Source organism: Coenobita brevimanus, chromosome 104 (assembly GCF_032717465.1).
Source record: "Coenobita brevimanus isolate Jiangsu-jjx chromosome 104, ASM3271746v2, whole genome shotgun sequence".
In the NCBI taxonomy this organism is placed as follows: Eukaryota; Metazoa; Arthropoda; class Malacostraca; order Decapoda; family Coenobitidae; genus Coenobita; species Coenobita brevimanus.
Window position 1 is genome coordinate 27,661,222 of NC_137057.1, and position 72,089 is coordinate 27,733,310.

Here is a 72,089-nt window from a genome sequence, read left to right on the forward strand (position 1 = left end):
GGACATAAGGGGTGCTGTGGTTGAACCAGTGCCACATACTAGTACGCTTGCACCCAGTCGGCTTAAGGCGGGCCGATTACACTTGGTTCACAGACTTCACACACATCCAAAGCCACTACAACACTACAACTACACTTAGGCCTGCAAGCACTTCTCATGCTACATACAGTCTCTACCAAACAGCCTAAGCCACTAGGTAGAGATACATTGGCTGTATCGGCCCTTCTTCGGTGGGGATAGGCCGGTCCTGCAGGGACACTCAGCGGCTGATGAGATGAAATAAATGAAAAAAGTTCTAGTACTAGGACATTCTGGCTGACTTCCTCTAAAGTGGTTGATCTAAATCAACAGGTTAAATGAACAGACAATAACAGACATCTCGTAGTTTGACGTAATTCCTGTATTTGACACAGGGATTTTTTTTTTTCGTGGTTTCTATGATCCAATATCACCATTCAGCTTACGATCACGGTGGAAATAGACTCACTTCTGAAGCAACTCCCCTGACCTGCTGTCGTAGCTTCCAACATGCCAAGTGTTTCATATTTACGACAGACAGACGGGATGGACGAACGGACAGGCAGATAGGCAGGCAGTCGGACTCAGTCGGTTGGCCATTCGGTTGATTAGTCGGTTGCTCATACGGCTGGTCGGTTCGTCCGTCTGTCGGCTGGAAGCACAGTCAATCTGGCGAGCACACACACGCACACACACACACATACATACACACACACACACACACACACACACACACAAACACACACACACACACACACACACACATACACACACACACACACACACACACACACGCACAAGCGCACATGCACGCACACACAAAAGCACACACACACACACACACACACACACACACACACACAACTCTGATGCACCATTCTGAAGCTGTGAATCGCAATGTCGGAGCTTCGAAACTCCCACTGCTGCTTCACATTTATGACCCCATTACTCAGTCCGCGGCGGTGGAGGGTCAGCCATAGGTATGCCTCGCTGGGGACTGACTGGCCAAGGACGGGAATAGATGGTGGGGGGGATAGAAGGGAGGCATGGAGGATAGGACTGAGGAGATGAAGAATAGGAGAAACAGAATGGATGGTGGGAAACAGAATAATTAAAACTAAGAGAGAGAGAGAGAGAGAATGCATGTGTGAATGAGTGAAAACATGAATTTGTATTTAGGTAAAAAGGTAGCCATCTTCGTTGTGATTCCAAGCACATCTAACATAAGCTCGGAGGACTGCAGACAAAAGTAATGAAGCTATATTATATACTTCAAGTCTTTAGCTACACCCACATAAGTCTTGTTCCGGTTGCATGTTTGAGTGTAGCTGTGTAGTGGTGTGTACGTGTCTAGTGAATAGCTTGGGCGTTTCCTGAGTGCAGGTGTGTAGTGTTGTGTACGTGTCTTGAGTGTAGTTATGTAGTGGTGTGTACGTGCACTTTGTGTAGTTGTGTGGCGATGTCACTGTACATGTTTTGTGTGTGTAGTTGGACATACTTCTTGACCCGAGTCCGTATTCTCGTCATTTAAGGAAGCTTCCTAGCACTTCTTCCTTAGCGATTTACTATTGGATGTGCTTGCTTTTTATTAATTTTTATGATAGTTATGCTGATTATTGTGGTATCTGAATGACTGAAATGACACAGAATAGGACAGTAATGAATAATAAGCAAAAACAAATCTCTTAGGAAGAGGTGTTAGGGAACCTACTTGCCCAACGAGAATAAGGACCTGTCTTGCCTGTGGTGGACGTACTGGCTTATGGTTTATTCGTGAGGGGTGCAGCTGTGACCCTTTGCACTGCCTCACGAGTCAACGCACTTCATGCATGTGGAAGCAGAGGGAGAAAGAGAGGACGGGTGCGGTAGGGAGACAGGCTGGCAGACAGGCAACGAAGCAGAGAGGGATGTAGACAGACAGACAAATAGGTGCAGAGAGGGAGAAATATGCACACAGAGACAAAATATCTAACATACACAGACAGATAATATAAATAGACAGACAGCTACGTAGAAAGATAGACATACAGAAAGGCAGGCAGGCAGGCAAGCATACAATAAGGAAGGCAGGCATACAGATAGGCAGCCAGTTGTGCGAACTGACGGAAGACCAAACATAAGCTCGAACACACACACACACACACACACACACACACACACACACACACACACACACACACACACACACACACACACACACTAGCGAGCGTATGCACATATGTACATAAATAGAGACATACAACATGAAGACGAGACACATTAAAAAAATTAATGATACTATGTGTGTTATGAAAAACAACGTCCCTGAAACATCTAATTATGAGTGCAATTAAGATGTCATCCTACCTAAAACTTCAGTGATGTGTACGTGTCGTGTGTGTAGCCTAATTGTGTAGTGGTGTGTACGTGTTGTGTGTATTTGTGTAGTGATGTGTACGTGTTGTGTGTAGTTGTGTAGTGGTGTGTACAGCTCCGTTCAGAAATTCGTACTACACCCAATGTGGAAGGCGCTAGTCTCGGCCCCTCCTTCCCAGACGACAGGTTACAGTTTCGAACCTCCCACGAGCAACCAGAGTTTAGCTAGTATCAAAGCAGTGTCATTCGCTCACCGACTGTTAAATGAAATGAGAATTTTATTTTCATACTCGCAGGTATCAGTCAGTCTTACTGCTGATTAAATGATGAAATTATGTTTATATTCGCGTGCCTTAAAAAATATAATACAGTACTAATAGTAGAAATGCACATAACAGAATATAAGAAGTTTGGCTATGAATCAGTGTGATTAGGCGAGCTAGTGAGTTATCACATGTCTTAATCCCTAGACACGGGCATTATTTCAGCTAACCATCTTAGCTCAGTATCTGTGACCTGTTCTACCGCTTCAAAGAAAATCCAAGCAGTTAAAAATTATTTGTATGCAGTCAAGATATTCAAACATTTAAGAAATATCAGAACAGTTACAACTCATATTCATACTCAAAACCAGATGAAGACTATTGGTGAAGTCTAAGGAATAATGAAAATCATATGTTTTATGATGAAGTAGCTTACATGATGTTTCCCCTACATAACTACATAACCGTCGATCTCTCTCTCTCTCTCTCTCTCTCTCTCTCTCTCTCTCTCCACACACACACCAATGTTCATCTGAATTCTCTGCTTGCATCTCTACCCCATTATGACTGAAACGAGGCACCAGCCTCGCCCCATCCTCCCACCCACTCTGCAATGCAACTGTTAACTTGTAATCTGTCTTTCTTGTATACGACTTTATTTTTTGGAATGTCTCAGCATGTCTTCTTCCAATGCAGAGCCATGAACCACTGTCAAGCAATCGCCTCTGCAGGGTTGTCCCGTGCAGTGATGGGGTGAAACTAGGATATCTGGCCTTGAGGTGCATTTAGTCTCGCAACGCCACTAGCTTTATAGGCAGCAGTTTAATTAGTACAACAGTTGCCTTTGTAACAATATTTTCATATAAAATTTATTTAAACACAAGTATGCATACTCGTAATGTTATTCCAAACTAGATTTTCGGCATTGATTTTTATTAGCGCCATATTTACTAATAGCGAATACTTTCATACACTGAGGTGGTTTGGCCATGTGGAGTGGATGGAGGGTGAATGACTGACGAAGAGAGTGTATGTGAGTGAGGTGGAAGGGGGCAGAGGGAGGGGGAGGCCGAGGATGAGATGAGGGGATGGGGTGGAGAGGTATATGAGAGAGGGGGGTGTGAGTTGGGAGCAGGGGAGTGAAATGGCGAGGGACAGGGTGACGTGGAGGCGATTTGTTTGTGGCCACCCCGAAATGGATTGAGGCGTCTGGCAATAGATAGATAGAATAGAATACGTGCATGTTAGAAAGGACGGGAGCCCCTCGAAGAACCATCCAGGCTGAAGATTCTGTTATTGTCCCGGCAGCAGAGCCAACTCCTCTTACGAACGCGGTGCCCATAAGGGACAGTCTTCAGTTAGATGTGTCTGCGCTGACTATCAGGCGAAGGCTGCATGACGCTGGTATACACCATAGAATTCCAGCAATGAAGAAACACCTGACACAACAACACAGAGAGGGGAGGTTAGCCTTTGTTCAACGCTACTTCCTGGAGAACCTAGACTTTTGGTCGCGAGTCATGTCCACGGATGAGAAGCGTTTCTCCTCCACCTCGCATGGTAGGGTTCACTGCTGGAGGAGAAACAACACCAGGTATATGATATTGCCATTTTTATTACTGATAAAATTCCGTACTCTTATTGCCCCCCTCCAGGCTCTGTCTTCGTTGCAGTCATCTGTTTTCTATCACTCTGTTACAGTGATTAACCGATATTCAGACTTTTACGTATGGAATAGGTCAATACTGAAGCTGTCTTCCGCAGTCTGCATACCCCTCCATCCTTGATTTCCAGTCTTTTAAAGGGAATATGACCAGGTATCTAAAATAATCAGGATCCCTTATTTTTGTTTTTATTCTGTTCATATTGTCCTGGAAAAAGATATGATTCCTTCTACTCTTTGCCTCTGTTTTCTTTGTATAAAAACAGTGCCAAGAAAAAAATGTGATCAGTACTAAATAATATAAGGTTAGGGGGCCATGTCATCACCTAGTATTGTCTCATGGCTGCAGTAATTAAAAAAAAAAAAAAGTAAATATATATTTAACGTGCAGATACGAGAGGGTCAACATTTGTGATGAGGCACGATCGGGTCACGTTACCTGTAACATCTGGGGATACCTGATCCTACATGGCCTGGGTGACTTGTCCAGCAATGAGGGGCGTTATACTGCTGACCAGGATGTCCATATCCTGGAGGAACGTTTCCTGCCATCTTGACGCGCAAAGGGTTTTCCGTTCCCAGATGGACCTATTATTTTCATACATGACCGGTGCCCCATCCACACAGCACGTGTAGTACAGCAGTGGTTTCAGAGATAAGACACACTTCAGCTCTTAGACTGGCTCGCCAAAGGGGCCGATCTAAATGTAATAGAAAACGTTTGGGCTGAAATGGTTAATACCCGGCAGCCATGACTGACGAGAGGACAAGAAATGAACTCCTCAACCACGTAAACGACCAGTGGGAACTTTGCCGGCGCAACATGACTTCATCCGTGGCCTTGTAAGCTCCATGCCTGACAGGTTGCAAAGCAGTGATTGAGAACGAGGGAAGATGGACCCGATATTGATATGAAAAGTTAGGCAACTGTTATAATTATATTAAGGATATGTATATATAGATAGACAGATATAAGAGAGATACAATAGAAAGATCGATATAATAGAGATACAACAGAAAGATATAATAGATAGATAGATAGATAGATATAAGATAGAAATAATATAGGTTAGAGATAGAGAGATAGATATTAGATAAATAGAGTACAGATAGATATAATAGATATAGATATAGATAGATAGGTATAATATAGATAGATAGATATAATAAAGATATACATATGATAGACTGCAGATAGTTAGATACGGTATACATAGACAGCTATAGATATAATATAGATAGATGTAGATATAATATAGATAGACAGATATAGATACAATATAGATCATATATATATATATATATATATATATATATATATATATATATATATATATATATATATATATATATATATATATATATATATATATATATATATATATATATCTTATCTCATCAGCCGTTTCAGTGTCCACTTCAGGACCGGCCTATCCCTACCGAAGTGGGGACGATACAACCAATGTATCTCTAACAAGTGGCTTAGGCTGTCTAATAGAGATTGTATGTAGGGTGAGAAGTGCTTGTAAGTGTAATTGTTGTGTTGGAGTGGCTTTGGATGTGTTTGTAGTCTGTGAACCAAGTGTAATCGGCCCGCTCAAGTCGACTGGGTGCAAGCATACTTTAGTATGTGACACTGGTCCAACCACAGCACCCCTTGTTCCGCCAATGCAGTACGTGGCCAGAAGAACGCTCCCAAAGTTTATTACCCTGGAGGGGCGCGAACCCTAGTTCTTCAGTGTACGAAAACGCACACTTTACCACTGAGGCTCATATATATATATATATATATATATATATATATATCCAGACTTCGGTCGGGATAGGCCGGTCCTGCAGTGGATACTCAAACGGATGATGATATATATATATATATATATATATATATATATATATATATATATATATATAGATAGATAGATAGATAGATAGATAGATAGATAGATAGAGAGATAGAGAGATAGAGAGATAGATATAGATATAGATATATATAGAGATATATATATATGTAAATATATATACTGTTTATATATATATATATATATATATATATATATATACGCATATATACATACATACATATATATATATATATATATATATATATATATATATATATATATATATATATATATATAGACTAAAAATACAGAAATAAAAATGAAATTGTCTATTTTTGTTTGAAAACATCTGTATAATTATCCTTATATATTTTCCACCGCCTACGCGAAGCAAGGTCACTCACACGTAATAAATATAATGTGTTCCTTGGCCTTCCCACACAAACAGGACGGATGAAGTAAGCTATTTCAGTGTCTTTACCTCCATATGCGACTTGTTAATGCGTTGGTGGTGGTGGTCGCGGCGGCGGCGGTGGTGGTGGATTGTGGGTGGTGGTGGGTGACGGCGGTGGTGATGGGTGGTGGTAGGTGGCGGAGACGGTCGTGATGGTGGCTATTATTGTTATTGTTGTTGTTCTTGTGTGTTTGTGTTTACGTTTGTGTGTGTGTGTGTGTGTGTGTGTGTGTGTGTGTGTGTGTGTGTGTGTGTGTGTGTGTGCGTTTGTGTATGCGTGTGTGTGTGCGCGTGTTTCAGTGGGAGAATAGTCAACTCATAAATTACTTATTGATTCATATCAGACTTCATTTCCCTCTATTTGTGTATTGTAACTTATTACTTGTATACATATTTTCATCACAACCGCATAATGTCCACGTATTTCCTTCATTAATATGTAATAATACTTGCCAATATCTGTATAAATATCCGTTTCATCTCAAATTTCGCATTCGTCGTGTGACTGAAACTGTTCCGGTATTTGCTGCTCTGTCTGTGGTGGCGAGAGGTTCGGGGTATTAACATGTCGTCCAGAAAGAGCGGACCGAGGCTTGAGCCTTCCACTTTGGGTGTAGTACGAACTTCTGAACGGAGCTGTACATGCCGTGTGTGTAGTTATATTGTGATGTGTATCTTGTCGTGTTAGTAGTTGTGTGTTGGTGTGTACGTGTTGTGTGTAGTTGTGTAGTGGTGTGTACATGTCATGTGTGTAGTTTTGTTGTGGTGTGTACCGTGTCGTGTTAGTAGTTGTGTAGTGGTGTGTAGAGTGTTTTAATCAAAGTAACAGAATTGAGAATAAAAAAACATTGTTAACGATAATTTTAATAACAGCGAGAGAAAATAAGGTGACGAATAGTTTTCTTTGCAGTTTTCGATCGGCATATTTTTTTCTACTGTGTGCTGATATTGAAGCTAACGTTCAAGAGGAAGAAAAGTAATAAGATTCAAAATTGTTCAGAAAAAGTTAATTCGGAATTCTAGTACGTTTACAAAGGCTTAGCTTTGCTGTTTTCTAATGACATTTAACTTTATAATACTGACTATCTATTTATCTGTTTATAGATGCCCCAATCCCGTAAGAGGTGGCCACAAACAAATCGCCTCCATGTCTCCCTGTCCCCCGCCATTTCACTGCCCTCCCCCCAGTTCACACCCTCCTCTCTCATATACCTCTCCACTCCATCCCTCCATCTCATCAGTGGCCTCCCCCTCCCTCTTCCCCCCTCCACTTCACTCACATACACTCTCCTCTTTAGTCTCTCGCTCTCCATCCTCTCCACATGTCCAAACCATCTCAGTGTATTTCTCCTAACGCCTTCAGTCACATTCACATCCACACCACAACGCTCCTTCACTTCCTCATTTGTCAGGCTCTCTCCATGTGACGCCACATGCTCCTCTCAAATAACTCATTTCCACTGCTCTCACTCTTGACTTGCATCCTTCCAACAAGGTCCAAACTTCACTTCCATACCTTATGGTTGGTATCACAATACTATCATGCAGCGACGTTTTTACTTCCATTTTTACTTTGTAATACCAAATCGATTAATAATAAATAATTCACATTAATTCTTGTAAACATTTAAGTGTATGTAAATAAGCTTAACCTCACATTATAATGTATATCTGTTTTACTAAATCGACATGCTCTTGTATCACTGAATTCGTTTAATACTGCGTAAGTAATCAATAAAAAGCATTATAATACCAGTCATAAACTTGAAAACAGACAACGCATCCCTCCCCCAGTGCCATTGCCATTAAAATGGATCCGGGTACGGATTTATGGATCTAGTATCTGGATCCGGATACGGATTTGTGGATATAGTATCTGGATCCGGATCCGGATTTCTGGGTCTAGTATCTGGATCCGGATACGGATTTCTGGATCTAGTATCTGGATCCGTATCCGGATCCACCTCAAAATTTAATCAGTTCTTCCTTGGTCCATGGCCCACCTTTCCATAAAATTTCATTGAAATTCATTGAAAACTTTTGGAAATATTGTGCGGAATATTCCGAATCGCGATCCGGATCAGCCCCCAAATTAAATAACTTCATCCTTTCCCCACCCTTCCACAAAATGTTATCAAAATCCGTTCATAACGTTTTGAGTAATTCTGTTAACAGTCAGACAAACAAACAAGCCAACGCGAGCTAAAACATAACTTCCTTGGCGGAGGTATTTCTAACCCCTTCCTTCCTACATACCCCTTCTTTTATTCCACCTCTCCTTGGACAGCTTGTACCTAGTTGAGGAAAGACTTTCGAGCTGCGGTGGGTCAGATACATCCTTCATTAACCCCTTCAATTTGCATCTTTGAGTCAGAAAAAAAAAAAAAAAAAAATCGTTTGGAGGGTGCAGGAATAAACTATGAAAAAATATCGTCCTCGGAAGAGGGGCTAATGATTACACTGACAATACATAGAAAACAACGGCATTTTTGTTAGTCAACGGACCAAACCCTGAATTTCTGGGCTGCCCGTACTATAATACAGCATGCCCCAGCAAGGGGCGCTGCATCGACCTTAATATTACAGGTACCTTATTGTGTGTCTGTGTCTGAACCCCGAGCACTAAGGCAGAGAGACGGAAAGGAACAGAGGAAGGGAAAGGGAGATAGGGGAATAGAGAAAGAGACAGAGACAAAGGCAAAGACATATAAACGTTGAGGTAGAAGCAGAAACAGGAGACTGAAACACAGAGGAAAAGAGAGACAGGCAGAGGAGGAGGGACAGGCAGAGACAGCAGCAAAGGTTGAAACAAAGATAAAGGCTGAGAGAGAGAGAGAGAGAGAGAGAGTGTGTGTGTGTGTGTGTGTGTGTGTGTGTGTGTGTGTGTGTGTGTGTGTTTGCTTGCATGCGTGTGTGCGTGCGCGCGTGCAGGTGGGAGGGAATGCATGCGTGTATGTATGCGTGTATGCAGGCGCGCGCACTCAAACTCCATCAATATCATTCTAGGAAGGCCATAACATATTCACCTTCGGTGTGCTCTCAGTCACGCTCTTGTCATATATAAACTATTCACGGCCCACCAGGAACACAGCCAAGGACCATTCACCTCTTCAGTGCCATGACGCCTTTGTTTAATTCTTACCACTTCCACACGAGTTTACAAAGCCTGATGCCACTGTTTCGATTAGGTTATTAATATGTATTCTTGCTTACCTTCTGTCGAATGTATTTGACGCTGGAAACTAAAATTGTATTGAGGGGAATTATTAAAGCTCATATCTACTTCACCCAAATAGGTACGGTAAGTGTCTCTTTAAGCAAAATATTATTGGTTATGTCACACTGAAACAGATAAAGATTGACAGATACATTTCTGCAATGATATAGAATGAGGTATATAGACAGCTATAGGGATAGACAGATACAAACAGATCGATTTCTATAGATAAACATCCTTCCCGCTAACAAACCATTAACAATCTCTTTATATGGCTTAAAGAAGGTTTATCGATAGACAGAGAGAGAGAGAGAGAGAGAGAGAGAGAGAGAGAGAGAGAGAGAGAGAGAGAGAGCGGTACATAAATACATATATACATACATGCATGCATACATACATACATAGATAAATACATACATACATAGATACATACATACATAGACAGACAAATACAGACTCTTAGGACAAACAGATAGACAAATACATAGATATATAAATAAATTCATAAAAAAACAGGACATCTATTTATGGCATTAAAATAAGATTTGCTGCCCCATCAAGTGTTATTAATGGCACTCATAAATCTTCATAAATAAAAGAATCTAACGTAATGCACTTTGTGTACAATGGAAAACTTTTTTTTTTTACTTCTATTCCTGAAACCTGCTGGGAATTGTGTGTGTGTGTGTGTGTGTGTGTGTGTGTGTGTGTGTGTGTGTGTGTGTGTGTGTGTGTGTTTTACCATCTTTATTTTTTTTTTCTTTGTTTAGGGCAGACTTTTTTAAGTGAAAGGGTTATATATAGAATTTTAACTCCTTCTTTCAGTCTTACTCATCATCACCATCATCATCATCATCATCATCATCTGTGTTTCTTCTACTTACAGGGGTTACTCTTGCAATTCTTAGAGAGTTAACAATTAGACAACATTCAACATGTGTGCTTTCAACCTGTGTGCTTACTCGAACAACTCTTTCACAATCGTCTAAACTAAGACAGTTTTACTCAAACAAATACAACTTGTACCAAGCACATTCTACCACGTAAATACTATCAAACGCCTCTCAAACAGCATCTTATTTACCCTTGTGTGTTTTCAATCTGTTCTTACTCTCACAAACACCTGCCAAACAACCTATCCTACAACACAAACACAATCAAACACCACTCAAACACCGTCTCATTTACCTGTGTGTGCTTTCAGCCTGTTTGCTTCGTGTAACTGTATTTTCTCTTTCTTCGTTTTACCCTTACACAAACACTAGCTAGACACCCAATTCCACCAGCAAACACAAACACCACTCCAAGTGTGTTTTCAGCTTGTTTGTTCCTTCTCACTGTTCCATCTACTATCGTATTACTGTTTTGGAATCGCCTTAAAGTTGAGGCTGAGGCTGAATTTCGCTAAAAGCCTCGCCTTGATGTTATTATTGTTGGTAATGGGCCGAGAACTGGAGAGCTGTTCCTTGTTCGAAGGTAAAGGAAATTAATGTATGTTTTTAGAGCAAGATTCGCTTACACACACACACACACACACACACACACACACACACACGAGGCATTATTTCCCCCACTGTGGTAAGCCCTCTCTCACTCTCTCAACATTGCTGAAGGGCGCCTCTATCTACTCGATACATCCTCTTTCTGTCTGTCTGTCTGTCTCGGCTAAGGTGACAAAACTGGCAGGTATTATGAGAAGACAAACAGATTTTCAGACATGCCCTCCCCACTTCCTTTTATAGTTCGTAGGTTTGTCACTTTTTTACCTGCGTCGTCGATGCAGGGTATGAGGGAGTAGTTGATGATCACTTTATCGTGTGTGTGTGTGTGTGTGTGTGTGTGTGTGTGTGTGTGTGAGAGAGAGAGAGAGAGAGAGAGAGAGAGATGTGTCTGACAAAAGTGAAGGAGAGAAAGAGCAACGAACAGGAAGATAGATGAAGTGGTGATAGGAGAGGGAAAACATTGTGAGTGAGTACAAAAAGGATATGGTCAGCTTAAGGGAATATAATAGTACCCTCTGTCGAGTTGATTAATGGTAAGAGAGAGAGAGAGAGAGAGAGAGAGAGAGAGAGAGAGAGAGAGAGAGAGAGAGAATTGAGACAAAGGAAAAACATAAGAACTGAGAAAATTACGAGAGAAAATGAGCAAACGTTTTCTTTGTAATAAGTCAGACCCGCATACTGTTAACAAAAATCATAATGATAACAATAATAATAATAATGAAAGAAAAGCATTCGGGAGTCGATTGCTAATCGCCCGCCAGAATATACTGTTCTTCAAGTCCAAGATTTAAGCCATATCTTGATACCCTGAAGGTTTCATGTTGATAGCTCAAGCCGTTCGTGAGATGTAATGGGAATACACACACACACACACACACACACACACACACACACACACACACACACACACACACACACACACACACACAAAGGACTGCAAAAACATCATCCCTCCGCCTTCTAAAGGCGGGCTATAATACCTTAATAGAAATAATAATAATACTGATAAAAAAATACAATAATAATAATAATAGTAACAATTGCAGTAGTAGTAGTAGTAGTAGTAATAGTAGTAGCAGCACTAGCAGTAACAGTAATAGTACTAGTACTTATACAAATACCAGTAACAGCAGTACCAGTAATAACAATAGTAATAACAACAATAACTTCAACAAACACAAATCTTAATAAACATGCAAAACACAATTAACAAAGTGATACAGTTTTAAAGTTTCCACTTCTTGAAGAGTTTTTTTGGGGGGATCAGGTACAACACTGCCATTTTACTGTGTTAATTCAGTGCACAATAATCATCACCGATATGCATGCCCACCCAGGCCAGGTCACTGCATTATAATTGTATGTCTGACTTTGCCTATTTCTATTCATGCTTTTGTCTGTTCATATGTCTATCCTTCCATCTATATCCGTGTCAGTCCATATATAAACTCATCTTTATGAAGCCACCTATCTATCGATTCTCAGGTATATCAATCTATTTATCTATCTATCAGTCTGTCTGTCTGTCTATCTATCTACTGCATATCTTTTGTCGTGTTAATCAACGTATGTTGATCATTACCGTTTTACAGTTTTTAACAGGTAACGTCATATGATTTTAACAGCAAGTCTTTCCTTATCCATCTATCCATCTATGTATCTGTCTATCTATCTATCTTTTTGTCTGTCTATCTAGCTGTAGGTCTGTGCTTCCGTCTATATATTCATTTCTGTATCTATTTTTTTTATCTATTGACCTGTGTATCCATCTGCCTAACGTTCTGCTATCTCTCTATCTATCCGTCTACCCATCATTCCAATAATCTACACATTATTCATTTGTTTCTGCTTATCATTATTCAGCTTCATCAAACAACAGATGAAATCTGTCAGTCTGCTTTGACGTTTGGTCTTACTAAACTCATCGAAAACTTTAACATCAAAACATATAATGAAAACAAAGGATAAAATGAAAGAAAAGCATTCAGGCTCCGAATGCTAAACGCCCACCAGAATATGCTGTTGGCCAAGTTACAAGCTACTTACAAACCAAATTGGAAAATTTGCAAAACTCTACGGAAATCAGTCACAGCGTTTCGTAAAGAGCCAATCCATTTTTTAAAAAGATAGTTGATGTTTGACAGCCATTCAGGTGACCTTGACCTTGACCTTGACCCTGAGTGTTCATTTTCGAATTAGTCGAAGATTTTAGCCATACATTGATACCCTGAAGGTTTCATGTTAATAGCTCAAGCCTTTCTTGAGATATAATGGGCACACACACACACACACACACACACACACACACAGACGCTGGCAAAAACATTATGTATCCGCCTTGGTAAAGGCAGGCGATAATGAGGGTTGTATATGGCAGCTGCAATCAATGGTGTGAGTTAGCAATTTCAAGGTACGAGTGAATAAGCTTTTATTCTGTTCTACTTGGATTTTTTATTTTTTTTTTATTACAGTTGGTGTTTCCCCCTACAAACTGAAGTGCAGGCAGGCATGAAAAGAGAGAGACAACCAGTCAATAGTGTGGATCTCTGTCAAGGAGGGGACTATACTCAACGTCTGGCAACTTCTCTCTTAAGCCCCGCCCCCTTAATTAAGGGAGGAAGGAAATATTAGAAATGAGAGAGCTTTAAAGACAAAAAATGGGAATGGAAGGATGATAGGGATGTAGATGGAGGGAAAGGAGAGATGAAGAGGTACAAGGCGAAGACAAATGGAGAGAATGGATGGGCTAGGAGAGTAATGGAGGGATGGACAGGGTGTGATGGGGAGACATATCGAGTGATGATAATGGAAAAAGGTAGCTAAGACTGAAACAGGTTCGATTACCTTGGGAGGTGATGTGACGCCTAAACTGACCCACTGCACAGGGCAAATGTGAGTGATGAGGGAGAGAAGGAAGGAGAGGAAGGAAATATAGAGGGATGGAGAGAATTTTGGGGAAATGAGAATAGTGTCGAGGGATATGGAGGGAATGAGTATGAGAAAGGGAGACAAATGAACAGAGTGGCGAAGGAGTGGGCTAGGGCGAGGATGAGGAAAGAAAAGGAAAATGGAAGGATGAGGAGAGTAAGAAAACAGAATATGAAGGGATGGGTAGGTGACGTAACGCATCATTTGATCCAGTCCCAGAGGATCAAAGAACAATTAGTGTGGGGAGGAGCGGGGTGATGGGGAGAAAAATGACGGATGGGGAGAGTGGGGAGAGAAGAGAAAGAGAAAGATATGCGGATGGGTAACTGGATGGGGAGACGTGGGGGAGAATTAGGGAGACATGAGAGAGATGGATAGTGGGAATGGAGTGCACTGGAAGAGAATGGTGTAGGAATGGAGACGGGAGGGAAAAGACTGAGAGAGAGAGAGAGAGAGAGAGAGAGAGAGAGAGAGACTGCTCCATCAACAATTATGCTACCTCCATGCCACCAAAACCTGATGTCACACACACACACACACACACACACACACACACACACACACACGGATATTGGACATTGTGGCGACGGTAAGGCTGGATGTAGGTCAACACAGACAAGCAAAATTATGCAGGAAGTTATTTGCCCTCACTTCACTTCACTAAGGACTTAACTCTGGATGAGGAAGGTCGCAGATTTTCTTTTTAAGTTTATTCTCTGACAGGCAGCACAACAGGTGTTGAGCTAATTACGAAGATATGGTTGAAGGAATTCGGTTTCTTATATATGGATTTAGGTAGGTCGCTGGTATTACTTTCTTCATTTTCATTTTTCTGACAACCTAACCAGCAGTTATTAACTTAATTACCAACGTCATGGTTAAGAGAATCTGACTTTGCAGTGAACTGAATTTGGAGGTGCTTTACAGAGTGTAAATCGGGATTGAGACGGCAGGTATATTAATAATGACAATAATAATAATAATAATAATAATATTATTATTATTATAATTATTATTTTTTAATTATCATTACTATAATTATTATTATTATTATTATTATTATTATTATTATTATTGCTCTTGTTGTTGTTATTGTTAAAGTTGTTGTTGTTGTTGCTGCTGTTGTTGTTGTTGTCAAGGTGCTTAAAACTCTCTCACGTGATTTCAGAAATGGATTCTAATTGGGGGCATTGTATGCTGATGACTCGGTGTTGATCATGAAAGACTTATGTAATGGAGAGACGGAATGGTGCACTGCGGTTTCAGAGCAAATGGTTAAAATATATGTGATGATATTTTGGGCTGCCGGAGGCACTGCTGGAGCTTCGTAGCCACCATTTATATATATGTAACTCTTAATTCTTGTAATAGGTGAGTCTTGAGTTTTGGTTAAAGTTATTTTTGTAATTGAAGAGCAGGAGGAGTTAAAGATGAATACAGGGAGTTGATCTTGATTTATTATCTTCAGAGAAAGTCTAAGTTGAGCAGCGTATATATTATACAGAGACTTAATATACTAACTAAGTCTAGTTGGACCCCACTTTTTATTCGTTCTCTCCACTACCTGCCGGTTCTATGGCCAGTCTCCTTCTGAGCTCAGATTCCTACATTCTCATATAGCAGGGGCCATGTCACGTGTGTTATACTATCGTGGAAATGTTCTAGAAGCCTGTGTGTGTGTATGTGTGTATGGTCATGAGGCGCTGTTTGTGGGCTATTTTGCTGGTGAGAGGCATTCTGGACAGGTGCTAACGTCATTTCCTTTTGGCCCCTAGGTTTGACATTGACCTAAAGGCTAGACTATATATGTATGTTGCTAACTATTATGTATTAAGATATTTTAGAGTCCTGACATCGCTAGGTCACGCAGCTGGCGGTCCTCCGACAGCAATCATCATTGACATATGCTAATCCATTAATGCATAATATTCTTCTTCTTCACTCTTAATACATAATATTGATTATGATATTGTAGAGATATAATGTTTATGGTAATATTGCAATGATCCAGTAATATTACATTTTAAACAAGTTGTATACATAATTGAATAAATGCAATATGGTTAAATTGGTTATTGTATGGCATTTTGTAAGATGTGTATGTGTGGTAGGTCTCCATATTATAATTGCAAATCATACTAGATAGATAGATAAATAGATAGATAGAGAGACAGATAGAAGCAGGAAGTCAAATGATGAGAAGGTGTTGTGTTTGCGAGAAGTGAGCAGCGCTAAACGCTTACACGGAGGAAAGCTGACGACAGCGGCCAGTAAGGAGATGATGCAGTTAGCTGTCAGCAGTCCTCTCGTGAGAAAGTTCTGTTGCCATGAGGAACTTACGTGACACACACACCCTACTACACGAGATGTTAGGAAAGAGAGTACAGAAGGAGACAAGCGACCCTAGAGAGAGGTCGAGACGGAGATTAGCTTTAGAACAGAGAGAGAGAGAGAGATAGCGAGACAGGGAGGTAGCTACCCAGGACTTATACTATTATACCTGTTTAATATTTCCAAGACAAATAAAAATAGTCCCATACTATTCTTTACCTCATGTCTAAGTCTATATTAGGTAGTGGGTGGAAATGTTTGTGTGTATGATTGAGAATGGCGTAGTGACTGATGGTCGAAAAAGTGGACATAGATGATGTAAATACTGCACAGCAGTCTGGTGCTATGCATAATCCTGATGCTGAAGTATGAGATGGTGGTATATTTGGACAGACTATGTTAACTGATGTGTTATGAGTGAAAAAAAAAAAAAAATGTGAGTGTCCGATGCGTTGATGGTGTACAAGCTTATCTGGAGCAAAAATGAAGTTGCAGTGATGATGAATGTGGTGATTTCTTATGATAGCCATTTCACAAGGGACTGTTTCAGTAGGCTGAAACGTGAAAATGTACGCAGGACAAAGATGAACAGCATGTAAGGATGTGCAGCACTTTCGTTCAATAGTTGATTCACTTGCGAAAGTGACAGTGTTCCGTCTCTTGGAGACCATGATGAATTCGGTGTCTGTGTTGATGTTGATGATGACCAAAGTGTTATTATTCTTAGAAGGGAAGGGGTGTATTTGGTATACTGTGAACAGGTCGTCAGTTATGAATGGTACATGAACTACAACTGATGTTGCTTCTAAATATGGATAATGTTGCATGAATTCCCAACTTCGGAACAAAGGCTTCAATTTATGTTTATGTATGCCTTGACTAATTATCTGACGTAGCTCATGAACTGGAAGTAAGTCAATCGTGATCTTGCCATCACTGGCATTCGAAATTCCTTGCATAAGTGCCCTGTAACGAACTACAGTAGTGTTGTCTAACTTGAGTAGAATTATGTCAATGTGTTCCGTGATGATGGAAAAGTGTTATGTTACCTTCCATGTCATTTATTTTATCTACACTTTCGAGAGCTATGTTTTCCGCCTTTTTCAGATTTTTCACAATTGTCTTCATTGCTGAGTTATGTCCTGCGATGAATTTATCTTGGTATGTTAGTACCTGAGCTATTTTATTAAATTTGTTGTTTATTTCTTGAAGGTCTTCCTCTGTAGCCAATCCAAAGATGTTCCCAAGAACTGCACCACCCAGGTCGAACAAACCGCGCTTTTGCCTAGTACGTGTGATATTGTTCTTGTCGCTCAGTACCTCCGTTCCATGAGATGGGAGATCTTGGATCATGATGAGCATAGTTGACTTAGCCTGTTCTATCTTCCATTTCGCTAACTTCACTATTTCATCCACTTCCTTTGTGTTATGTGATTGTGAAACATAGCCTCCTATCATGAAGTCCAGGGTCCTCATGGGTATTGTGATGTTTTCTAGATAAGAAGGTAATTCATATAAGTAATCCAGACTGATTTCAGTACTCATGACATCTTTTACGATTGACGTCGTGGCCGTTGGAGCTATGAGGCATATTTGCTGTACTATGTGTTGGGGGTCTAAGTGAACGTATCCTCTTGCTATGTAGAGGAGAAGCCATAGCTAAGTCTCTTCATCGTTACCCACAGACAAAAAAATCTATTAATATTTTAATATGGTCATGCTGTGGTCGATGATAGTGATGATGTGCGTTACGGTTGACTAACGTAGAACAATAACTTGATTGTTATTTCAGTTATAGAAGGAGTTTAAATCGATATTTAAATCTCGTAAATGATGTACTGTAGATTTTTTTGGAACAATTGCACCTATGTTTGATTGTTTGGTATATGACCTTAATTTATTTTTGTAATTATTGTTTTTTTCTTGATTGGTTTCATGAGTTACGTTCGGTGGTATCCGAAGCTGAATAATTATTGGATAGTTCCCTTGAAAGTCGTTTTAAATGGTCAATATGAAATTGTTTCTCTTTGCCACTTGACAGTGACCTAATTAAAACTTTATATGCTTTTATGTTACTAACTCTGTATGGGCCCTCAAATTTTGGGGATAATTTATTGTCTCTCGTATGAATGTTACCATAAACAATGTCTCCTAAGCTGATAGGCGAATCTCTTGCCTTTTTATTAAATGCCTCTGTCATTTCTTCTTTGGACATCGTTAATTGTTTTTTTGACTCTTTTGTGTATGTCCTGGAATTCATGTAAACGGAGTTTAGAGTAATCATCGTAGTTGTATATAGGCAGGCTGTCACCTTCTAGGAGCTCATATGGTAGTTTTTTATCTGTCCCATATGTAATGAAATGTGGTGTGTCACCTATGGATTTATTTATAGATTCATTAATTGAGGCTTCTACTCTGGGAATCCAATCATCCCAGCTTGCATAATTTTCATGGAGAATGTGTCGTAGTACATCTAATACTTTTTTGTTTTGTCTCTACTAACCCATTAGATGCTGGGTGATAGGCTAAAACGATAACCTTTTTGATATTGTATTGTTTACATATTTCTTATAAGATATCAGAATTAAATTCTCCTCCATTATCAATTATTAGTACCTTTGGGGTAGTAAAGCGACATATTACATTATCTGTTATTGCCTTTGCTACTATCTCTGCTGTTTTATCTTTAATTGGAGCTGAAATTACATAACGGGAAAAATGATCCGTTGCTATGAATAGGTATTGGTTAATATTGTATGATAATGGCATCTTGAGTAAATCAACCGTGACAACGTCCCATGGTTGATGTGGTACAGGGTCCTCATCGGTGCAGGTGAAATTGGGTATCCTTTGTGTTTTGCACATTTTTCGCATCTGTCTATATGATTGTTTATATCTTTTCGTATGATGGCCTGTAATATAACAGCTGGGCTTGTCTGAATGTCCTATCCTTTCCAGTCCAGGATGTCCTGCATGTGGGCTATCGTGAATCGTTCGTAATACTTGGGATATCATGTACTACCAATTGGTTATTATTTCTTTGGCATTTTGGTTGTCCTGGGTTGATCTTGTATAAAGTATTATTGACTACTGTGAACTGTTCAAGTGGTACATGTAGTTTGGGTAATTGTATGTCATCTCCACTTTCTAACTTGTATATAACTTTAGACCATATTGGATCAAGTCTTTGTGCTTTTGCGATACCATCGTGGTTTGGGATCTAATGCCGCAACCTGAAATGTGTTCAGGTTCCTAGATAATGCGTCGTCTACTAGATTCATTTTACCTTGTATATAATGAATATGTACATTGTAGTTTTCGACTGTACATTTCCATCTTGCTCTCCTCCCAGAGAGGAGTTTTTCTTTAACCCACCCCATCCTGACCACTTTTCCACCACTGACTCCCCCCAATCCCGACCATTTTTGGAATTTTTTTTTTTTTTAAAGGCTCAAACCTCCGCATTTGGTGAGAAACATAGAAAATTCATAGAGAAATCGCTCACCTGAGGTTTAAAATACTGGATACAGGTAGCAATACCTCCTTACATTACTGTTTTCTATCAGGCTGGCTCCAAAGAAAACGATTTCTATGGGAGGGTAACTATTCCACACCACTCATACGCGGTATTTATTTATTTATTTGGTACGAATGTATATGTAGTACGAGAGTATATTGGTTTTCACACAGTAATATAGTCAATATAAACATTGTTTCACTCGCCAAACACATCAACATACCTGACTTTTTTTGGCGACATTACCTGATCATCATTTCTGACTGTTTCTACCTCTAATGCTACATAAACTTTGTCCTCCACATTGTCATGAATTGGGGAATCATTCTGGCCCTGAAATTCGTACCGTGGCACGACATGTCTTTACTGGCCAGGTCACTGGTAACAGGTGAATTGCCGAGACAATGGCGTGTGGGTGGGGGGAGGTCATGCTGGGTAAGACATTGTCCCTGCCTAGCATCTTGTAGAGGAAGGTGTCCCGTGTATACATACCAAAAATCACTAGCGAAAATTGAAAATTGTGCAAATTAGGGACCTTGCAATTGATTCGCGTTTATATACATCAGCGGGACAGACAGTGACAAAACGTGTGGACGTATATACACGCCAATGGGATGCGGTGGGTTAAACATACCCACTAGCGGTTTATGGTTGGTGAATAAGTGTATTTCGTAACCATATACCAAATCTCAAAACTTTTGTAGTGCAAAATCCACTGCAACTGCCTCTAAGTCTGTAATGCAATAATTTTTCTCTGCACTTTTTATTTGTCTGCTGGCAAATGCAATTGGATGATTCTGTCCTCATTTATTTTCTTGCATTGGTACAACCCCTAATCCTTTAACTGATGCATCTGTACAGATAATAAATGATTTTGTGAAATCTGGATATGCCAAACAAGGTGCATTTGTTAGTTTAATTTTTAATTTGTTAAATGCTTGTTTTTTTTCTTCTTCCCATTGAAATATTGCATCTTTTTTGAGTAGTTGGAATAGAGGAAAGGCTATATGAGAGATCTGTTGTACGAATGACCTATAGTACCCAGGTAGACCTAAAAGTTGTCTAACTTCATCATTCGTAGTAGGTTCAGGAAAGTCTCTCACTGCCTGTATTTTGTCATCAGTGGTGTGAATACCATTAGAACTTAATTGTGGCCTAAGAAAATTTATTTCCTTAAAGCAGAATTTGCATTTAGAAAGCTTAATTTTTAAACCAGCATCACCAAGCTTTTGTAAGAGTAGGTCTAATTTCTGGAGATGTTCTGTGATATCTTTTGTTGCAATTATAATATCGTCAAGATAAACAAATATTCCTTGTCCTAAACTTCCAGACAATACATAATTCATGACGCTGGAATGTGCCCGGGCTGTCCTCAGTCCCATGGGCATCCTTCTATATTGATAGTGTCCTCTGTTTGGAAAAGGCAGTGTATTTACGTGACTCCTGTTCAACATGAATTTGATAATAACCGCTTAGCAAATCGACTGTGGAAAATACATTATTTTCTGGTTCAATATTCTGTAGGATGTCGCTTAGCAATGGCATGGGAAATCGGTCTGGGATTGTGTGATTGTTTAGTTTACGATAATCTACTACCGCACGCATTTCTCCATTTCGTTTTGGCACGAAGAACAATGGGGCCTTCCACTGGGAGACTGATGGCTCAATAATTCCAAGTTTTAACATTTCATCGACATACTGGTTTGCGAGTGTACGCTGAGATTGTGGGATCCGGTAGGCTGGTACGGAAATTGGTGGTGTATCTGGGTGCACATTAATCTTGTGATTAATCAGGTTAGTACACCTTAATTGTTCTCTGGGTAATGCTATGGTGTCCCTGTGTGTTTCCAGCAGGGTTAACAAAACATTTTCTTCATCAAATTCACCTGAGTGAATTAAATTCTCTTTTATACTTTCTCTATCCATAGATTTTATCTCACTTGTCATATATATATATATATATATATATATATATATATATATATATATATATATATATATATATATATATATATGTGTGTGTGTGTGTGTGTGTGTGTGTGTGTGTTGCAGTTAAAACCTGAAATTAGTCAGAAGTGGTTTAAACTAGTATGAACCAGAAGTCACATCTGTTGTACATAACAACTAGTATTACCTAGGCAGAACTAGTTGCGCCAAAGGAGGCTGGGAAAAACACGAAATGGACTGGAGTTATTTTATACCTAATTTTATCTAAACACTTCAGTCAAAACTAGTTTCAACAACTACTCTCTCTGAGAGAACTAGGTGTTCTGGTATTTACCTGGCAGACACCTCAGTGAAAACTAGGTGCTATAAATTATGTTTATTGTGTCTACATGATAAGATTAACGGTATCTTGATCGTATATTTAATCCTTTTCGGTATAGTGTGAAAAAAGTGTCATGCCTATTAAGGTACTTGACGACCAGCGTAACTGTCATTAACAGTAATAACAGTAGGGTTATGTTTGGTTCATATGGTTTGGTCACATGGTTGTCCGACTCAGTCACCCAGTCACCGTGGTTGTTGTGTGGGATGGCTTGTTCACCATCAGTTAGTTGATCGTGAGCTGTCAGGAGGATAACATTATGCTCCTGACTCAGAGCCGAGATACTTAACAAAATGGCAACCTCCAGCTCCCCTGACCACCCTGCTGAACCGGGAACAGAAACTGGATGGAAGGAGAAGTTTTTACAAACCATACTGAATTGGAACAAAAGCAAAGCATCACACTACAACATACTTACTCAAGACAAGTATGCTTCACTTCTCCAGGAGGTGAAAGATGCTGAAACTGCTGAAAAGAAAACTACTCTACAGTACAGAAGACTAAAGCGGTTTGATGTTATTGACATTAGTGGTGTTTAGAAACTGATTGCTAAAAGTATTAAAGATGAAGTTTGTTACTGCTTGCCTGCTCCTGAGGCATCTGAGGTAATTAAAACATCTTATTTAGCTATCGGTTATGGTGGTCGAGACAGACTGAAATGTGAAATTGCTAGAAAATATGCAAATGTTACAGCTGATATGATTATGCTCTTCTTGTCCATGTGTGAAGTGTGCCAAAGCAAGATAATGAAAAAGAAAAATGGATTGGTTTTCAAACCTATCTTACATTCCGAGCTAAATAGTCGGTGTCAAGTGGACCTAACAGACATGCAGACATTACCGGATGGAAAATATAAGTTCATAGTGGTATACCGAGATCATTTAACAAATGTTGTAATACATCGTGCATTGTATTGTAAACGTGTCGAAGAAGTTGCATATCACCTTGTTGACATTTTTTAAATGTTTGGAGCACCATATATTTTGCACAGTGATAACGGAAGAGAATTTGTGAACACTGTCATAACGTCCTTAGTTTCTTTGCAACCAGAGTTGAAAATTGTGCATGGAAAACCAAGACATAGTCAGAGTCAAGGGTCAGTGGAAAGGGCAAATCAAGATATTGGAAATATGTTGAGTGGATGGATGAAAGAAAATAATACAACGAAGTGGTCCGAAGGTCTACGTTTTGTTCTATTTATGATGAACAGAGCCAAGCATTCGGGCATAAATCAAAGCCCATACAAAAAATGTTTGGTGCTGAAGCAAGGGTTGGCCTGGCAACAACATGTCTTCCATTAGAATTAAGTAAAAACGTACATAGTGAGGAGGATCTAGAAAAGATAATTGAAAACGTGCATAAGGAAACTGCAAGTGGAACTATTGACGATTTGCATAGTACAGGTGAATTTAACATAAACATAATATCTGACAGTAAATATGAAGTAATCTCGTGTTGTGTGTGTGAAAAAGAGACAAATGGAGCTCATTCTTGTGCAAAATGTGCGTTTAATATTCATGTAATGTGTGAGATAGAAATCGAGAGTGGCGAGGAGGGCTTCGGTTCAGAAGTTATGTGTCCTTCCTGTAATACTGAAGCACGAATATCTCATGTTCGGGAAGTAGCAGAGAAGCAGGCAAAAAGAATGAAAACAGTATCTGATGCCTCTCACCCTCCATCAAGTATTGGGCGAAATGTAACCGTACCAATTCCAGAAGCTGACAGGGGAAAAGGAAATCTTCGAAATATTATTGCAGTTGTTGTAAGCAGAAGTGAGGATGGAGTGTGTAAAGTAAAAACTAAAGACGGTGTATGTATAAAGTAGGAACTAAAGACGGTGTTCTCATGAAATTGTACAGTTGGTCTGAATTTGATACCTGTAAGCAGTCATTCTTGAACTTGACTGATGACTGATGTCCCTGTAGGCAAAGAATTATCGTCAAGAAGTGCTGCTGCTTTGTCAAGTGTGGGAACAGGTTAAGGTTGCTTTAGATGTCATTGTACAAAACATTGTGCAACCAACATATGCCAGGGCAAGAAACTTAAATTGTTATGCAATTCAAAATGTTATAACAGTATTCCTTGCAAAAGTAAATAATGCAGTTTCTTTATTTTTCTCAATAGTTTTAACTGCAAAATATTTTTACTTAGCATGAGTCGTTGCAGTGGTACTTGAGGGTATTTTATAGTGAAGGTGTAATTATCGGATTTAATAAAGTAAGGCATCCTGGTAGTGTATATCATTTTTACGTATGTTATTTAACGTTTGCAAAATTTAAATATCTTCGTAAATTTTTACCTCTGTTCACTGTGGTGATTTGTTAAATCTACTTTCGTCATACAAAGCTGTTGCTGAAACTAGTTTTGACTAAAACGTTTAGCTAAAACTAGGTTTAACCTTTTAATCTTGACATATCGGGTTTTCCCCAACATCTTCAGGCGCAACTGGTTACGCCTGGGTAATATTAGTTGTACACTAGTACATTGGTTTTGACTAGTTAAACCAGTTCTGACTAATTTCGATTTTAACTGCAACACACACACACACACACACACACACACACACACATATATATATATATATATATATATATATATATATATATATATATATATATATATATACACAGACAGACAGAGAGAGAGAGGGGGGAAGAGCAATAGTAGAGAGAATTTTAAATGAAGTCAGTAGAGGGGGAACTAAACCCACTGTATTTCATGAGACACAAGTACGAAACACGCTGTCAACCAGCCAATCAATTAAGCAACAAATCAAGCAACCAGGCAGAATCAAGGAACCCAGTCAACCAACCGGCTAATTTTCAACCATCGTGTAAACCACTGTTCACCCATATTATTAGGTAACCAATTAATAAGTAAATCAACTATGTAATCAGTCAGTCAACCAACCAACTCCCCAATGAACCAATAAACCACCTAATCAACAAACCAATCAACCAACCAAATCATCGACGCGCCAATCAATCAATAAACCAGTCAGAAAAAGAACCATGCACCGACTCAAACACACAGAGAATTAACCAAACTCCAATTCAAACAACCGTGCTCAGTACCGAATCCATCAACAAGCCTATCAGCTAACCAGTCAACCAGTCAATATACTAAATACCGTATGAAAGAGTTAGAAAAGAGCGAGAAGAATAAAGCAAGATGAAAGAGAGACTTCATCAATGAAAGCGACCTCAAGATGAAAAAGTAACGTCGATGAGAGTGACTTCATCCATGTCTTAAGATCTTTGAAATGGAGTAGGGATGAAGAAGAGAAACATTTAAAGATCTTGTGTGTGTACAGTTCTTGTATGTAAGTGTTTCTATAACCGAATTTGTGTCATTTTCTATTATATATATATATATATATATATATATATATATATATATATATATATATTTTGCTTGCTTGCGCGCGCGCGCGTGTGCGTGTGTGTGTGTGTGTGTGTGTGTGTGTGTGTGTGTGTGTGTGTGTGTGTGTGTGTCTGTATTATTATCCTTTGGGACAGATTTTCTGTCTTACGTCCACACCAAAATGCACAAAATATAACACACACACACACACACACACACACACACACACACACACACACACACACACACATCACTGGTGAGAGGTTTATGAGTGCACTCGTTAGTGTGCAGCAGGTGTGCAACAGGTGCATATTTACGTGCATATTTACACATGCACATACACTTTCACTCTCTCTCTCTCTCTCTCTCTCTCTCTCTCTCTCTCTCTCTCTCTCTTTCTCATCATAATTACCAACATGGGGAGGGGGTACAAAACGTATTACTTCCTTGTCGTAATAACCATTTCCGTTCACCAGGAAATACCTTCATTTTTCTGACAAGCTAATTAATATTCAGGCTGCTATGACTCATTCTAAGCTGAATAAAAACGTCTGACGTCAATTGGAATAAATACTAGAGTTGTGTCGTCCATTAAATGGTTAATGGCACCGGTATTAACACTCTCAGCCTCCTATAACTCACCTTTGACCAGAAAGAGGCCAGAAGGGTTGCAGAATCACCACCATCATCATCATTATCATCGCTACTCAATTTCGTCCCGTTCAGATCGGGTGACGTAGGATCCAGAAACAGAGAAAGAAAAAGTACAGCTGAAGACGAGCTAACATTACATTCCTCATCATACCAACATAGCCCATATCCTGCCTAAAAGATGGAGTCAGGTAGGATTCAGAGAAAAAGAAAAAGTAGAAAAGGAGAATCATCATTATTATCATCATCATCATCATCGCTATCATTATCATCAACCCAGCCCTAGTTCCAACCGAGGAAGTAAAGAGAGAGAGAGAGAGAGAGAGAGAGAGAGAGAGAGAGAGAGTTCTACTATATGTGACAGATTATGTATCGCCTATTGCTCAACGATTTATTTTACGTAGAACATCTTACCATTTACTTGCATGTTTTTTTTTTTTTTTTCGTTTTTACTACTTGATTATTTTATTCGTTCTAATCACTAATTCTGTTAAGATTTTATCGGTTTTTATTGCTTTATATATGTTTTATTATTATGTCCTTTTAATTACTCTGATTTGTACTGTTTTTAATCTTTTACTTTTAAATTCTTTTGTTCTTGGTTTATTTCATTTTTCTTCCCTCTTTCATCATTTTTTCGATTTTATTTCTATTGTTTTTACTTCTTTATATTACTTTATTGCTTTAAATTTTATCGCTATTTTCGTCGAGGTGTAATGTGCATAATAAATCGCTAAGGAAGAGGCGTTACGGAACCGCCAAAGCCACTTACAATACGGAATAAGTCAAAGTCCAATAATGAATAAAAATAAAATGCGATAAAAAGTGATAACCATGCCATAAACTGCTAAGTATTTATAAATTTTATATTACAGCTTTAAATTTTTCATCTAAGATATTCTCTATTTCTTAGCTCACCTCTGTTTCTTATCTAAGTTGCACAAATTTCAAATATACAGAGCAGGCCAAATTTCTTTTACACCATTTTAAAATATTTTCAGGCCTAATTGGGTCTTGCAAAATTAACCACCATTAGAGTAATAACAAGTGCAAACAGATGTATGATATACCCTCAAAGTTTGTTCCAATTGTAGTACCCCTTACAGGTCAAAAACAGGCTCCATTTTCTATCGTAAATGTATACGCGGCAGGAGGGCTCCTTCGAATTCAACTAGTCTTGTACTGTAACTGCACTGTGAGCCGAAACGAACACGTATCTACTTCGTTATAAATGTTATGGCACTTGATTGTGTCGTGCCATTGTTTTGATGGACGCAACCTATCTTTTTACACATTCACGGACAACAAAATAAGGCGTATTAATAGTAAACTTCAGGTTGACCAAGAACCCAGCCCATGATGACATGGACACAGTAGGTAAGAAGCAGTACAACATCAAAAACAAATATCATACTATTTTATATAAAAGTTGGACTACTAAGTTCTTACGTCCATCAATCCGACAAAATCTTCACAGGGAGTATCCTCTAATTTTTTAAATTATCCAGTTTAGTCCTGCATCATCTATAAACATACCTGGGATTTTGTACTCTAGGGCTCTATTTTGGAAAGAATATATTGCCGCTCTTGTAAAATCTGCTCCCAAGAGATTGGTATCCTATGCCGACTCCGTACCTACTTTACCTCCTCACAGCTGTTGACTTTATATATATGAGTTTTATTCGTCCCTATGTATAGTGCAACTCTCATGTGTAGGGAGGCTCCCTACACAGCTCTTCTCAACAGGGTGGAGTCCAAGGCTTTTCGTCTTATTAACTCTTCTCCTCTTAGTGGCTCCCTTCAACCTCTGTCTCTTCACCACACTGTTGCATCTTTATCTCTTTTCTATCGCTACTTCAATGGTCACTGCACCTCTGAACTGTCTACCTCCATCCTTCCACCACTACGGCGGGCACGAAACCCCCGTCTAGCAACAAACTCTCATCCCTTTTCTGTCCAAGTCTCTAATGCAAGAGTTAACAACTACTCCCAGTCCTTCATGTATGCAACATGTCAACTCTGAAACTGTCTTTCTCTCTCTGTTTTTCCTACTGCCTACGATCTCCAGTCCTTCAAACGCAGTGTGTCTAGGCATCTAGAAATGAATGTATCTTGAATTTAGCTCGGTGTTGTTGTTGTTGTTGTTGTTTTTATTTGGGGGGGAGCAGTCAGCAGGCCCTTGGCCTTTGGTTCTTTCTTCCATCTCATTAAAAAAAAAAAAAAATCTCACTTTTATTATTCGCTTAGTTATTTCCTCCACATGAAAGAGGATGGCTGACCACATCTGCATAAAATTTACTTACGATATTTTTCTTCCTATAATTACCAAATGAGACACCAAATACCGATTTATGTGCAATATGATATGAACAGAGTGTGGAGATGTATCACATCTATTTACCTGTATGTATATATCTACATAGATAGAATGATAAATATACAGATAGGTAATTATACAGATCAGACATACCTTGTACTGTATATCCTACAGTACGTTCCTTAATATAAAAACACCAATATATGTTATTTAAACAGAACTTGACAGCACACTATCATATAATCTCTCTCTCTCTCTCTCTCTCTCTCTCTCTCTCTCTCTCTCTCTCTCTCTCTCTCTCTCTCTCGCTGAAGTTGGTTCCGTTACAATTTTTTCTTTCCTTTTTTTTGAATGGTTGTTCTTTTCCGTTTCTCTTCTGTTAAAAGAAAAAAAAAATTTATTGACTATTATTAAGTTATTGTTCTCTCTCTCTCTCTCTCTCTCTCTCTCTCTCTCTCTCTCTGCAACATTATCGCCCCATGCGCGAAGAGAAGGGACGGGAAAGTTAATAGAGTTCCCCCATTAAAACAGAAAAAGTCCCACTCACTGATTCCCATTTCCTCCTCTGATGTTAGTTCCGATAACATTCCGGCCACACCCCATCGTTCTCGGCCAGATACAGACAGCCTTGCATGCGCGTGTGTGTGTGTGTGTGTGTGTGTGTGTGTGTGTGTGTGTGTGTGTGTGTTTTCGTGCATCTTTGTCTCGTAAATACTGTATATCGTGATTCTCATGAACGTGTCGCAAATGAATGTGATGTTTCCTTGTAAATCTATATATCCGTATCTTATCGTGTGGTTTTCATATGTATCGTTAGTATAGTTTTACTTTTTTACATGTATTTATCAATTGTGTTTCATGGTTTTCTTGACTGAACATCGCAGACGTATTTATTTTATTTTATTATATTTATGTATCGCAAATGCCCTGTGTAGGCCTATTTCGTAGTGTATCACAAATGGGCCTTTATGTTTTCCATAAATGTACTGCACGTATCGGAAATGTGTCTCATTTTTATATATGTATCAGAGGGTGAATTTTCTGTATTTTGTAGTTGTATATATCTATCTATTGCCAGACGCCTTAATCCCGTAAGGGGTAGCCACAAACAAATCACCTCCATGTCGCCCTATCCCTCGCCATTTCATTGCCCTGCTCCCAGCTCACACACACCCTCTCATACACCTCTTCACTTCATCCCTCCATCTCATCCTTGGCCTCCCCTTCCTCCCTCCCTCCACCTCACTCACATACACTCTCCTCGTCAGTCTCTCACTCTCCATCCTCTCCACGTGGCCAAACCACCTCAGCGTGTTTCTCCTAACAAACCCTATCACATCCACATCCACACCACAATGCTACTTCACTTCCTCATTTGTCAGTCTGTCTTTCCATGTTACTCTGCATGCTCCTCTCAAATAACTCATTTCCACTGCACTCACTCTTGAATTCTGTCCCTCCAACAAGGTCCAAGCTTCACTTCCATTCGTCAGAGTTGGTATGACAGTACTATCATGTAGTAGCTTTTTCACTTCCATGTTCACTTCCTTGTTTCATATCACTGCTTTCAAGGAACCAGCAACCTATCCTCATTGTTGTACCCTTTCAAGCACTTCACCCTCCAAACTTCCAACCTTACTCATCACACTACCCAAATACTTAACCCCTTAACTGCGGGGCATCACTTGCGTGACGCCTGGGCACAAGGGATCATACCACGGGGAGTCACTTTTGTGCTTCTGTGTTATTTTGAATTCTCCTGGGCTTTCAAGTAGTAGCTTGTATCATATATCAGTACTACCAGTCTCCAGCTATAGTCAGTGCTGCTAATGATATCTGTACTCCCATCCACTGTTGACAATTTGGCCATTTTTCCCCTGTCCTTGACTCCCCTTCTTACCTCTCCTCCATTACCTTCTCCTCCCGCCTGCCCAGCCATGCTGCTATACAAATCTTGGGAGGATTTTCCCACTCGTTTTATCCATTGAAATGTGACCTATGCCCTATTCTTATACAAAATAGACCTATGCCCTATTCTTATACAAAATAATATATAAAAGAAAGAGAAAAGGTAACTGATACTGCCATACATGGAATGGGCTAATTATCACCTGGCAACATCCCATGTGCACTCGTTCGCTAATTTTCCCTGTTTATTTCCCCTTGAAATATGCCGTATGACCTATTTTCGTAATAAAAATATATATAAGAAAGGAAGGGAGAAGCCTAAGGGATATTTACATTCACCTAGAACTACCTAATTTATTATGTATTGTCTAGATTTCCTGCCAATCATTTCATATTAGCAGCTGTCACCACGCTGACATTGTCAACCCTTCCCCGCCTATATACGCCACATCATTCAGTTTACTGTCATCTTTCGATGTGAAACCATGTGATTCGCGCCCATCCACTTCCGCCGCTTCTGAGCCCACTGCAAAGGGCCCTGTGACCTCTATCCCTACTAAACCTCGTGTGGGAAGGGGTAAAGGGCTAAGTGACTGCCCTGGAATGTGAACTGGCTAATTAATCAATGATTATGATGGACAGTGACTACGATCTTTCTGGTGACTCGTGGGATGAAGCGGTGGAGGAAATGGTGACAGAAACCCCCAGTACGAGTACTTCTGTGTCCCAAGTTCTAAAACAGTGCAAGTGGAAATGTAAATAATGTGTAAATAATGTGTAAATTGCAAGTGAAAGCAATGAATGTAAATATAATTTAACAGTGGAAAATACTTTTATAAGTTACTGCAAGTGACAGTGCATAACATAGTGTAAATAAAATAGAAATGTAAATAATATACGGTAAATAAAATAGAATATGTGAATAGAAATGTTAATAATTAGTAATATAATAATATGAGTATAAATACTTGGAGTAATGACCGTGAAAGTGAAAGCTTCGCTCTCTACACTAGTTTACTGAACAAGCAAGTGAGTGCCTGGAGTGAAAATAAACGACTAGTGCTGCAGGAAACTTATGGATAAATATTGTATATATAAATAAGTGTATAAAGTACTAGGAATATAAAGTGTGAGTGCATTTATGAATAATAAATGACAGCTCCACCTCAGAATACCAGCGGAGAACAAGCGTGGTGTGGAAAGCTCATACGCACTCATAATTTACACTGCTCTCACAGTGTGTTTTTTGGGGGAATATGGATTCCAAACTACTTGAAGTTCATAGAATAGTGTTTGTAGTGATAATATCAGGCAGTGGTAACCATATTACGGGATATCGGGAAATATAAAGTGGAGACTTCGTTACCCAACTTCAGAAGACTCCACAAGTCCTACGGTAGAGGACAAAGGCTCAACAAACATCCCAAGAGAAAGCTAAAAGTATGTACCATAAGCATATTTAATTAAAATATTCTAGGACTAATAACTGATTTTTGGCAAATATTTGTAAAAAGTCAGTCCATTTCCTCCTCATCCAGTCTCACTGTACATTCACTGACTTCACTTCTTTCGAGGACCATAACTCTACTTTTCCTTACATTCATCTTTAGATTCTGTTTCTTACACACTCTCCCAATCTCGTCCACCAAGCCTTGCAGCTCCCTTTTGTCTTCACTTAACAACAGAGTACCATCTGCAAACAACAGTACAGGGAGTTTCCAAACACTGTTTTTTCTCACTAGGACTGCTCCAACATCCACTGCCCTACCTTGTATCTCTATTATAACCCCATCTATAAACAGATTGAACAACCATGGAGAGACATGACACATCCTTGTTTCAGTCCATCCTTCAAAAGAAGAATTCACTCAGTTCACTATCCACATGCACTGCAGCCTTAGCACCCTCATACATACTCTTCACTGCATTAAACAACTTCCCATCTACTCCATAATTATATTCTTAATACTTTCCACAGTCCTTGTCTATCCACCCTTTCATGTGCTGTCTCCAAATCCATGAAGGCTGCATACAGCTTCTTTACCTTCTCTAGAAACTTTTTCACTAAAGCTCTAAGAATGAATATCTGATCCATATAAACTCTTCCCATTCTAAAACCTCCCTGTTCCTCTCCAACAAATCTCTCTGTTATTTCCCTAACTCCGTCAATACGTATCCTACCATATACTTTTCCTGTTACACTAAGAAGACAAATGCCCCTATGTTTACACCACACTTCTTTTTCGCCTTTCCCTTTGTACAAGGGAATAATTATACCAGAATTCCAATCTTCCGGGACTCTACCTTCCTCCCAGGCCAATCTGCATATTTTCCACATCCATTCTACTAGTATCTATCCCCCATGCTTCAGCATTTCACCAAACACTCCATCAATTCCTGGGGCTTTCCTAATTTTAACTTTCTTCATTGCTTCCACAACTTCCATCCTACAGATTTCTTCCTCTCTTCTCACATCCCTCCTCCCAGCCATTCCCCAGCCACTTATACTCACACTACTTTCATTCTCTATGTTCAACAATTCCTTAAAGTGCACAGGAATAGCAATACCAATGTTGCAACGAAAGCATATTTATTATGTCCAGACGTTTCAACATATTCATCTATGTCATCTTCAGTGGATCTAAAAAGATATAAAAAGACCTGTAAAATATTTAAAATCCTTAAACAACTATTTGAGCAAGAGCTCATGGTACTTACATAATAAAGAAAACTTAGTGTTAGATTAGAGGGGGGACTTAGCTGCAGAATATATTCAGAGGGACAGCAGACAGGCAATTGTTTAGGGCCGGTTTTCGTTTATGAATATGAATGGATTCTAGTATTCTTAGATTCTTACTGGTACATGTGTCTATTATACAGAAATTCTTGGGATCAACAGAAGTATTACAATGATATGAATGTTCCCTTACCGCTGAGTGAAGAGAGTCGCTCACAGTGAGACCTGACCTGCTCGACTGACCTCTTTGTCGTCAAACCTTAACTTGAAAGCTCGTATTGCGCTTCCAGTATACCCCGTATGGCAACTAGAACACTTTTATTCATAAACGACTGACGAGTGGAGGGCAGTCAGTAGCCGGTCTTTGTAATGAAAAAAATGACTGAATCTTAAGATCATTCTTATGAACAAATCAGAACTTTATTTGAGGATAGAAAGTAGAAAGGTTATATTTCAGTGTCCTCTCTATCTTTTCTGATACATATCTCTGTGAGCAACCCTCCTCACTCAGCGGTAAGGGAACATTCCTATCATTGTAATACTTCCGTTGATCTTTTATGTAAGAACCATGAGCTCATGCTCAAATAGATCTTTTTAGGATTTTAAAATTCTTACAGGTCTTTTTTTTTAACTTTTTGGGTCCACTGAAGATGACATAGATGAATATGTTGAAACGTCTGGACATAATAAATATGCTGTTCGTTGCAATGCTGGTATTGCTTTTCCTGTATAAGTTGTGGTTCCCTCAGAACAAGCCTGTCTCAATAATTCCTGAAAGTATTCTCTCCATCTGTGTGCTTTTTCTCCCTTCTCCACTAGTAATCTACCATTTTTATCTTTCACTCCCAAACTAACTTGTTTCGCACCCTGTCTAACTCTCTTTACCTTTTTCCAGAACATTTTCATACAACCCCTCCACTTTACACCCAGGTTCCTTCCAATTTCCTCATCCACTCTCTTCTTACTCTCTCTCCGTTTCTCAACTTCTTCCACGCCCCTGTTTCTGATCCACTCACTATATGCTTTCTTCTTTTGTGCCAAAGCCTCTCTCACCTCTTCATTCCACCATGCTGTTCCCTGCACCCCCTTTCGTCGTCTTTTCACCTCACACACCACCTCACATGCTGCACAGATTTCTCCTGTGAATATCTTGCACACATCTTCCATGTCCCCCATCTGCTCCAATTCACATTTACCCAATCACTCCTCCACTTCGCTCTTATTTTCTGATTTTTTTATTTTTTCATCCTCTGGTAACTTTTCCACCGTCCTTGTATGGACTACATCCGCGTGGCATTCCCATCTTCTATGTTTTCATTTCATGTGGACTTTGACTCATCCCCAACGTCTATATACTCTTGAATCCATTACACTTCTTCTCATCCTTTCATCCACACACACATATAATCAATCATTCCCTTCCATTCATTCAGTTCACCACCCACCTTCCTCATCACTCGCCACGTATACCTATGGATCATGTTGTGCCTGAAGAGGGTATTAGCTATCACCAGCCTCCTCCCGGCGCAAATATCCACTAAAGCACTGCCATTCTCATCCATCCCTGCAGGCACATCCCAATCGCCAACTACTTCATCCACCTTCACATTCCCTTTTTTTTTCATTCACATCTCCAATAAACAACACTCTCTCACTCCTTTCAAACTTCTACATGTACACTTCCACATGTGTCCAGAACTCTTCTCTCACTCTGCTTGCATGATCTTGCATTGACACATAAACGCACACAATCGCCCACATTTGTAGTCCAACTTTCAATCTTACCCACACAATCCTTGAGCCAACTGATGCATACTCTTATAATATATTCCCATTCCATCTGTTACTCACAACAATTTGCATTCCTTCCTTTGCCCTCTCATTCTCACCTTGTCACGGGTTTTTTAAAGATTATACAGTATTAAAGGATAATTATTCAATAATACTGAGAGCAGGGACAATGAATTGTCTTGTGAAAATCAAGCCGGCTTGCTTAGCCGATTCTCTAAGAACGAGAATTTATAAACTTTCTCAACAGTACACAGCAGAGACTAATTCCTCACAATTCCTGTTTGTTAGTACTGTTAGCCTCTGGAGAAAGTGACCTCACCCCTGACTATCAATAACTAATGCTATTAATGATAACAGATTCTTGCTGGTGCATTAACTCCTGGTTGGCACAACGGATTTTAAGCTTAATACAAAAGGACTGGCCTAAGTACCAGTTATGAATGGCAAAGCGTTTATGCAAACTAGGAGCTATAAGTGAAATAAGCTTAATATGGAAAATAAAACACGAGTTTACATTACATTAAGCTCAAGAAAAAGAACTGTTAAATTTATTGATTACAAAGAAGTAAATTTACATTACATTTCAAAATGAATTCAAAATAAGGAGATCACACTCACTCGCTCACTCAAAAGCTATCTCTTAAGCCTAGGAAAATACGAAAAGAAAATACTGGTCAGAAAAGTGGACAAAGCGGATGACTGGGCATCGTTACTGGAAGGACACTGCACACGCTAAGTCTCTCGCCAATCACGGTAGGTGGGAATAGGGGGGCGGTGGGAACTGTGTCTTAGGAAGGACACTACCACACACACTACCTGCTTCCAAGATGTACAAATCTTGACTGACTTCAAATCGTGGGAAAGAGGTGAGTGTTCACTGTATTGCTAAAGGCTAGAATGAGTGAAACACGCCCATAATAAATCGCTCAGCAGAAGTGCTAATGTCTCGCACAAAGACGATCATTTATGACACAGTGAAAAATTGTTCTGAAAACACTCCCAACCAGGTGAATACGTAGCGGTTGACTGAGTGATGAATGCTGGGATTCCACTAAAGTTCGCTGTTTCCCACCAAAGTTGATGTCACGAGTTTATTCAATTACATAATAGCGTTGACTCGTGACATTACGCCCCATAAAAATCATTTTTTTTTTTTTCTTCAGAAAAAAAAAAAATTCAATATACATACATACAGTATAAATCCTAACTCAGTCACACAAGATTCACACTGTGGTGTGTGTGTGCTATCCTGCTACAAGAGAAAGCCACAGTCGCCAGTGAGCGAAAAAACTTCGTATTTACGTTAATAGAAGCAAGCTTGAGGGAAAAACTCCATGACGACAGTGAAAAATCCTGTACTCAGGTCAAACTGAATGAAAAGTTTGCTACATTTACATTAACAACTAATTGTTATGTAGCGTAATGTATGTAATACACGGTGTAGGTGTGACAGTTGTGGTGTAACTGTACCTACATGTAAAATTACATAATGCAAATCAATAGTAAATGATGACGACGAAGCAGAAGAGAAGAGGCGGCAGCGTGTATCAGGGATGATCAGCTGTTCTGCATGGCAATGCTGCACCCGCCAGGTGCACCTGTGAAAACAATCAAGGTGGAGCATCAAAAGTGTCATTTCTCTCTCTCTGCCTAGCAATCAGTACTTATGTTACAAAAAGTACACTATTTACATTATTAACCAGGAAACGTAGTCGAGGCGTTTCTGCAGACATCAAAGCTGACCCAGTTTACTGGTTAAACTCTATACCTAATTAGCGAAAAGACTGGGCGTTTGTGCAGGACATCAAACGCTGCGATTTGCTAATGGAACCCAGTTTACTGGTTAAACCCTAAACTTAATTAGCGAAAAGACTGGGCGTTTGTGCGGGACATCAAATTCTGCAATTCGCTGAATTAACCAGGGAACGTGGTCATGAGCAAAAAGACTGGGCGTCTGTGCAGGACATCAAACGCTGCGATTCGTTAATGGAACCCAGTTTACTGGTTAACTAACTCTATGCTTATGATTAATGACAGGAAGCTGAGAATTGCTACGCAATCTCGGGCAGGTCACGTTTTAACACCCACCGTGGGTGTGAACACTCATGTGGATATTGTGCATTCTCCGGGAATCCTCAGAGAGGCCCACAGCTCGAGACGTTCCACAAGGTAATTCATACACAGCCTCAGACTGTCTCTGCAGGGTTCTCAAACTTCCCCCTTAACTTATGGTATACATGTATGTACAGGCCCTGGACATACTGTGTCCTGTGGGGCCAACGGGCAAGACGTCAGTAATTACTGGTACACTTTTAACTGGGAACTAGGTTGGTCCTTGGATTACCCAAAGCTCTGAGGATGCCTATCTTACGGAACCCAGCATACAACAGTTACCCGTGTTAGTCAGCAGTTAGCAGGCGAGACATCAGGTCTGCACCTACATTATCACTTCCCTTGATGTATCTCACAACAAGGTTAAACTGCTGTAAATACAGTGTCCAGCGTGTCAATCTTGCATTAGCTGTCTTGGTCGTGCTGAGACTAGTGAGTGGCATATGATCAGTTTCCAGAGTGAATGGTGCCCCATATAAATAATAATAGTATTTCTTAACACCATCAACCACGGCCAAGAGTTCCTTCTCAACAGTACTGTAATTCCTCTCGGCAGGTTTTAGCTTACGGCTGTGGTATGCCACTGGGAAGATTCCACCTTCTGATTCCTGCATCAATACTGCACCTACTCCATCTTGTGAAGCATCAGTGCGCAGTATGAAAGGTTTGTTGGAATCAGGCAACTGCAAGATAGACTCCTTCCACAACATATTGTTAAGGGCGGTAAAAGATCTCTCTTGCGCTTCTCCCCATTCAATGGTGTTTGGAGCATATTTCCGTAGCACCTCGTACAACGGTTGGGCAATGAGAGCAAAGTTGGGGATAAAACTCCCATAATACCCCACTAGGCCAAGGAATGCCCTAACCTGTTTCTTGGATGGGTCTCAGGGCTTCTCTAACCTTCCTGATCTTGTCACCCTGACACCTGCAGTGATTGTTGCCAACAATATGTCCGAGGAACTCCACCTCATTGTGAGCAATCTTACATTTGCTAGGCTTCACAGTCATGTTGAAACTCTGGAGTCTACTGAAGACAATTTCCAAGAGTCTGAGGTGCTCCTCCAACATGGCAGAATGAACAAGGACATCATCAACGAACATCTCTACTCCTATGATACCATGGAGCACTTGTCTCATGGCACGATTGAATACTGCTGGGGAATTGGTAAGTCCAAATGGGAGGACTTTATACTGATACAACCCCCTAGGAGTAGCAAAGGCAGTGAACTGACGGCTCTCGGGGCGAAGGGGAATCTGGAAGAAACCCTTCGCCAAATCGAGCTTCGTGAAATATCGTGACCCTGCCAGCTTAGAGAAGATGGCAATGTGGTAACCCATCGGCTCAGCATCCACTTAGGTGATTGCATTGAGCCTCCTATAGTCGCCACAAATCCTGACTCCACCATGTTTCTTGTGAAGTACTACCATTGGACTGCAGTAAGGAGATGAGGACTTTTCAATAATACCTGCAATCTCCATGTCAGCAATTTTGTTGTCTACTGCACCCAGTAGTCACATGGGAATCGGATATAGCTTAACTTTTACGGGAGTATCGCTGGTCAACTCAATCTTGTGACAATCAATCTTTGCAAGTCTAGGTTGGTCAGAGAAGACATCACCATACTGACAGAGCAGTGACCTTATGACATTCTGATCACCTAATGCTAAGTCAACATTAAGTAAAACATCTCCAACAGTCTCTTCCTGACGGGACTGAGCGGTTAAGGGCTCGTCATCATGGTCATCAGCTGGGATCACCGCGGCTGCCCCGTCTTCTTCCAGTGGCTAGTCACTATCATCAGCTACTCGTAGGGCAGTCTCCTCGGGGTCTGACTCATGATAAGCCTTCAACATGTTAATGTGGAACCTTTTGTGATGATTCCCTGTTTGAATTATGTAGTTGAGGTCTGAAATGCGCTCTGCTACATCAAATGGACCCTTCCACTGCACCAACAACTTGTTCTGGGCAGTGGGGAGTAACACCAAGCACTTATCGCCTGGACTAAACTTCCAAAGTTTTGCCTTCTTATCATAATAGCCTTTCTGAACTTCGTGCGCCTTGATAAATTCTTCCTTAGCTAACTCGCACGTCGACTGGAGGTGGTCAGCTAGATTAAGGACGTAGGTGCAGATGGTCTTGACTTCAGGGTCTGGTTCTTCATAGTCCCATAACTCATGAAGGACTTGAAGTGGTCCACGGACCGACCTTCCATACACCAGTTCAAAGGGTGAGAACTTCAAGGAGTGCTGTGGGCTTCTCAATAAGCAAACAGAAGAGGAGCAATGAACCATGGCCATTCCTTTGGCTGTTCGGTGGCAATGCGCTTTAACATCTTGAAAGTCCCATTGAACCTCTCACATAGCCCGTTACACATGGGATGATAAGGGGTAGTTCGCAGGCCTCAGATGGACAACAACCTGAATGCTTCGTTCATCACTGCAGAGGTGAACTGCGAACCCCGGTCACTTAAGACCTCTTTGGGGATACCTACGTGACAGAACACTTCGATCAATGTCTCAGCAACAGTGACAGCCTCTATATTCTTAAGGGCCACGGCTTCAGGCCACCGTGTCCTGAAATCAACAATAGTGAGGATATACCTTGATCCATCACCTGCCCTAGGAGAGATTGGCCCAACAATGTCAACTGCTACTCTCTCGAACGGTTCAGAGATTACAGGCATTGGTTTCAATGGCGCAGGACAGACATGTCCCTGGTCAGTGGTATGCTGACACACGTCGCAGGAAAGCACAAGCCTTTTTATTTCCTGTCCCATTCCTGGCCAGAAAAAGTCAGCATGGATGAGGTCAGAGGTTTTCTTTTGGCCCATGTGACCTCCCATGACTGAACAATGACCTAATTCGAACACTGCCCGGTGATACTTCGCGGGAACAATGAACTGCAGTCGAACCTCTCCCTGGGGTGTTTGTGACTCACGGTATAGCCGTCCTCGCTTGCGAAGGAACCTGGCTTGAGCTCTCCGTGAATACTTAATCACTTTACCTTCCAGCTTCTTACGCGCTGAGGCAAGTGTCGGGTCAGACTGTTGTTCTTGGACAACCTCTTGACTACGAATCAAATCTTGCAGCATTGCGACGGTCAATGGGGTGACACGATTTGGAGCCTTGGCCATGGCTTGTGTTATTGCAACAGCCGAAGTCTGAGTAGCAACATCTACAGCACAACTGTTTTTGACGCCCGGTATGTTGCCGATAATGAGGTCAAACAAGGGTTCTTGCATGACAACAGCAGCTGTCAAACCAGTGTAGAAAAGAGATGCCACCTGGATACGTGCCCCAGGGAACAATCTCACTGACCCATCAATAAGTCTAACTTGGATCAGCTTACCCATGTACTTGTTGGGCTGAACTAAACTTTGCATGACAGAGCAACCTGAGGAACCATTATCTCTCAGGACATTTACAGAAACACCTCCCACAAACCCTGGCTGAACAAGAAAGGCAGTGATACTGGTGGAAGGGTCTGAGAAGGTAGCAGCCAGTCATTGGTGAGACTGCGGAACAAACGATGCAGCAAATGTGGTGCCCTGAGAACTTGATACCTGAGGGGTCATGCTCACCATCTGAGGAGCTGGAGCATTGATCACCTGTGGAGGAGGGTTCACTGTCGCTGGGGAACTAGTAAACTGCGGGGAAGTACCTCTACTGGTGGGGTTGGCACTAATGTACGCTTGTTGTGGCATAAGGGCTGCATTTGCATCCTGCCTCCGATACATTTGATTGTCCTGACCGAGGGTTACATGGTTTCTCCTTGCCCTGCTGCTGCTTGAAATACCGGTACTGCTGCTGGTTAGGGTTCTGCTTATCGTACTGCTTCCACTCAGGTTTCTGAGTGTTTTGCCCCTGGTCCTTCTTCTGCAGTTTTGGACCTTGGCCATTATTCTGAGAATGGCCTTGTTGCTGGGGTTCAGTCTGAGACGGTTTCCCAGATTCATCAGGTTTCCTGTTCCAGGTATGCTGCTTGCGAGTTTGATACCCGTATGCAGTAAAGAATGCGTCAGCCTTCTCCACCATTTGGCTGGCATCCTTTACCTGGCAGATCTTAAGCTGAGCCATAAGTTCAATAGGCCACGACTTTTCTAGCTGCGTGTGCAGCATAAGGTCGATTATCCCCTCACACATGGAAGGAGTTTCATCTTTCTCCATCCACTCACCTAAGTAAGCAGTAAGCTGGTCAAGAAAGTGAACGGTAGTCTCTTTTTCCTGTAAACGCACCCTCATGAACTGACTCTTGGCGTCATCAACTGTGAGACCGTACGCTTTGACAAGTGCAGCCTTCATCATCTCATACATGAGATTGTCTCCACTAATTCTCTGGAGAATATCGAGGGCAGGGCCCTCAAACAGGCTAAGAAACTGAAGCCGCTTAGCTGCATCATCCAGCTGGTAAAGTTGAGCCATGTCTTCAAAACGAGCTATGTATGGCTCGATTCGCTCGCTTTCCTTGTATGGGGGAAGCTTGATGTGTGGGGTCACCATGATATGTGCAGGGATAGTGGTCAAAGAGCTTGGGGCAGCTCCACCAGATGTGTCTGAAGCCAAGGAATCTCACTTGAGCTTCAACATTTCAAATTCATGATTTTCGCGTGCTTCTTGCTCGGCACGTTCGTGTTCTCGTTCTCTCTCTTGTTCCTCACGCTGTTCTCGCTCATGTTCTAACTCGAGTTCGCACTGTTTTCACTCGTGTTCTAACTCGAGTTCGCGTTGTTTCCGCTCGTGTTCGCGCTGTTCTCGCTCATGTTCTAACTCGAGTTCTCATTGTTTTTGTTCGTGTTCGCGCTGTTTTCGCTCCTGTTCGCGTTATTCTCGCTTGTGTTCACATTGGATTCTACGCTCTTCACGAGCATCACTCTCGTGTTGCTGCTCGTGACTAAGCCGAGAGTGGACATAATTCTTTACTTCAGTTGGGTCTGTAAGCCCCATATCTTTAGCTTCCTGTACATAGACGCTGGTGAACATGATGCTAACTCAATCTAAGTAAAGTAGCAACTCAGTACTGACTGCAATTTTTTCAGAAAAAGATGCCAATAATCGAGAATAAAGAATATATGCACAGGTTAGTGGTGACCAGTTTTATCTAATTAAATTGATAAAGAAAGAAAATTGAACAAACAACTGACTGTGAAAACTATTATGTAAATTAATAAAAATGAATTAATAATCACCAGTAAGACAGTGCCTATAGACTTTAATGATAAATACCTAAGTATGAGTGAGTGAATATTATCTCGTGAATAGCTTTAGAGTTAGGAGTTAATATCCTGGCGAAGTCGCCAATTGTCACGGGGTTTTAAAAGATTATACAGTAATACTGAGAGCAGGGACAATGAACTGTCTTGTGAAAATCAAGCAATGATTACTTTATGCCGGCTTGCTTCACCGATACTCTAAGGACGAGAATTTATAAACTTTCTCAACAGTACACAGCAGAGACTAATTCCTCACAATTCCTGTTTGTTAGTACTGTTAGCCTCTGGAGAAAGTGACTTCACCCCTGACAATCAATAACTAGTGCTATTAATGATAACATATTCTTGCTGGTGCATTAACTCCTGGTTGGCACAACGGATTTTAAGCTCAATACAAAAGGACTGGCCTAAGTACCAGTTATGAGTAGCAAAGCGTTTATTCAAACTAGGAGCTATAAGTGAAATAAGCTTAATATGGAAAATAAAACATGAATTTACATTACATTAAGGTCGAGAAAAAGAACTTAAATTTATTGATTACAAAGAAATAAATTTACGTTACATTTCAAAATGAATTCAAAATAAGGAGATCGCACTCACTCGCTCTCTCAAAAGCTAACTCTTAAGCCTAGGAAAATACGAAAAGAATATACTGGTCAGAAAAGTGGACAAAACGGATGACTGGGTGTCGTTACGGGAAGGACACTGCACACGCTAAGTCTCTCGCCAATCACGCTAGGTGGGAATACGGCAGTGGTGGGAACTGTGAAGTAGGAAGGACACTGCCACACAAACTACCTGCTTCCGCGGCGTACAAATCTTGACTGACTTCAAATCATGGGAAAGAGGTGAGTGTCCAGCCGTATTGCTAACAGCTAGAATGAGCGAATCATGCCCATAATAAATCGCTCAGCGGAAGTACTAATGTCTCGCACAAAGACGATCATTTATGACAGTGAAAAATTTTTCTGAAAACACTCCCGAGCGGGTGAATACGTAGCAGTTGACTGAGTGATGAATACTGGGATTCCACTAGAGTTCGCGGTTTCCCACCAAAGTTGATGTCACGAGTTTATTCAATTACATAATAGCTTCGACTCGTGACACACCTACTCCTGTGCATATACACCATCCATACTCCCATATTCTTACACTGTCACCTAGCAATTTAGTTTCAGATAAACCACATACGTCCACTTTCGCACTCTCAAGCACCTGGACAATCTCTCTTTCTTTCACGTCATTGGCAGCCCTAACATTCCATGTAGCTATCCGTACCATGTCCTTTGTTTGGTTCTTAGTCGTCACCTTTTGGTCAGCCCTGGTCCGAGTCTTCATGTTCATACTTTTAGTTAGTTGTTTTCTGGGGAGGGGCACTAACCCTCCGCCAACCCACTTGTTGTCACGTAGGGAACACGTGTTGGTTGGCTATAAGGTTACCACCTAGCGTTGTAAATGCTTTACTGGTTTACAGGAAATCATTTGGCTTGCCACTCATTGTAGAGCTACCCTAAAAACAGAGTATCACTACACTAAGTTGGTGGATGATGGGCACCGCCACCTACCACGGTATTTAGAATATATATATATATATATATATATATATATATATATATATATATATATATATATATATACTGGAGCCTTTGTAGTACAGTGGTAAAGTGTGCATTTTCGTACACTGAAGAACTAGGGTTCACTTCCCTTCAGGATAATAAACTTTGAGAGCATTCTTCTGGTCATATACTGCTTGGCGGACATAAGGGGTGCTTTGGTTGAACCAGTGTCGCATACAACAAAGTATGCTTGCACCCACTCAGCTTGCACGGGCCGGTTACACTTGGTTCACAGACTACACACACATCCAAAGCCACTCCAACACTACAGTTACACTTACAAGTACTTCTCACCCAGTCAGCCCAAGCCACTTGGTAGAGATACATTGGCTGTATCGTCCCCACTTCGGTCGGGATAAGCCGGTCCTGCTGTGGACACTCAAACGGCCAGACCCCGTAGACCCGTAAGGGGTGGCTACAAACAAATCGCCTTCATGTCACCCTGTCCTCCGCAAATACATTACCCTACTTCCAGCTCACACCCGACTGATATTATATATATATATATATATATATATATATATATATATATATATATATATATATATATATATATATATATATATATATATATACACGTGTGTGTGTGTGTGTGTGTGTGTGTGTGTGTGTGTGTGTATCATCTGTCTGGGTATGTAGGTCTTCAGAGTATATTATTTCCAAGGCAGCAATTGTTGATTGCCTTGTCATTTAACTCCTGGGACACCAATCTCTTGCCACCACACCTGTCTCCTGCTACAACATCTATATCTTACCACAACAACTGCCTCCTACCACAACACACCTGTCTCCTACCACCACGCCTATCTCCTGCCAACACACCAGTCTCTTACCACGACACCTAACTCAAACCACGACGCCTGACTCCCACCACCACTTTTGTCTCCTTCCACCAAACCTATTTTGTGCCACCACCTGTGTCTCCTATCACCATACTGTCTCCTACCTCGACACGTGTCTCCTACGACCATACCTGTCTCCTACCACCACACCTATTTCCTGCCACCACACCTGATTCCTACCACCACATCCACCTCTTTCTACCGCACTTGTCTTCTACCACCACAATTACATCCTGCCACCAAATGTGCCTCCTACCACCAAACGTGCCTCCTACCACCATACCTGTCTCCTACCACCGCAGTTGTCTCCTACCAATACACGTGTCTCTTACCACCATACCTGTCTCCTTCCACCACACCTGTCTCCTACCACCACACCTGTCTTTTACCACCACGCCTGTCTCCTACCCCCACCAGACATATCTTCTACTTAACGCACCTGTCTCCTACCACCACACCTGTCTTTTACCACCACGCCTGTCTCCTACCCCCACCAGACATATATATCTCCTACTTAGCACACCTATCTCCTACCACCGCACCTTTCTGCATACCACCACACCTGTCTCCTTACGACAACACATGTCTCCCGCCAGCACACTTGTCTCCTACCATCACGCGTGTCTCGTCCACACCACACCTGTTCTCCTTCCACCACACCTGTCTTCTACCAGCACACCTGTCTCCTAACACCGTGTGTATCTCCTACCACACGTGAGTCAGCTATGAGGCGTAGACTGTAGCACCAGTCGAGCAGGGCAGTACTCCCGAGGTGGATGGAAAGCTGATGACAGGGAGTGCTGGAGCTCCCGTTTCATCAGCCCTCAGGACTAGTTCCTGACCATCCCCCTTTGTTGAACTTTTTCAGTGTCTCAGTTACACAGAGAGTAGGCCAGCATGCTCTCCAGTATAAATTTCTCTAACTATCTACACCAAACTACATGCACAGTACACACTACACTTCCTTTTCCAAAAAACAAAAATCATGGCGTCACAACACACAGCCTCGGAGTCCCCAGGGGGGGGGACCATAAATGCCCCCACCATCCGCCCCTCTCCCGACGACGACTCGAGGTGCCTGGAACCACTGTCTGACTCTCTTCTTCTTCATTTCTGCAGCATTCGCGGCCTTTCCTCTAACTTTCGCTCTGTTGAGCACCACCTCTCCTCCTCTAAACCTCACCTTTTTCTAACGGAGACTCAGCTGTCTGAGGCAACTGACAGCAAACCCTTTTCTGTATCCTCCTACTTTCTCTATACTCATTTCAAAGCCAAAGGTGGCTGTTGTGTATAGATACGCATCGACTTATCTTGCTCTCGTGTTCCTGAACTCGATTCTTCTGAATTCTCTACACTCTGGCTTCGGCTTTCCTGTCATTCTCTGACTAAATATATCTGTGCTGTTTACTTATATATCCCCTAATTCTACTGACTATCAAAAATTCTTCGACTATCTTACTTCTACGATGGAACACATTCTATCCATTTCTCCTTTCTCTGAAATCTCCATTCTAGGAGATTTCAATGTTCACCACCACCTTTGGCTCTCCTCTCCTTTCACAGATCCACCTGGTGAACAAGCCTATATCTTTTCTATCCTTAATGACCTAGAGCGGCTTGTACAGCACCCTACCCGTATCCCTGACCGCCTTGGAGAGAGCTCCAACATACTTGACCTCTTCCTCACAACTAATCCTTCTCCTTACTCTGTTAATCTTTTCTCTCCGTTGAGCTCCTCCGATCACAACCTTATTACCTTAACCTGTCCTATCACTCCGGTGCGGCCTATGGACCCTCCAGAGAAACGTCGTCTGTGGCATTTTGGAGCCGCTGACTGGGAGGCCCTCAGGCAGTACTTCTTTGATTTTCCCTGGAATGATTATTGCTTCCGTGGCCGGGAGCCATCTGAGTGTGCCTTGCGCATTACGGAGGTTATTCTCTCGGGCATGGAAGCATACATTCCTTTTTCATATCCTTTGACTAATGCAAGAAAGCCTTGGTTTAATCACGCTTGTTCTAATGCTGTCCACAACAAGGAGTGGGCCTACAAAAGGTACTGGAGCCAACCCACCCCTGAATCACATCATCTTTACGTTTCTGCCCGGAATCGTGCTAAGTCTGTTCTTCGCTCTACTAAAAATAATTTCATCCATACTAAATGCTCTCAACTCTCCAACGCGAATTCTTCCTGCTCCTTCTGGCACCTTGCCAAAAATCTTTCTAACAACTTTACCTCATCATCCTTCCCTCCTCATTTCTACTCTGATGCTTCTGTGGCTATTTCTTCTACTGATAAAGCAGATCTCTTCGCACAGACTTTCTCCTCCAATTCTGCCTTAGACGATTCCGGTGCTGTTCCTCCATCACTTCCCCCCTCTGACTTCCTCATGGCTGACATTAAAATTTCCTCAGTTGATGTATTTTCTGCCATCACTGGCCTCAGTACTAACAAGGCATATGGGCCTGATGGGGTCCCTCCTGTTGTTCTCAAGAACTGTGCTTCTGTGCTTACACCCTGCCTAGGCAAACTCTTTCGCCTTTGTCTGTCAACTTGTACCTTTCCTTCTTGCTGGAAGTTTCCTTTCATTCAGCCAGTCCCAAAGAATGGTGACCACTCCCAACCCTCCAACTATCGTCCAATTGCTTTAACGTGCTGTATTTCAAAAGTTTTCGAGTCAATTCTCAATAGAAAAATTTTAAGGCATCTTTCCTATCACAACCTTCTTTCCGATCGTCAGTATGGGTTCCATCAGGGACGCTCCACTGGCGATCTTCTCACCTACCCTTCAGACTCCTGGTCATCCTCCTTCCGGGACTTTGGCGAAAGCTTTGCCATTGCACTTGACATCTCAAAGGCTTTCGATCGAGTCTGGCATAAATCTTTAACTTCCAAACTGCCCTCCTACGGTTTCTATCCTTCTATCTGTGCCTTCATCGCTAGCTTCCTTTCTGGTCGTTCTATAGCCACTGTTGTAGGCGGCCATCGTTCTTCTCCTAGATCTATCAACAGTGGTGTTCCTCAGGGCTCTGTCCTATCACCAACTCTCTTCCTTTTATTCATCAATGATCTTCTAAACCGTACTTCTAACCCTATCCACTCATACGCTGATGACTCCACCCTTCACCTTTCCATTCGGTTCCCGCAGCGCCCATCTCAACAGTTACTTCAACAAACAAGGGATGAGGCTATGGCACACCTAATGTCTGACTTGGCTCGTATCTCTGACTGGGGTAATAATAATCTTGTTGTTTTTTATGCATCTAAGACTCAGTTCTTACACCTATCAACCCGACAAAATCTTCCACAGGTATACCCATTAATGTTTAATAATATTCAGCTTAATCCTGCATCATCCTTGAACATGCTTGGGGTTTCATTTACTTGGGACTTATCTTGGAAAGATTATATTACATCTCTTGTAAAATCTGCTTCCAAGAGATTGGGTGTGCTAAGCCGACTCCTCTCTCTCTTTACCCCTGCACAGTTGTTGACTCTATACAGGGGTTTTATCCGCCCCTGTGTGGAGTACAACTCTCATGTGTGGGGAGGCTCCCCACATACAGCTCTTCTCAATAGGGTGGAGTCAAAGGCTTTTCGTCTCATTAACTCTCCTCCTCTTACTGACTCCCTTCAACCTCTGTCTCTTTGCCGCACTGTTGCATCTTTATCTCTTTTCTATCGCTACTTTAATGGTCACTGCTCCTCTGAACTGTCTGCTTGCATTCCTCCCCCTCTATGACGGGTGCGTAGCACCCGTCTGGCAGCAAACTCTCATCCCTTTTCTGTCCAACTCTCTAATGCAAGAGTTAACCGTTACTCCCAGTCTTTCATTTATGCAACAGGTCAGCTCTGGAACTGTCTCCCTCTGTCTGTATTTCCTGCTGCCTATGATCTCCAGTCTTTCTAATGCAGTGTGTCCAGGCATCTCAAAATGATCGGATCTTGAATTTGGCTCCCTATTGTATTTTGTTTTTCTCTTGGAGAGAACTGTTACTGCGGGCTCATGGCCTTTGGTTCCTTCTTCTTCACATTCAAAAAAAAAAAATTGTTTTTACAGCAAAACTGTTTTTCCCATATCTATCTGTACTGCCTTACTGTCCTTGCCTCACCACATCTACCTCACTCCCCTGCTTACCGTTCATGCCTCATTTGCCCTACCTCATTGTCTCTGCCTAACCACCCCTGCCTCATCCTCGCTGCCTCAAGGTCCCTGCCTTACCGTTCTGCTTCAAATCCCTCGCTCACCTTTCCTGTCTTACCATCCTCCCTTACCGTCCCTACCTCACGGTCTCTGCCTCACCTTCCCTACCCCACCGTACCTACCTTATCTTTACTGAACCACCATCCCTGCCTCATCGCACCATTCCTATCTTTCCGTCCCTGCCTCACCTTTCCAACCTCGCTCTGCCTGCCCACGCTACCATCGATAAAGGAGGAATGTGTTGTTCTGAGGGAGGACGTGGATGAGATGAGAGCAATAAATAGAACATAGAAGCCGGAGACATGATATTGAGAGAGAGAGAGAGAGAGAGAGAGAGAGAGAGAGAGAGAGACATGTCACCACTTCGGCGCTTACACCCACCATCCATATTGAATACATGCTAGGGCTGTCTCATACAAGACTGGTGTATCGGTATTAGCAGGGGTATTTTTGCGACATGTCGGCGGGTCATCTGGTAGATCGGGAAAGTCTGCTTCTAGGAAATTCAAATCTTTAAACTGTTCCCTTCCCCAGCCGGGATTCGATCCTGGGTCCATTAGGACTGCAAACCGCCCCTCTACCGATTCAGCCACCGCCTCCTTAACCCCTACACCGCGGGCATGTTTACCAATGTTTTGCGTGTCCCGTGGGGTTATTCGGGCTCCAACAGACTCTCAAAAAATATTTGCCAAAAATCAGTTATTAGTCCTAGAATAATAAAATTAAATATGCTTATGGTAAATACCTTCAGCTTTCTCCTGGAATGTTTGTTGAGCCTTCGTTGGTTACCGTAGGACTTGTGGAGACCTCTGAAGTAGGGTAACGAAGTCTCCACTTTACACTTCCCGACAACCCGTAATATGATTACCACAGCCAGATATAAACACTATAAACACTATTCTATGATTTTCAAGTAGTTTGGGATCCATACTCCAAAAAAAAAAAAAACACTGTTAAAGCAATGGAAATTACGAGTGCGTCTGATCGTCGCACTTGCGATAGTTCGCTCTTGGTACTCTGTCATTTATTATTCATAAAACCCCTCACACTTTATATTTCTATTACTATATCACACTTATATATATCTGGAGTCTTTCTCCATAAGTTTCCTTCAGTCGTATTAGTTTATTGTCACTGAAGTCATTCAATTTTTCGTTCAGTAAAATACGTAGAGAGCCACGGATTCACTTTCACTATTATAACATAAATTATTTGTACTCATATTCTTATATTACTAATTACTTACATTACTATTTACATTTTCTATTCTATTTTCAATATTTACCCTTCTATTTTACTTACACTATGTTATTCACTGTCACTTTCAGTAAGATAAAACTATAATACACTGTTCAATCATATGTACTGAACATCCATTGCTTTCACCTGCTATTTACACATTATTTACACATTATTTCCAAATCATTCTGCTTCCACACTTGCACTGTTAGAATTGCTTCTGGCTGTGGTAATCGTTGAAGCAGGTAACACAGAGGGGAACCTGGCACTCAGCGCACTGCCAAGAGGTGCGTTTGTGCTCAGGTGTGCGGCGGGTGGTATGCGCACATACCTGACACCTGCGAATCGCAGCCTTCCTTTTCCCTGTGGCAGGCATAAGCTCAACTCTGTGGCGATCCATATACGCCCTCTGCTCAAGTCGGTCGGGAAGTGTTACTGGATGGCGCCTTGGAGTTGCTGCTGTCACCCTACCATATCTTTCCAGCAGCTGCTGGACACAAGTCCTGGTGAACAACCTCAGGGAGAAGGACTTGGGTGGCTTGACCTTCATCTTGTACAGGATGAAGGCGTTCAGCATCGTCATATCTATGAGATGCAGAAAAACTTTCCTGTACCACCTAGTATTCTTCCTGAGGCAGTCAATCTCACCAATCATCATGTCGGACTTGTCCACCAGCCGCATGTTGATATTATAGTCGAACACAGCATCAGGTTTCATCACAGGTTCGCCTGTCCTACGGTCGACCTTCCCACTGTCTCTCATCTCCCCCTTATGTACGGTGGTGAGCATGTGCACAACCCTCTTGTCATGCCACCGTATTGCCAGCATCTTCTCAGACTTGCGTAGGTGCACGTCTCCTCGCTGCAAGGTTCCTGCCTCTGGGAATTTGGGGAAGTGGGCACGATTACTTTTCACAGTGCCGCAGGAGCCAATGCCGTGCTCAGAAAGGTATTTGGCAAGTTTCGGTGCTGTATAGTAGTTGCCTGTATACAGCACATGATTCCCACCAAAATACTTTTCTAGGAGCACTTTCACTACACAGCCTGAGAAGCCAAGGGGGTGTGTTTTATCCAGATCGACAGTGCTGGCTGAATATATGACGAAGTCAAGGATGTACCCCATCTTACAGTCGCACACAAAGAACTTAATTCCAAAGCGATGGCGTTTGCTTGGAATGTACTGAACAAACCGAAGACGTCCTCTGAACAAAACCAAGGATTCGTCAATGACAACCTTCTGAAAGGGGTGGAAGAATGACATAAACTTATCCTTCATTCTGCTCAGAATCTCCCGGATCTTCCAGAGTGGGTCGGTTTGGGAAGGTACATTGTTGTCGGCAAAGTGCAGGTTTCCCATGATGTTCCGGAAGCGATCTCTGGCCATGTACTTATTGAAGGTGTGTGAGGGTAGTAAGGGGTCCATGGACCAGTATTCTTCCAACTCATGCTTCTTGGAGTGTGGCATGAGAAGCATGAGGGCAAAGAACACATACAGCTCCTGCACTCCCAGCATGGACCACTGTTGCATCTTGGCTGCACCTGTACCACTTGCAGCACGTTGTGATTCATACCTGTTGGTCTCATCACATATGTGCTGCATGACTTCGTCATCTAGGAAGGCCAAAAGGTAGTCGACACACTCAGCATTTTCGTCCACAGTGAAGGCAGGCTGAACTCCTGAGGAGCTCTCATCAAAAACTAAATTTTCTGGCACAAAATCTGACCCTTCCGTCCACGCGAAGGCGTCCAGGATTCCCTGTCGTGGCGGTGTAGGGCGTTTGGTGGTGGTGGTGGTGGAGGTTGGCTGTGAGGCAGATTTATCTCGGTCAAGGTCACTCGCACTGACCCTAGGTTGCCGTACAGCACTAGCAGCCCTTACCCTACTAGCTACACTACTTTTCACTCTCCTTGATTTACTTCTACCTCTACGGCCTGCCTTCACTGTTGATGCTGGTGGTGACTCCGATGACGAAGACTCCGGAGATAACTCAGCCGACGATGATGAAGAAATGAGTGAAGTGGGGCTTGGGGAACGGGGAGGTGAATGCACTCGTGACTCATGGCGGGCTGGGTCACGTGGGGGCATTGTTCTGGGGCTAACACGCCGCCTTTTCACTCCCTTCCCAAATTCCTGTCTTGCTGCACTAAAGGCTCCTTTCCCTTGGAGCTAGACACTAATTCAGACACTGTAGCACTCGTTGTTGCTGTTTCTGGCACGATAACCTCACCCGGCTCATCACAAGATTCACCCGAATCGTCAAAGTCACTGTCCATCATAATCATGGACAATTCTGCCAGTTCACATGCCACTGCAGAGTCACTAAGGCCTTTCCTGCTTGCCTCACTACTTTTCTTAGGAGTAGAGGTCACGGGGCCCTTTGCAATGGGCGCAGAAGCGGCAGGAATGGCAGGGCGCGAGTGCGACATCGTTTCTCTACAGCGGAGGACAAGGAACTAAATGCCGTGGCTTATCTGAGAAGGGAAGGGTTGACAGTGACACTTTAGGCTGACTGCTGCTAACTTACATGCTAATTTTTTATAAGTAGAAAATCTCGGCAATACATAAAGAAATAGGTAGTTCCAGGTGAATGTAAATGTCAGTTAGGATTCTCCCTTCCTTTCTGATATATATTTTTATTACAGACATCAATTACAAGGCATAATTCAAAGGGGAAAATACCGTGGTAATGTAGCGAATGAATGCACGTGAGGTTTTGTCAGGTGATAATTAGCCAATTTCTGGTGTATAACACTATCACTTACCTGTTTTTTTTTTTTGGTATATATTATTTTGTATAAGTATAGGGCATAGGGCTTATTTCAATGGATGAAATCTGTGGAAAAATCCGGGGGAAATTTGCATAGTGCAGCGCGGCGTAGGAGGTGAGAGGAGAGGGTAATGGAGGACAGGTAGGGAGGGGAGTCACGAAGGGGGTTAAATCGCTAAATTGTCAACAATGGATGGGAGTACAGATGAGATTTGGAGTGCTGACTAGTGTTGGACATTGGCAGTACTGATAGATGATACAAGCTACCACTTGAGAGCCCGGGATAATTCAAAATAACACAGAATCACAAAAGTGACGCCCCGCGGTATGATCCATTGTGGCCGAGCGTCACGAAAGTGACGCCCCACGGTTAAGGGGTTAAAATATTGCCAGTCAAAAACTTGGACTTGCACAGCCTCCTCTCTCCCTTCATAGTCAGCCTTGTTGTACTTAGCTGTCATGGGCAAGGTATTATTACCTCCAACAAAGTAGGAGGAGGTTGTGTATTCACCTATGTTTGCTTGTTTGTTTGTTTGTCCACACGATATCTCCAAAAGTTCTTAATGAATTTCAATGAAATATTGTGGAAACATGGGCCAAGGGTCAAGGAACATTGATTAAATTTTGGGGCTGATCCGGATTCTATGTATTCCACACAAAATTTCCACTGATCCAGATAAAGTTCCCTTTAATGACAATGGCTTTGGCGGAGGTATGCGCTCTCTGCGTGCTTTCTAGTTCTCGATGTCACTCTCTCATTTCGTAGAAAGGTTCAGTCCCACAGGAACTCGTTCATGCTAACCTTCCTTCTTCCTCCCTTTTCCCTCTTTCTCTTATATGTTTCATTTTCTTGACTTCGAAATCTCCTCTTCTTCTTCCATCCTTCCTTCCTTCCCTCCTCGTCTCTCCATCTTTTCTTCCTCTTTTTCATCCCCCCCCCCTCTCTACCCTCCTCTTCCTTGCTTCTTTTCGAGATATTCTCATCTCCTCCTCCTCATCCCTCTTTCCCCCCTTCTCGCTTCTCTTCTTCCTCTTCTCATCTTCTTTCTTCCTTAACACAGCTCCGGACTTTGCTCTCTCTCTCTCTCTCTCTCTCTCTCTCTCTCTCTCTTCCTCCACTTTCCTCATTTTCCTTCACGCAGCTTAAGACATAAACAGGTGGTTTCTCTTACCAGTCTGTTATTGCCTTCCTCTCCTCCTCCCTTCCCCTTCTTTCTTTTCCTGTCGTATCTCTCTTCTCCCTCTTTTTCTCCATCCCAATTCTCTTCTTTCTTTTGTTTCTTATTTTCTGGATTGATTTCTCTTCCTTTCACACAATTTCTGATTTATTCTTCTCGTATTCCCAGTGTTTTTCTTTCCTCTTCTTCATCCCCTTCTTTCCCATTCTCATCTTCCTCCAACACATCCCTTTGTTCTCCTCTCCTCCATCCCACCTCCCACCTCCCTCCTTGCTCTTACTCACCCCCATTTTTTTTTTCTTTCGTCTTCTTTTTCTTCGTTCTCCTTCGCTTTCCATCACCCTTCTTCATCCCTTCTTCCTTTGTACCTTCTGCTTCCCTTTTCCATAATCTTCCTTTTCCTTCACGTAGCACTAAACCTAAATTGTTGCTACTCCTTCTCCCCTTCCTCCTCTTCCTCCCTTTTCTCCTCCCCTCTTTCTATATCTTCTCATTTCTTTTCCTCTTCCTCTTCCCTTACTCTTCCCCTCCATCTCTCCCCTTCTCATTGTCTTTGTTATTGTTTCTTCTTCTCCTTGTCCTCATCCTTTTTCTTTCATCTTGCCCCTGCCTCTCCTCTCTCTATCCTTTTCCCCTCCCACTCAGTCCTCTATCTTATCCTCATCCTTCCCTTTTCCCTTCTGCCGGATACTGCGTCTCCTTTCCCTACTCCCTTTCCTCTTTTCCTGTCCTTAGCTTTTCCTCTTCTGCTTCCTCTTTATCCTCTTCCATACCCTCCTCCTTCACTTTACCTCCTACCCCACACTGTTTCTCCACTTCCTCCTTGTCTTTCCTCTTCCCCTCCATTCCTCTTCCTTTCCTTCTCATCATCATCCTTCTCTCTCCCTCCTGTCTTTCTCTCTCTCATCCATGAATTCCATTCTTCCGTTACGAAACACGGGATGAAACTACACTCTTTTCACCTAAACTTGACCTAAAATTGCGGTCTCCCTATCGTGAATGCTGAGCTGTTACGACTGGTTAGCACTGGAACATAATGCTTGTCACGAAGAAGTGCTATGGAAACGATTTAGTCCAAAGCACTGGGTTTGTCTGCCACTGAACGAAGTGAAATTAACTGCAAAAGAAGGAAAATCTAGGCCATTTTAGGATGAAAAGTCTACAGTTGCTTATTCATAATTCAGATACTGTACCGGCAATCTGAGGTTTGTGACCATACAGTTTTTACTGTGGGTTGACAGAAATATTCGCACTTTTCCATCTTATTTCACCTACCTCAGTGGCACAAAATGATAATATTACGGCTCTACATCTTTTCCAAGCACTTTTTGATGACTGGCACTTTATTCGAGTGCAAATTTATCGTTACAGCTCAGTACTAAAGAAGGAGAGATGACAGTCTTACAAGTTGGCGTACAACGGTCGTAGGTATTTCTGTATTAACCATCAACTGTTTTTTATGGGGAAATATAATCTGATCGTTATCGCAAACCCTAAGCTACGGTATTTTTTTTTATTCCTTCTCGATTCTCTCCAATAGAAAATCCGGTCTTCTCCCGTTCACTTGCGAGTCTTGCACTACGAGGAAGTTCAGAATATCGACACTGATGATTTTCCTAATAACAGCATAAATCCGCTTTAAAACAGAAACTCCTAAATATCGAGTGCAAATTGCTCTGACATAATATCAAGCACTTTCTGAAAAATTTTGTGCTTCAGTTTAGCCTCAAAGGAGGAAAATGATAATCATTTCTCAAAACACTGGGAAAAGGTGGACGGTCGTCGATATTGTACTTTATTATGGCCGCCTTTACAAGGCGGAGCGATAATGTTTTTGCCCGTCTGTGTGTGTGTGTGTGTGTGTGTGTGTGTGTGTGTGTGTGTGTGTGTTTCCATTATATCTCATGAACGGCTTGAGCTATCAACATGAAACCTTCAGGGTATCAAGATATGGCCAAAATCTTGGACTTGACCAACAGCATATTCTGGAGGGTGAGTGGCATTCGACTCCCGAATGCTTTTCTTTCATTTCCTCATGTAGGTGATAAGTATAATGTACCGTAAGACTCGGGTGGATGATCTGGATTAAGCAGAGGAATATTGTGTTAAGCAGGCCAGGATTAAAGTAACTCCCCTTTCCCGAAAGCATTGTATATATACTGTATATCTTTTCGTTTATTTTATTTGCTTATTTATTTTTGCTATCTTCCACCAATGTTATTTACCTGTGGGAGACTTTTCCGAACTGGAAGGGTGAGTACAGCCTTAATTAAGTATTCTCCTCCTATGTTCCACAAAAAATAAGGTTTGAAATTTGAGAGAGTAAACTCAAAATGAAGCCATCGTACTTAAGGGATCAGAGGGATTAAGACTGGAATTGAGATTAAGGCTAGGATAATGGAAGACTGGAAGGATGATGTGGATTATACAGGGGAAGATTAAGTTGTGTAGTGCAAGGATTAAGTTAATCCTTTCACCCCGTGCACACCATTTTCAATTCTTGCTGTATCCTGATGATTTTATTCAGTTTAGGAAAAGGCCTCTCGAAGCATTAACAAACCCACATCCTCATACTGAAAGGAATTATAGGAACTTGGATAAATTTAGAACTAGGATCAGGATTATGGTTAGGGTATGAGATGACTGGGGTGAGGGATGAAGGTTAAAGGGGACATTAAGTTATGCCATACAAGGATTAATTTAAGTAGGGCAGACTACAGAATATGGGGCGGATTTGTGTGTGTGTGTGTGTGTGTTCTTACCTAATTGTTCTTACCTAATTGTATCTTTACAGGAATGAGTCACGCTCGTACTGCCCAGTGTCTTAAACCATATTTATCGTACAGATCCTTAAATTTATTAAGTGTTTTGGCACACACTATTTCATTCGGTAGTGCATTCCATTGATCAATTGCTCTGTTTGGGAAACTGAATTTCCTTACGTCTTTATCACCTCTCTTCTTATGCAGTTTTTTGCAGTGTCCTCTTGCTGATGCTTCTCCATATGTTAAGTAATCATTTATGTCTATTTTCTCCTTTCCTGATATGCATTTATATAGCAATATCATGTCACCTCTTTTCCTTCTCTCCTGTAGTGTTGGTAGATTCAGTTTATTTAGTCTTTCTTCGTAGCTTAGGTCCCTTAAGCTTGGTATCCATCTTGTGGCGGCCCTTTGAACTTTTTCAATCTTGTCTATGTGCTTTTTGAGATGAGGACTCCAGACTACTGATGCATATTCCAGGGTTGGTCTAATGAATGATGTTATTATCCTTCTTAGCATGTCTTCATTTATGTATGTGAATGCTATTCTCATATTTGCAAGCAGTGTATACAAGTTCCGCACCTTCTCGCTGATGTGGTCAGCCGGAGATAGTCTGTTATTGATAATCACACCTAGGTCTTTCTCTCTTTCTGATGTGTATAGGGTTTTATTTCCTAACTTATAATCCCAATCAGGTCTTTTTCCACTTTTACCAAACTTGATTACATGACCCTTGTCCACATTGAATTCCATTTGCCATATACTACTCCATTCATGAAGTTTGTTTAATTCTTCTTGTAGCTCTTCACAAGAGTCTGTGTTAGTAATTCTCCTTTGTATTTTTGCATCATCTGCAAACATATTCAGATAGCTCTCATTTCCAGTGTTACTGTTTATATCATTTATATACACTAAAAACATGATTGGTGCCAGCACTGAACCCTGTGGTACTCCACTAGTCACTTCTTTCCATGATGAGTAGTTTCCTCTTAGTACTGTCCTCATTTCTCTTTTTATGAGAAAGTCTTGCATCCAACAAAACAGTTTACCTCGAATTCCTCCTTGATGGTACAGTATCCATAAAAGTCTTTGGTGTGGTACTGTGTCAAAAGCTTTCTTGAAATCTAAATAGATACTGTCCACCCATCCTTCCCTTTCCTGTATTGTGTTTGTTACTCTGTCATAGTAGCTCAACAGATTAGTAACACATGATTTTCCTTTTCTGAAACCAAACTGTCTTTCTGTTAGCATACTGTGTTCTTCTAGATGATTTACCCAAGCTTTTCTTATAAGTTTTTCTAATACCTTGCTTACAACACTGGTCAGTGATACTGGTCGGTAGTTGAGTGGATTTTGTCTATTTCCTTTCTTGAATAAGGGGACAATATTTGCTTTTTCCAAATATCAGGTAGTTTACCTTGACTCAAGGATTTCTTGAAAATTAAAAGTAATGGTTTACTTAATTCCTTTGCACATTCTCGTAATACCCAACATGAAATTTCATCAGGACCACTTGCTTTTCCTCTGTCTAATCTACTTAACTCCTCCTGTATTACTTTTCCTGCTATTTGTATATCTGGTAGTATGTGTGGACATGCGTGTTTCACATAGTCTCTTTCAAATTTTTTTTCTTTTGTAAAAACTAATTGGAAATTCTTATTTAGTGTTTCACAAATATCTCTCTCTTGTGTATAAGTGATTCCCTCGTCCGTAATGGATTGCATTATATCTTTTACTTTAGTTTTGCTTCTGATATAGCTGTAAAACAGCTTTGGTTGATCACTACTTTTATTTATTATATCCTCCTCAAACTGTTTTTGGGTTTCCCTCCTTATTCTTGTATAGTCGTTTCTTGCCTGTTTGTAATTATTATACGCCCTTTCACTATTGTGTCTTCTGTATCTATTCCACAACAAATCTCTTCTTTCTTTTGATTTTTTACATTCTGCATTGAAACATTTCTGTATTTTCTTATCTGCTTCTTTGTGCTGTGGGATGTACGTCTGGACTCCTATTTCATAAAATTCACAGAATTTTTTATATACAGCATTTACTTAGCCTTTATCATTCTTTTTCTGTGTCTGCCCTCCTCTCTTCATATTTCTCCCATCTTTCCTGTCACTTCTTATTGCTTTTCTTTCCTTTACAGGTGGCTTTACATAGAATGACAAGCCAAATGGTTTCCTGTAAGCCAAGAAACCATTTACTACGCTGGGTGGTAACCATATAACCAAACCATACGTGCTCCCTACGTGTCAACAAGTGGGTTGGTGGAGGATTAGTGCCCCTCCCCATAAAACAAATAACTCACAGTCTAATGGCCACCCCTTACGGGATTGTGGCGTCTGGCAATAGATAGATAGATAGATAGATTTAAATCTTGTCCTCTAAGCTCATTTTCCCAATCAACTTCTAAGAAATACTTCTTTAGGTCTTGATAATTTCCCTTTTTATAGTTTAGGCTCTTTTTGTAACTATCATTGCTGTTTACTATGTCATATGCTATCCTGAAGTTGTAATTTGGTACTGCATGATCGCTTTTGCCTAGTGGAGGGTGATATATTAAACTGTCAATATCATTTTCTTGCCTTGTAAATATTAGATCTAGCACTGAAGGTACATCAAGTCCTCTTTTTCTGGTGGTTTCCCTCACATGTTGCGTTAAGAAAAACTCCTGCACGAGATCCAGGAGCTTTTGGTCCCAACAGCTTTCTTGGCTATTTATATCTAGCGTATTCCAATTTATATTTGTATTGAAGTCCCCAGTTAGTATAATTCTTTCCGATTTCTCTTCCATTTTATGTAGCAATGATCTTACACTCTGAATTGTACTCTCTGCCAGGTCCTCATATTCATCTCTTTCCCATGTGTTTGATCTGGGTGGCATGTACAAATTGGCTACAATTACTTTACCTTCAGATGTGCCGTTCTCTACTGCAATCAGTTCTACTTGTGATGGTATATCTAGTTTAATTTCCTTGACTTTTAGATTTTTCTTAGTTAATATTATAATTCCTCCTCCTTTTTTTAAATATCTGTCTCTTCTCCATATATTGTATTCCTCTAAGTTTAGTATGTCATTTGATATCCTTGGTATTAATTTTGTTTCAGTTAGGCATATTATTTGTGGTTCATTTTCTCTGACATAAACATTCATCTCTAGTAATTTAGATACCATTCCATCCACATTTGAGTACATCAATTTTATCATCTTGTTTATATACTTGTCATGACATGGTTCTACTACCTTCCTCCTCTTTCTTCCATCCTGTTTGTGTGCCACTTTCGTACCTGCAATCCTATTACTTTGTAAAAAAATTTCTTCTTCTCCTCTTCTGATCTTCCCTCATTTTTTGTTTTTGCTTCCTCCCTTTTCTCTTTCAGTAATTCTAGTTCCTCTTGTGTTAGGCATCTTTTTATCCATACATTTTTAAACTCCTCTTTTTCCTTAAAATTCTTTGCATTTTTTAGTATCTCTTCCACAGTGTTTACACTCTGGAAAGTCACCTTTAGAGGTCTTGTCTTGCTTTTCTCGTATTTCCCTAACCTTTTGTGTTCCTCTATGTCTTTACTACCGATTTCCTCTGATACTTCTTTCAGTAAGCTCATTACATTTGCCATCTCCTTTTTATCTCTTGTGATCTTGTTTTTTATTTCTTCATCTTCTATACCAGTGATTACTATTGATTTGTTTATCTCTACTGAATCTCTGACTAACTTTGGATTGTTTTGGATTATTTTTTTCACCTCCTTTTTAATGCTTTTTTCCTCCACCCTTGTTTCTAAGTCTTTCTTTACTTTCACCATTTCAGCATACGTGGTTTCTACATCATTTTTGTAGCTTTGCACAGCTTCATTCACTTGTGTTATCTTCTCCTCAATATCACTGTTCTGGTCAATAAGACTGCTAACTTGCCTAATTGTCTCTGTGTCATTTTTGAACTCTTCCATAACACTCTCGTGATTGACTACTGTACTTGCCATTTCACTCATTTTCTTCCTAATTGTACTCAATTCCACTGTTAGTTCACTGATGGTTGTGTCTTTCTTATTGGCCTCCCTTTCTAGTTTTTCTATTTCTTCCTTTTGCAAGTGCATCTGCATCTTTATTTCATCAATTTCATTTTTGAAAGCCATTTCTAGTTTGTTTACACGTTCAACCAGTCTATTGTGAGTCCCTACTTCAACCAGTTCTTGGTAGAAATAATCACTTTGCTTTTTACCTTTATCCCTTTTCTTTTCCAAATTTGTTTTACTGAAGTATGTATCCATTTTGCAATACTTAAAGTGCAAAGCATGTACTTACAATCTCCGTGTTGTTGTAGTCTAAACAAACCTCAGAGATGACTCAGCGTATTCTTTCGTCTTGGTTCTATTTCCTGTTTGAACAAGTCTTGTTTAAACTTATTTTTTTTTCTTTTAATAATGAACAATCATTTAGTCTAACCTGGTACTGAGCTTGACTCATACAAAGATACTATTTAGGTAATGCCACTGGCCGTGATGATTTGGTACGGAGCGCCGGTGTCACACGTCCGTCTAGATTGAATCCCTGTGTGAGTGTGTATGTGTGTGTGTGTGTGTGTGTGTGTGTGTGTGTGTGTGTGTGTGTGTGTGTGTGTGTGTGTGTGTGTGTGTGTGTGAGAGAGAGAGAGAGAGAGAGAGAGAGAGTTTCATGGTGTTACAAAGATACTTACACCACATAGACCTCACGGTCCCTGAGAGGCGGTCCGGCCTTAATACTAAAACAGTACTCAAGTTATACAAGTAGGGAAAAGGATAGCACAGCAAAAGTCTCTCTCCCACTCTCCGAACCTTCCAGCTTTTACCGTGCAGGAAAAAAAATGAGAAGCATCACCTTGCAAGACTTAAAAAGCGAAAAGATATTTCGTAGGATCAGCGGAAAATAAAATAAAATCGAAAGGTTGACCATACAGCCGCATGTTAATTCTAATCATATTTTATTGCGTGCACTTTTTATAACAATTTCCATATTTATAAAGAAAGAAGGAAATTTGAACCGTGTACTTGAATGCTATATATGTATATTGTACAGGCAAACTGTGAAATCAGTCATTTCGTGAAGTTCATGGTCCGTTTGTGAAGCGAGTGTAAATTGTGATGCGTTAAATTAAGCTAGGTTACTTTTGGCTACGATTAGGTTAGGATAATGTACGGTAGGGATAGGTCTGGTTAGGCTAGGTTAGTTCGGTAAGGTTAGGTTAGGATAACTTCGATGAACGCTTAACGTAACTTAGCTTTCATGTAAATTAACCCAACCTAACGACCTAACTAATCAAGCCTAATCTAACCTAAACTAAACCTAGATTATCCCAGTCTAACGTAGCCACAGGCTAGATTAGCCAATCTTAAAATAATCCAACCTAATTTACACTCATTTACTGATTTAGCAGTCTGACCGTGTCTTATATAAAAATATGCATACCAGTGCATGCACATCAAGCGCATAAGCTCATATATGTCTGTGTCATTACTTGGATACATATAAAACCACATGCAAATACACCTATGTAGTTATCCTTGCTTTACGTTCCGAGAGAACAGACAAGGATAAGAATATCTTGGTAAAGGCAATGGCCACACCTGGTACAGCATATTTGGTCAGGTCAGGTGAGGTCGAGTCAGATCATGGATCGCCATTCTACCCTCTCCTTTCCAGAGACAGGATGTACACTTACTCGTACCCATGTACTATTGCGGACAGGAATTCTTAACCACCCCCATCCAGCCAACCTGTGTATGTGGCAAAGTCGCATTCACGAGCATAAAAGTTGCCTTCGATGCATTTCTGTCGAAAAATATTCCTTCAGCTTTGGACTTGTACTAATGGATAAAGCAATAGTTATATTTACTTTGAAGGTTTGACTCTGATAACACGAATATATCATACTGATTATTTAATAACGTGTTTCTCGTATAGAGCCAAGCAAGTGATAAATATGTATATTTGGTTCCACTCCACGACTTCTTGTAGGTCTGAACCAGCAAACATAGAGTGAACAAGTTCGAAGCATTCATTTGTAGAGAGAGAGAGAGAGAGAGTATGGTGGGTGCCTGTGAATTTTGGAATAATGAGGTGGAGGCAGACTGGTGCAGGGAAATGCAAGGGATGAGAAACCCTGGATTCCTGTGATCCATTGAAAACAGGCCACAGTGTGATATATACTATATATATATATATATATATATATATATATATATATATATATATATATATATATATATATATATATATATATATATATATATATTCATTGCCAGACGCCATGTATCCCAAGCAGGGTGGCCAAGGGCTTAGAGTTAATTGTTTTACAGGGAGGGGCACTAATCCTCCACCAACCCCACTTGACACGTAGGGAGAACGTGTGTGTATATATATATATATATATATATATATATATATATATATATATATATATATATATACTTAGGATTGCTTTCGTTGGAATAATGAATTAGTAGATAAATGCTGTTGATTTAACAAAAAGCTGTGCTTGAGAAAGTAATTTGCCTCTCTGACCAGATAGAAATATCCAGTTAATGAGAAAAATACTTATGAGTTCGCCAAAAATCTCCAGGTGCCAACCACCAGAGAGAGAAAAAAATGCAAACATAAGGCATCTAACAGAAGTTACGCGGCCTGCCAAATTATTTGACAAAGTCAACTGGCGTTACCCAGAATAAACCCATCTTTCATTTTGTCCGACGAGACGTTATCGTGGGATAAATAAACTCCTTCGTCATCAGCGAAAGGAAAAATTCCCTGTTTAGCTTGAGCACCTTATTTACTCATATCGCATAAAATCATGTGTATGTAGCCGGAATGAAGCCCCTTATCTATGACCTGGCAAACTCCCTGTAAAGAGTACCCGGTACTATTTTCTATCGACAGACTGAGTTAAGCGGTGAGACTCATCTTTCGTGTAAGGAAATCCACCCCGCCTCTGTGTGTGTGTGTGTGTGTGTGTGTGTGTGTGTGTGTGTGTGTGTGTGTGTGTGTTGAATTGAGAGTCATCTGACTTGTGGAGCATGATATGAGGATTGGTAGGTTGGTAACTGGGTGGGTGGATTGGTTAGTGTAGGCTGCTTGTTTCACAGGCGGACTAGGTGGAGTGAGTGGGCGAGAGGGAGGGAAAGGGTTTTTGGGCTGGTTAAGTGGGGTGGAGTGGGGTTCGTGCATTGTTTAAGTGAGGTTGGTGGTGGGGCTACCTGTAGGACAAGGCAAGAGATGGGTTTGTGTCGTCCTACTTTTGAGACATACTGTATTGAGTAAGGTTGTGGGTATGTGCGTTGATGGGTGGGTGTGTAGATGGATGAACGGACTGTGGGAAAACAGGCCACTGGGATTAGGTGAACTGAGTTAATGTCCGAGTTGGGAAAATCGGTCCACAGGGGATATTATTCTGGAATCATGCTGAAGTAGGTATATATATCCAGTGAGTTACAACAGGTCCATCGAGCATTACGTCTGTTGGTTAGGAGGTCTGTGTTTCAACTACACGCATCAGTGGGTGATATAACCACGTCGGATAACAGGTTTATGGGGAAAATAGGTTCATTGTGAAAAATACATCCATGGGTATACGACCATGTAGGAAACCTGCATTCATAGAGAGATTCAAGGTCGACGGAAAAATTGGTCCGTGGGGAGAAAATACATCAATGGGGAAAATTAGTTCGGGGGAAAATAGGTTACGTAGGGAAGTAGGCGTCTTTGAAAAAAAAAAAAGTCATTAATGAAAATAGGTCCATAGGGGCATGCACGTACTGTAAACATGCATGGAAATATTTAAAATAAATGAGACCTAAAACATCCAACTTTTAACAGCCATCGTTGCCTGGAATTAGGCTTACCACTGCACAGTGCACACCTTGCACCAAACAACAATTAGCCAGACGCTATTTCCACTTCGTCATCCAGTTATTATATTTCATAATTTACCTTCATTTAGCCATTTAAGCATAGAAAGCCAACCGAAACGAAAGGAAAAATCCCTGTTTAACTGTGTTGAGCACCTCATTTCTTCACCTCATTCCTCTAAAATTCACGGGCACCCGCTACTCTCTCTCTCTCTCTCTCTCTCTTTCCTGTTAACAAATGAATGCTTCGAACTTGTTCACTCTATGTTCGCTGGTTCAGACCTACAGGAAGTCGTGGAGTGGAACCAAATATACATATTTATCACTTGCTTGGCTCTATACGAGAAGCAAGTTATTAAATAATCAGTATGATATATTCGTGTTATCAGAGTCAAACCTTCAAAGTAAATATTACCATTGCTTTATCCATTAGTACAAGCCCAAAGCTGAAGGAATATTTTTCGACAGAAATGCATCGAAGGCAACTTTTGTGCTCGTGAATGCGACTCTGCCACATACACGGGTTGGCTGGACGAGGGTGGTTAAGAACTCCTGTCCGCAATAGTACATACATATGTACACATGTTCATACTCACATTCCTGTGAATACACACTTAAATATGTATTTATATAAAACCGATCGCATTACGAAGTATATATAATCTCTTTTTAAAGCTTTTTATGGTTCTGCTTTCTACAACATTCCAAGGGAGTTTATTCCAATCGTTTACAATGGAGAACAAGTTTTTGATTGTATCAAGATCAACCTTCCTTGCTTGTAGTTTCATGCTGCTTTTTTGAGTTGTGGTTTTGGTAATAAATTTAAACAGATTGTCTACTTCGATGTTACTAAATCCGTTGTATATAGTCAGTTAGTTGACTTCTGATTCTACGCTTTCCAGGAGAAATTATACTCAGTTCCCTAACCCTTTAGAGATTTGGTTTATTTAACTTGGTGGCCTTGCGTTGTACTGCTTCGAGTTTTTCGTTTTGTTTGACAAGATATCCATCTATCTATCTATCTATATACCTAGGGTGCTTTTCCCTCCGAAAAAAAGAGAGGTAGCCGAGACAGGACGACACACTCCCAATTTACCCATCCACACACATACACATTTATTCGTTTTTGAGCCCCAAGGGGAGAAGGGACAGAGCCTCACTGCACCACACCGCACGAGGGTCAATTGCTCAGTGCAATCAGTGACACTTCCAGTTGGGCCCGACAGCAGAGCTGGGTTACCATTGCCACATCTTAATGGACCCATCCCCTTACCAGCACCTGACTTGATCAGTTGATCAGATCAGAAGCAGGAGAATATCCTCTCGGGGCCGCGTCTCATTTAATCATTCACAATTTCTCTCCAGTCACCTCTGTCATGGGCAGCCACTCTTCCATGCTCTACGGACATCCCTCTCGCATCTAATGTTCTCTTCACACTCCCCATCCATCCTATAAATGGTCTTCCTCTCAGCCTTACACCCTAACATCCGATCCAGTTACCTTTTCATCAATTGCGCTTTATCTATTCTCTCTATATGCCCAAACCATTGCAACACTGTCTGCTAGGTTCGATCAGCTATCTTCCGCATAACTCCAGTTCTGCTTTGCACTTCGTCATTTCTCGCTTGATCAATGTGCGTCACTCCACACATACTCCTCAAACACCAAACTCATCTTCACTGCTACACCCATATTCCATGTTTCAGCCTCATATAATGCAGTCGGTACCATTACACCCTCATACAGTCTTCTCTTTACATCCATTCTAAGTGAACAGCATCTAAACACTTTTTTCATTCCTCCCAGCATCTTTTCTGTGTCATTCATTCTAAATCTCACCTCAACATCTATTCTTCCATCAACAGCAACATGTGGCCTTAAATACTTAAAACACTCAACCTCCTCAAGCAACTGACCATTCAAAACAACATTCGTCGTCCTACCATCTACCAACCTCGTACATGTCATCACTTTACCCTTGTTCTCATTTACTCTCATTTTTCTCCTTTCACACACCCTTCCAAAGTACTCTACCAAATGTCTCAATCTCTCCTCCGAATCAGCCACCAGTGAAGTATCATCAGAAAACGGCAGCTGATTCAGATTCCACTCGCTACTGTCAGCATTTAGCAGAATCAAACCTCCATTTAACTCTCTCGCATTCGCCTCCCCTACAACACCATCCATATAAATATTAAAAAGCCAAGGCGACATCACACTTCCCTGCCGCAGCCCCACTCTCATGGGAAACCACTCACTCACAGTATTTCCCACTCTTACACACGCTGTACTATTTACATAGAAACTTTTCACTCGTTCTAACAACCTACTGCATAGTCCATGCAATCTCAAAGTCCACAAAGTCCACATAGCCTCTCTTTCGGTCATATCATTCTATCTATCTATCTATTGCCAGACGCCATAATCCCGTAAGGGGTGGCCACAAACATATCGCCTCACTATCGCCTTGTCCCCAGCCATTTCATTGCCTTGCTCCAAGCCCACACACCCCTCTCTCATATACCTCTCCACTCCATTCCTCCATCTCATCCTTGGCCTCCCCTCCCTCTCCCCCCCTCCACCTCACTAACATACACACTCCTCATCAGTCTTTCACTCTCCATCCTCTCCACATGGCCAAACCACCTCAGTGGATTTCTCTTAATGCTTTCTATCACATCCACATCCACACCACAATGATCCTTCACTTCCTAACTTGTCAGTGTCTTTCAGTTTGACTCCACATGCTCCTCGCAAATAACTCATTTCCACTGCTCTCACCCTTGACTTGTGTCCCTCCAACAAGGTCCAAGCTTCACTTCCATACATCAGAGATGGTACCACAATACTGTCATGTAGTAGCTTTTTGCCTTCCATGCTCACTTCCCTGTTTCTTATCACTGCTTTTAAGAAAACAGTAACATTTCTTCCTTGCTGTGCCTTTTCAAGCACTTCACTCTCTAAACTTCCATCCTTACTCATCACACTGCCAAAGTACTTAAACGCACTCACATTTTCCATTGCCTCCTCATCCAATGTCACTGTACATTCACTGGCTTCCTCTCTCAAAGACCATAACTTTACTCTTCCCTACATTCACCTTTAGATTCTGTTTCTTACAAACTCTCCCAACCTCGTCCACCAAGCCTTGGAGCTCCCCTTCGTCTTCACTTAACAACACAATATCATCTGCAAACAACAGTACAAGGAGTTTCCAAATACTGCCCTATATCAATAGGGCCTCTCCATCCACTGACCTACCTTATATCTCTTTTATAACTCCATCCACATACAGACTGAACAACGGAGACATGACAATCCCTGTTTGAATCAAACCTTGAAATAGAAAACTTCACTCAGTTCATTATCCACATGCACAGCAGTCTTAGCACCCTCATACATACTCTTCACTGCCTTCAACAACTTCCCATCTACTCCATATATTCTTAATACTTTCCACAATCCTTGTCTATCCACCAACATATGCTTTCTCAAAATCCATAAAGTCTGCATACAACTTCTTTCACTTCTCTAGAAAATTTTCCACTTAAGATCTAAGAATGAATGTCTGATCTACACAACCCCTTGCCATCCAAAAACCTCCCTGTTCTTCTCCAACTAATTCCTCTGTTATTTCCCTAACTCGGTCAATAAGTATCCTACCATATACTTCTAATACATTAAGAAGACAAATGCCAGTATGATTATCACACAATTCTTCTTCTTCACCTTTTCCTTTGTACAGGGGAATAATTATAAGTGACTTCCAATTCTCCGGGACTCTACCTTCCTCCCAGGCCAACATGCAAATCTTCCACATCCATTCTACTACTATCCCCCATGCTTCAGCATTTCACCACACACTCCATCAATTCCTGGGGCTTTCCCCATTTCAACTTTCTTCATTGCCTCCACAACTTCCATCCTACTGATTTCTTCCTCTCTTCTCACATCCCTCCTTCTCCCAGTCATTCTCCAGCCACTTATACTTGCATTTCTTCCATTCTCTATGTTCAACAATTCCTTAACCCGCCACATGCCGGCTATTTTTAGCCCTCTGGGTCACCCCAGTGCCGGCCATTTTTCGACCTTTTTTTTTTTTGGTTAAAAATTGATAGATTCTGATGTGGAATATACGAATTTCTCCATTAAAATGCTCACCGAGGCATGGAAATGAGTTTTCTTGAATCCTGCATACTCGAGTACAGGTATAGCCACTCTCTCACGCTCACCATGTACGAGAGAGAAAGCTTTTTCTATGTAAGGTATACTCAGGTATTTAAGCTGAGAAGGTATAGCAATGTTAAGTACACTTTTCTGATCACTTATTACTTCAGCAACTATCACAATTTGCATGTCTTTCTCATTGTGAATGCATTGTCATACACTTACTTGAAGATAGGTACAACCTGACTTCATTACGTACAGTCCTGGCACTTACAAGAAGGTATTTACAACTTGACTTCACTATATAGTCCTTACACATACAAGAAAATATTTACAACTTACACTTACATGAAAATATTTACAAAATGTCTTCACTATGTACAGCACTGGATGAGGCACACAGGCAGAGTGAGGCAGAGAGAGCGTGAGGGGGGAGGAGCGAGTGAGTGTATGGCTGTGACAGCCTGAGGGATGGTAGAGGAACAGTTACCTTACATGCCTGCCAGTTTTTACCCACGAATCTTGAAAAATGCGGTCACAGTGAAATTTTTTATTTTAGACCTTTTTAAAACGGCACTGGCACTGGCCGCGGCATTATGTCTGACCATTTTAAAACGGCACTGGCACGCAGTGGGTTAAATTGTTCTCTCCATATGCTAACTTCTTCTCCTTTCTCCACTAGTAATCCACCAGTTTTATCTTTCACTCCCCAACTAACTTCTTTGGCACTCTGTCTAACTCTCATTACCCCTTTCCAGATTATTTTCTTACATTCCCTCCACTTTACACTCAAATTCCTTCCAAACTCCTCATCCATTCTCTTCTTACTCTCTCTTCCTAATCTTTTCACCTCTCTTTTCCTCTCTACATATAACTCTCTCTTCCGTCTCTCAACTTCTTCCACACTACTGTTTCTCATCCACTCACTATATGCTTTCTCCATTTGTGCCACTGCCTCTCCCACCTCTTCATTCCACCATGCTGTTCCCTGCACCCTGTTTTGTCTTCTCTTTACCCCACACACTACCTCACATTCTGCACAGATTTCTGTGAATATCTTGCACACGCGTTCCATGGCCCCCATTTGTTCCACTTCTCTCTTATATTCTGCCTCTCTTCCATCCTCTTATATCTTTTCCACCCTCCTTGTATGAACAACTTCCTCCCGTTCTTTCTTTCTTTCTTGTATTTCTCCATTTCATTTGGACTTCGATTCTGACCACCTCCAAGTGGTGGTCCGAAAATCCACTCCCCCAATCTCTATATACTTTTGCATCCATTACAGACCTTCCCATCCTTTCATCCACACACACACACATAATCAATTATTGCCTTCAGTTCATTCAGTTCACCACCCACCCTACTCATCACTCACCACATATACCTATGGAACATTCTGTGACTGAAGAGGGTATCAGCTATCACCAACCCCCTCCCATCACAAATGTCCACTAAAGCACTGCCATTCTCATCCATCTCTGCAGGCACACGCCACTCACCAGCTACTTCATCCACCTTCATATTCCCTACTTTTCCACTCACATCTCCAGTAAACAACACTCTCTCATTCCTTTCAAATTTCTACATTCACGCTTCCACATTTGTCCAGAACTCCTCTCTCACTCTGTTTGCACAATCTTGTCTTGGCATATGCACGCACACACTCGCCCACATTTGTAGCCCGACTTTCAATTTTACCCATATAATCCTTGAGCCAACTAATCCATACTCTTATATAGTCTCCTTCCTTCTGTTACTCACAACAATACACACTCCTTCTTTTATTCACTCATTCTTACCGACTCCCAAACATATACACCATCCATTCTCCCATTCTCTCACACTCTCACCTCACCATTTAATTTCAGTTAATCCACATACATCCACTTTCGCACTCTCAAGTGCCTGGACAATCTCTCTTTCGTTCACCTCATGATTTGCACCCCTTACATTCCATGTAGCTATCTGTATGAAGTACTTTGTTCGGTCCTTAGTCGTCACCTTTTGGTCAGTCCTGGTCCTAGGCTTCTTGTTCATATTTTTAGTTACTTATTTTCCGGGGAGGGGCACTAACCCTCTGCCAACCCACTTGTTGTCATGTAGGGAACACGTGTAGTTTGGTTGTAAGGTTACCACCCAGCATTGTAAATGTTTTCCTGGTTTACAGGAAATCAATTGGCTTGCCATTCAGTGCAGAGCCACCCTAAAAACAAAGTATCACTAGACTTAGTGGGTGGATGATGGGCTCCGCCATCTACAAACAATTATTCGGCTTCTCTAAATCCATGAAAGCCCAAAACAAATCCTTACATTTCGCTAAATACTTTTCACACCTGTCTAACAGCAAACACCTGATCCACACAAAACCTCTCTCCCCTAAAACCAGACCTCTAATCACAAGTCACTTCCACTGTACCCTCTCTCTCTTAACCCCTACACCGCGGGGTTGTTTTTCCACTCCTTGCGTGTCCCGGAAGGATATTCGTGCTCCGACAGACTTTGTACAAATATTTGCCTAAAATCAGTTATTAGTCCTAGGATATTATAATTAAATATGCTAATGGCACATACCTACAGCTTTCTCCTGGGATGTTTTTTGAGCCTTCTCGAGTACCGTAGGACTTGTGGAGCCTTCTGAATTTGGGTAACAAAGTCTCCACTTTTCACTCCCCGATACCCCGTAATATGATTACCACAACCTGATATTATCACTAGAAACACTATTCTATGATTTTCAAATAGTTTGGAATCCATACTCCAAAAAAAAAACACTGTGAAATCAATGAAAATTAGAAGTGCGTACGAGCTTTCCACTTGCGCTCGTTCCCCACTGGTATTCTGTCATTTATTATTCATAAAAACACTCACACTTTATATTACTATATAACACATATATATCTGCAGTCTTTATCCATAAGTTTCCTTC